Genomic DNA, 72,089 nt, shown 5'->3' with positions numbered 1-72,089 from the left:
CATTAAATGCAGTGAGGCTTGCTTCTGAGTAGACACACATGGGATCGCACTGTATGCCTTTATCATCTAGAGACAATTTTAGCTGATTTTTTAAATAACAATGTTTAATAACACTTTAATGGTTCATGCAATTTGTGTAATTTTTGTTTGTCTTAATTATCTGTGATCTGCCTTGAGTCCCTTTCACCAGAGCACAAAAATCAATCAATCAGTCAATCAAAGCTGATTTAAAAAAAAATACTTCAGACCACAGTCGCCACCTAGATTTTGAGGAGCAACACTGGACCCCAGAAATCTCTCAGGCTATAAGCATGATCCATATTTCAGGAAGTAAATTTTCTTACAAGATAGGCACTTCTTTACTTTGTCCACTGATCTGTCACAACTATAAATTCTGTCATCTGACTTTGTTTTTAATTTATTCAACCTCAATAAGAATTCAATCACTAGCCTCGTGGTGCAGTGGTTAAAATGCTGTACTGCAGCTAAAACTGGGCTCACGACCTGGGGTTCGAATCCCAGGTAGCCGGCTCAAGATTGACTCAGCCTTCCATCCTTCCGAGGTCGGTAAAATGAGTACCCAGCTTGCTGGGGGGCAATGTGTAGCCTGCATAATTAAAAAATTGTAAACCGCCCGGAGAGTGCTTGTAGCGCTATGGGGCGGTATATAAGTCCAATAAATAAATAAATAAATAAATAAATAAATAAATAAATAAATAAATAAATAAATAAATAAATAAATAAATAAACAAATAAACAAACAAACAAACAAACAAACAAACAAATAATAAATAAATAAATAAATAAATAAATAAATAAATAAATAAATAAATAAATAAATAAATAAATAAATAAATAAATAAATAAATAAATAAATAAATAGACATTAGTTCCATGTAGGATAAATGACATGATGTCTGAATTCGCCGTTTATCTTTATGGAACTAGTGCTTTGTTCATCCCCTTTATGCTGTCCATAACATGAAATGAAATAGGAAAGGGCACTTGGAAAATATAAGCGGGGGAAGACACAATTTGATGAAATGATATAGCTATCCTAAGTATACAGAGTCAGCAAACAAAGCAGAGTTTGCAATATTTGTTTATAAAAGCAATTTCTCCTGTGAATTCTTGCTCTTTGTTCAAAAGTAATTTGTTTTGCTAATTACCAATTGTTAACATATTACTAACATATAACTTTAAAATTTTTTTAAAGCAGTTGTGAAAAGTCAAAAATAGCCCAAATTCCCTATAATACCTCCCCAAAGTGACATTTAAAGAGTTACAAACAAATGTAATTCTAGTCATTTAAGCTGCTTTTAACAAATAACATCATTGCTACTTACCAGTCCCTCAGAGTAAAGCATTACAGGTAATGCAGTTATTTTTTAAATGCATTACTCCTAAACTTTGGAACAAACATAGCAATTACATTATGAACGTACAGAAAAATCTTAAAGTAACAACGAGGAGGTTATGTACTGTAATCCAGATGACCAGTTCATGGGATTATTTAGGTAGCAGGTGAAAAGAATAAAAAATGAATGTAAATTCTGAAAAACAATAGATTTAACATTTCAGCTTTTTCCATACTTGGTGGCTGACCTACAACCAAACTGAACAAGACAAACTGTCTTAGCTAACCAAAGACAAATGATCTGTCATCCTCAGGTTCTTTCTGTTGTCAGTCTGCATTATTATAGTACCTTTCTCCAGCTTTTTGTCTTCTTCAGAGAAAATTATGGGATATTCTGTGCAGTCTTTAGATGCCAGAAGAAAGCCAAGCTGTCATGCAACCAAGAATGAACAGCAGTTTGTCCAGAGTGAAAATGTGGTGTCATAGAGGCTACGTTTACTTCATCAGCAGCTTAGGCCTTACCCATGTGACAAAATGGGTTCATCATTTGTGAGGAATCGGTGAAGTGCCCTCATTTATGAATATTTGACCTCTTCCATAATGAGAAAAATTAAACAGGGATTGTGACATTCCTAGTTCAAAGGACTTTAGAAAAAAAAACTTTTCTATTCTAGACTTTTCATATCAGGGACTAGTCTGTGGACAGAGCTCACAGACACACTCCCCATCCAGGGTTCAAGTCACAATTGCAATCTCTATGGCAACTGTGATACCTGGTGCATTTGTACACACAGAGCTTAGACAAGATTCAGGAGACTCCTCTAACATCTTGATTTGTAAGGTAATGGTTTTGATCTCTGCCACATACTCCACATGTATCCTCAGCAATGTGGTGTGTCTTTATCTTCATCCTGTACCTCCTGTTTTATTTGTGAAGGAATACACTCAATGGTTTGCATGTGTGTTTAAGTGTGTGTGTGTATGTGTGTGTCTCCTAAATGTCACAGTGATGAATCATACCACTTTGGTCAGGTGTAGCTAAGTGGACTTCTCTGTTTATAAACTAAACCCCAAACATTTTTCAAAATGGAGTCACAAAATATCCATCTGGGCAACAGGAAAGATAGCTTAATTTAGATCTGCCGTGTTTCCCTGAAAATAAAACAGGGTCTTATATTAATCTTTGCTCCAAAAAAACACATTAGGGCCTTGATAGGATGGAGCAGTGGGCCGAAAGCAACAGAATGAAATTCAACAGGGATAAGTGCAAAGTACTGCAACTCGGAAAAGGAAACCAATTGCACAGCTACAAGATGGGGGATACCTGGATCAGCAAAACAACGAGGAAGAAGGATTATGGAATTGTTGTAGATCACAAGCTAAATATGAGCCAACAGTGTGATGTGCCTACAAAAAAGGCAAATGCTATTTTAGGCTGCATTAATAAAAGTATAGAGTTTCCAAATCCTGCTAGTTACCCTCTATTCAGCACTGGTTAGGCCTCACCTTGAGTATTGTGTCCAGTTCTGGACACCACACTTCAAGAAAGATGCTAACAAATTGGAACAAGTTCTGCGGAGGGCGACAAGGATGATCAGGGGGCTGGAAACCAAGTCCTATGAGGAAAGGTTGAAATAATTGGGCATGTTTAGGTAAAGGTTCCCTCTGACAATTGTCCAGTCGTGTCCGACTCTAAGGGGCGGTGCTCATCTCTGTTTCTAAGCCGTAGAGCCAGTGTTTGTCCGTAGACAGTTTTTGTGGTCATGTGGCCACTAGAAACAGAACACCATTACCTTCTTACTGTGGCGGTACCTATTTATCTACTCGCATTTACATGCTTTCGATCTGCTAGGTTGGAAGGAGCTGAGACAAGCAACCGGAGCTCACTCCATTGCTTGGATTCGAACTGCTGGTCTTTCAACCTTGCAGCCCAGAGGCTTTTGCGGTTTAACCCGCAGCGCCACCACGTCCCCATTGTGCATGTTTAGCCTTGAGAAAAGAAGACAGGGGTAATATGATAGCAGTTTTCAAATATTTGAAAAAGCTTTCATTCAGAGGACGGGCAAAATCTGTTTTCGATCATCCCAGAGTGCAGGACACACAATAATGGGCTCAAGTTAAAGGAAGCCAGGTTTTGGTTGAATATCAGGAAAAACGTCATTGAGCAGGGGGTTGGACTTGATGGCCTTGTAGGCCCCTTCTAACTTCACTTTTCTATGATTCTATGATTTTCAGGGGATGTTTATTTTTTTCCTGGACAACAATCTACATTTATTCCAACAGAGTCATGTCATCTCCTTCTGGTTGCTGCACAATGCTTCACAATGGTGGAGGGTGGGGTTTCACTTAACAGGGGCTTATTTGGGGGTTAGGGTTTATATTATGAGCATCCTGAAAAATCATATGAGGGCTTATTATCAGGTTAGGTTTTATTTTCAGGGAAACAAGGTACTGTATATACACATGATACTGAAAACCCACTGTCAGCATCCTGGCAATGCACCTCAAGGGCTACCAGGTAGTTTTGGTGTATTATTTGCTTTAGACTTGGGAACCTCTTAATTCCAGAGCATCTGATTCTACATCTTAACCTTTCAATAAATTTTGCTTCAGAGTCTATAAAGAATGTATCACTAAAAGCAGCAACATCTGAAGTGCTGGAAGAAATCTAATTGTCACAATTTCCCCAGTTTGCTTTTCTTTCTGGTTGGTCATCAAGAGGTAAACATAGGCAAATGTGATGGTTCAGACATGAAGATCTACCAGGATCCCACCTGTGGAACAGCTGTACACTTTCAGATTCTAATAATGTGCTGTCTGTAACGTAACATTTGACTGTTGGTTGCTGCACGGCTTTGAGTCATCTGATATCCCCACACACTTAGATCACCTCATACCATATAAATGACAAAGTCAGGGAGGAAAAGGAGGGACAGAAGGGAAGCATTCAGTTCAGTCAAGGTTAAAGTTTTGCACTGAAGAAACTGCACTCTATTCACCTTTATAACCTCATATTACTTAGCTCCCTCATTCCTAATACCTTCCTGTAACTATTATGATTATGATGATGATGACAACTTCAATTTCTTGGATGTCTATTTCTAAAAGAGGCTCTAGGAAACTTTGGGAATTAAATATGCAGTGGTTAAAAACAATAACATTACGTAAGTAGCCCCTCAGCCCAAGAACAAACGGTAGAGGTAATTAATAGGCCTGATATTTTGAAACTGTACTTTCAGCCGAGAAGAAGAGTTCTAGCCTACATTCCTTCCTAATGTTTACTCCTTATTTTAAAACCCAAACTTTCTACAAAGGTAGCTCCAACCCAGGAAGAATGGTCCCCCAAACTAAACGTAAGAGGGCCAGGCCTTCATATAAGGAAAGAAAAGGTCTAGACTTAAGTTATGGGACCGTAGCCAAGAATACCTGTCTGTGGATCTTTGCAAGAACAGCGCATGGGTGACTCACAGAAAGACAAATAATTGTAAACTTCCGCTCTGAGTGCCTTCACATGAATGAACAGTGTAACCTAATTCCATATAATATTGCTGCTTCAGGTTGATCAGGACCTCTGGGGATCCAAAGTCCTCACCAAACCTATTTATGGAATCCTCCTAGGAACAGAAGAGGCTTTGCAGAAGCACTTGATCAAATGATCTAGCTGGTTATATTTGAGTGTGCTAACAAGTGGGGGAAATCCATGATGTTGTCACCTTCTGATCACAAATACCAGTTTTCCTGAGTTCTGGCACCCAGCAGATAGGTTGGACTCAGAGGTGGCTTGTCTACTGGCATGGGATGACAGACACCCACCCACACCCCAACCTTTCAGGAGCAGGTGACCGCCCTTGATATGAGTCATCTCTGGTGAGAACAGGAGTGCAATTCCAGTTTTCTTGCCAGCTGGAATGGTCAGGATTATAGCACAGCAGTTCAAAGATGCCAGACAGGGAAAAGCTCATATACATATTACAGAGTATAGGTTATAAATTGGCTTTTGTATACAGGAAAGATGGACGACTTTTCCAAACTGCGATGCAGCTGTGGGTAGTGATCAAATGTTGGAAGGTGGAGATCCCTCATGTCTTTAGCATACCAAACTGTGATTGTTCCTCTTCCCTACCTCTCCTTCTCCTTTGCCCTCAATGGTCAAAGATGATTAAGGCACTAACTCCATCAGTTTAAGCCTTGATCCAGCAGGCTGTGTGTTAGCTTGGACTAGAAATAGCAACCAGCCCAGCTGTATCAACGAGTAAGGAGATGTTATAGTATTTTCATTGTGAGTATACCTGGCAAATGCTTTTAGTACACTAGAGTGGGAGGGTAAAATCTTGCTCTGACAAGATGTAACAAAGACTTCAGTTTTTCAAACATGCTAGGCTCAGCCTGATTTCCCTCTTCATAGCAGGATTCTCATGAAATGCTCTGCCTTTCCTCTTCTCAGCCTTCCATTTTGTGGCAGATGTATTGACACGTGTGTGGAACTCATCAGTGCCCTTCAAAGCATGTTCTTATTAGCAGTCCCCTTTAGTATACCTCTCAACTGCTTCTGAAACTCTGCTTCAAAAAAGCAGCTTGGAGCTCTGATACAAAGAAGTAATGATAGAGGAACCACATCCAAAGCAGGTACACAGTATTCTTCCCCACCCCACAATGACATTATGGACAATGTAATTGCCCAACATGGGTTTTACACTCACAAAAATGTAAGCTACCACTGGAGGAATTTGCTGAGAAAGAAGGTGTTTAATAATTATTGTGATGACCCACCCTCATATGCACTCTGGTCATTTCCCAGACTTTTTTTTAATGATTGAGAGAGTGGTAGGTACAGTACTTTGCTTGTTGTACTGCAATAATTGTATTGGATTAGGGTGTGACTACACTATTGAATTAATGGCAAACTATGTGATACATTGTCACTTTGGCATTCCAGGTCCCTGTTTCCCCAATTTTTGCTCTGAGTGGGAACTTATTTCTTCACCCTGTTCTTGGGGCAGAGCTTGCCTGCCTTGAGATGGCTGACACCGGACTCAGCAACTTTTATTCCACAAAGCCAGCATCAGCAGCCTACTACCCAGCCCACAACTACTCTAACAGCCATTTCCTGTGTCCTTCAAGAATAGTTATATTCGGTAAATCACATTTTAAAATATTTAATATTTTTATATTACATTTTGAACTGGCATAGCGCTAGCTTGATGGGGAGCTAAAATAGCAATGGATAGAAGAAAAGGAAGAGTTTGGGCTGCAGGGTATCCTGCAATTCAAAACCCATTGTACTTGCCAAACCCCAGAGATCACAAAGACAGTATTTACTCCAACATAGGCCAAATCGAATATATATATATATGCACATTTAACTATATGTAATGTTGTTGGAGATTTTTTTATTCAATTTCAATCCTGCCAAACTGGACACAAAAATATAAGTATTTTGATGCATCGTTGTGCCCTTAGTTAATGTTCATTTCTATTTTGCTAGGAAATCATAGTTTTAAGACCATGTGCAAGTGAAGTCTGAATTACTGAAAAAAAATGTTTGTTTTCCTTATGGACATCTGAAAATAAGCCTGCAGGGATTACTAGCCTGCAAAAACATGTATTAGCCCATTGGGGCAGAGGACATAGCAAAAGAACTCCTTCCTTCCTAGAGCAATTCGGAGTTGGAAGCAACTGAGTGGTCCTCCCTTCTCTTGCTGCCATCTTGGTTTTTTGTGTTGGCCATGGAGGTCTCTCTCTGCCAAACTGGTAACCACTCACACGCATACAGTTCTGTGCACTCAGAATTCCTTGATGCCTATGGTGACCATGCAATCTTTTATCAGGCTGGGCATTGCTAAGCTTGGCATGGAAATGTCCGTCCTGGCTAGATGCTGAATCTACAGAAATTGTAACTAAAGTTCCAAAACAAAGACTGAGAACTGAACAAGTCAGTTTTTAGTATGGTGGTATCCAGTTTCATCTGCTGGATGGATGTACAATCATTTCTCTCTCTACAAACAAAGGACTGGCAAAGGACTGAGCTAAATATTAAACTGAAGCACATTTTGTTCATGCATCGTCTGTCCATCAAGTGCCAAAATCTCAACGTGAACTATGGCAGATGCTCGGTGTTTGTGTGAGCCATCCTTGATCACTGAAAGTGTGCCATGGCTGCGTGCATTCGTGTGGCAGGCAGGTGATGTGCATTTGTACAATGAATATCTATACAAGAATGAGGATGTGTAGAATAGTGAACAGCAGCAGCACACATACACACCATGCGTGGGCGAGAGAGGCTGTGCAGTGCTTCAGGGTGGCCTGTTTGTTTCTCCTGGAGAAGGGAGCCAGCAGGCCACTGAGCCTGGCAAGACTCTGATGGGCTGGCTGCCCCCATGCGGACTGAACGAGGCAACACATGCTTGTTATGAAACCAGACAGCTCCGTAAGGACAGGCTCAGAGTTCTGTAGAAAGAGGCAGGCAGCGGCAGCAGAGATAAACACAGGGAGCAGAGTGGAGAGGGTGACAGAATGGTTTTAAAACGTGGCTTCCCAGCATGCTCCAGTGGATTAGTTCAGCATCTCAGCTTAGCTTTAATTCTTATGCAAGGGTTTTCCACAGAAGGGACAGCCTGTTCTGGCGAGCCCAACGAACACCAGGGAGGGACAGGACACCGACTAACAAAGGGCCTCTCACAGCTGTAGCGGCCCTAGTTCTCTAGTGTGTGTGAGAGAGAGGTGGAAGTCACTTTCTACAATAGGCTCAGGATTGAGGTTATTTTCCCGCAGATTAAAAAAACCCACAACTTGAGTAAATATGACACATACTTTCTGCACTGTCCATTGGGTCGGGACACGTATTGCATCCTTGCACATTGTGAGCACCCCCAAAGTCTCCCCATTCATCTAACACCTCAGGCTGCATTACAGGCAGTCCATGAGAGGTCCTCACAATAAGCAGAAAAGGGAAAGGATGCAGGATCCATCCCAGCACAAAAGGCAGTGTGGGAAGCACACTAGTGTCCTTGAGGGTGGGCTGCAGGTCTTCAAATGTAGAGAATATCCTAGTCAGAAGGTCTTTGTATTTCAAGGAACAAATGATAGGTGATGTTCTACTAAGACAGAGGAGAGCAAAGTGTCCTCAGGGAGAAGGCCGAGAGTCATCTAGATTCCTTAAGCCCTCATCAGATCATGTTCTGGAATAAAAAATTGGCTTTTCAGATTCCAGAACTTCCAGGATGTTTGGTACATAAAATTGGTTTCTGAACTACCAGAACTTTGGTGCAACCTTGCACTCAAGTTTTCTTGTGCTACACAACTGGAATAAAGGTTAGGAGTGGCAGCAGGGAATCTCCACATACTTTGTGGGGAAACCTGAATGGAAGCCCAAAATACTTTTTCTCTTTCATGTAAAATAAAGGGCTCAGAACACGAAAAATACAAAAAAGAAAGAAGAGCTCCTGAAAAAAACTCAAAATGAAAGAAATGCAAACATTTTCACCATGCAATCCCCTGTAAAATATCCATGTGCTACTGCTACTGTGAGGGTTCGACTTTAGGTTCCTTCCTTTGTTCAAAGAAATCAGGAGATTTTTGTTGTTTTGAAACAGGAGAGATATTTATTGGAGCATTTAACAAATAACCAGTGTCAATTAAATGGTTCCAATGTGTTTCTCCTTCAGAGAACGGGTGGGGAATGGGCTTCCATTCTTCCTCCAGGAATGGGTTTCTCTCACCAGAGTTCCACGGACCAGGCCAGTCTGTCAAGAAGTTCAGGTTCACTGTCTGTCCCGCTTCACCTTCCAGCAGGAGCACGGTCTCATCGTCACATCCATCACCCCACACGGGACATCCTTCAGGTGTGGGGGTCTTCCAGGGTCCTCCCTGTATCCCTTCTTCCTTATTTCATTCACCCTCCATTCTAGCCTCTCTCTTCTCTCTCTCTCTCTCTCTCCTTCTCTTCTCTCAGCTTTCTCCTCCACTCCCTGGCTTCTGCCTCTCCCCAATAAGATGGTCGTGGTGGGATTTCCCTTCTTTTTCTATAATCAGCCTCCTCCTTAGGCACTCTCTGTCTTTCCCACGCTCCGGTCCACGGATCCTCCATCCAGACCCACTCCCAACCAGGCGGGAACTGGTCTTCCCTCCTTTTTATATCTGCTGTCCCTGCCTCTATCTTCACCCTCTTCTTCCGTTCCATTTCCTGAGTCCCTTCAATGGTCAACTTTTTTATTCCTTCTTCTATCTCCTCTGTTTCAGTCCCCCGTTGCTCTGTTCTTTCGGGGGACGAGACAGGCTGGATTTGTACTTCCTTCTCTGCTGTATGGAGGAGGGACGGCACCATTGGATGCCACTCTCACCTCCTGTCTCACAGCTACATATGCCTTTACAATCCTGTAATGCTCATCTCTCTAGAAAAGGCAAAAATCGTATAGTCCTGCAGAAAATATACCTATCTCAAGGACAGGAGATGTTGTTTTCAACCTATATACTACCACATAGTGCTACTCTCTGGGTGGCTCGTACAATATAATTGTGCAAACAAAAACTTGCCCCCTCAGTCAACCTTGTGCCAGCTACCTGAACCCATCAGGATTAAAATCAGGTAGCAAGCAGAAGCAGGACTGCAGCTTAACTGCTATGTCATGGGGCTCATCTTGGTGTGTTTTGCTCATGTATGGGTTTTATTTTATTCTTTGTTACATGGATGCGTTGCTCTTTAGCACAAAAATGATTTGCTGCTAAGCATAATGATGGAAGAAAAGACACTGCAGAACTGTTGTGGAAGAGATGTGCCAGCTGAAGTCTGAAAGGGCAACAAAGCCTGGAAAAAGCCGGTGGATATAGAATTCTGGGAACTGAAGTCATAAAAAGAAAAAAAAGGAGGAACATCTCCAGGTTTTGCAAAAAGCAGTGTTCTGAATGGCACTGACCTTTTGGATCATAGCTGCCATTTTAAGTCCCCATGGTTCCTGGAACGTTGTGACATTGTGGAGGTCTAAAATGGTGTCTATCCTCAGCTGTCCAGTGTTCATAAGACTGTAATGAGGAGCTGGGTACCTGGCCACTTCCCAGGGATACCATATGTTGGTGCTAGCCCTGCAAACACGTTTTTTGAAAAATTACTTTGTATTTTCTTTTGTGGAAATCCAAGATTGAAAATTCAGTAAGGAAAACAAGAAGGAAAAAGAAAAAGGGGAAGAAAAGAAAACCCAAATAACAGCGTTGGCAAAACGAGGAATGAGGCTGTATTGCGGGATATGCAGTGGCTGAGACATAAGCACCCAACTCTGTTTGAAAGGGTAGGGGAAAAGGTGGTGGTGAGGTTAAATCTAGTCATCTGTTCCTTCTCTGGAACAGCTGACCTGTGGAATGTTAATCTTTTTGAAAGGGCTTCCAGAGTGCAGGAAAGGAAACTCCGTGACCCAGGAACAGCTGGCACTTCAATTAGAGAAAGCAAGACAAGCAGGGCAGAGCAGGGTGGCCCCACATGTGTTCTTCTAGGGAGGACATGCTCCTCTTTGCTAGAAGGATTGCTAGGTGACAATCCTTACATCATTTGAAAGGCTGACCAGTCCATGTCTGAGTTAAAGATATGAATCATTTAAGAGAGAGATCACTGATTTTGAAACTTCATCTCCATCATTCATAATACACAGACATAAGGCTGAACAGACACATGGTCGGGTTACCAGGGACCATTATATGTTATAGCAACTCAGACTGTGTAAGAATTGTAAAATAAAATCTCCAATATCCTGTTTTCCAACATGGAGTGTAAGGACTCTGTTCCTGCAACGTTCTGTGTTTACCTCAGCAATCTCCAATTATGCAAGCTAGAGACTGCCCTGTTGCAAACAACGGGACTTAATCCTTGCACAAGGGATTAATGGGTTCCCCTTTGCATAAACAGTGTTAAAAGAGGAACTGTAAATGGCATTCAGTTCTGTGTGCAGTTTGCATCAAAGATGATACTGACATATGTCTACACGTGTGTGTGTGTGTGTGTGTGTGAGAGAGAGTGTGTGTGTGTGTGTGTGTGTGAGAGAGAGAGAAAGAGAGAGAGAGAGAACACAAGATAAACAATGTGGATTTTCTACACTACATCTGGGACAAATATTGGCTAGTATGCTGTTGCATAACTTTGCCCCTGTAATAGAGTGATGTCATTGTCAGTGACAGATTGCTCCTAATAAAAGAGCTACCTTTTTGATTTGGCGGTGTGTGCAACTTAATACCATTGTATGTGAGTCACGCACACACACCCTGAAATCAAAACAAGTAACTCTTTAAGTAATGGCAATCTACTGGTGCCAGTGACATAATTCTTGTTGTGTAGGTAGAGTTATGCAATAGGATCCTGACCATTATGTGTACAACTGGCATGTAGACACTTTTGTGCCATGGCAGTGAGTTCTGCAGCAGTCAGAACTGGGCAGGAAATAGGTGTCCAGGCTTTATACAAATCTCACATGAAAATCCAACCTTGTACCCCAGCACTGCTTACTCTGAGATATGTCTATCTGGAGACCTGGAGAAGCATAGTAGTTTCCTAAAACTTCAGTCATGCTCTGACAACTCTACAAATAATTCTCCTAATTACATTCTTCCACAGTTGAGGGAAATGTATCAACGTCTTCTTTAAATTATAAAATAATTCATGTGCTTTGCTTGAAGTTTGCTCTACTACTATGTAGTAGAAAGCCCTAAATGGTTTGAGATCTGGATATTTGAAGAAGCATCTCTCCCTATATAAACCTATCCATTTACTAAGATCTGCTGATGGGGGGAGGGCTTTCTCTGTGTTCCACCATGGAGAATAATTCTTTATGTGGGGACATGGGGGAGGGCTGCCTCTGGTTTAGCACCTCAGCTGTGGAATGGTCTCCTTTTGGAGGCTTGATTGATGCCGACATTGGCCTTATTTTGGTGCCAAGTCAAGATACTGTATACTTATTTACTAGAGCCTTTGGGGGTTGAGGATCATGGCCTGTGCAGGCTTTAGTGCAATGTTTTAAATGTTTTTAATATTTGAATGTTTCAGTGTTTTGTTGTTTGATTTTAAATTGTTTTGTCTCATGTTTTAAAGTTGATTTATAACCTGTCCTGACACTGCCTTTATAGTTTTGTTGCCACTTATTTTGAGTCTTATATTTCTCTTTTCTTTTTTTAGGAGTCAGTTTTTCTTCTGAAAGGTGACTATGGATTTTTAAAAATAAATCTGCAACAGACTCAACAATGTTGCCCTTGTAAGCCCACCTGGAACCAGGCTGGACCAGCCATTAAATGAGAACTAGGCTTGCATTCTGTTGTAAGTAAACTTTGATACAAGACATAATAAACATGCTTTTCTTTTCTCTTTCTACTACCAAAGGCCTTTTTTTAGTATATTCCTCACTCAGCCCTTCATATGTCATTTTGATGTCCAGACTGAGCTGATGTGGAAAGGAATTCTAGTTGATAATACAGTACTTTTCTCAGGGAGTGCTGGAAAACATCTTCTAAACTTATGGATGCAATTCATACGTTTGGTCACTAGGTGGTAGTCGTGGGGAATTAACAGGACAGGTTTCTCGATGAGGAGGATAATAAAATACTGTACAAAATCTTAAGGAATGCTGTCAAGAGTTTACACACCTACAGAAGTGAAGGACAGCATCAAATTTTTTATTTTCGTCTCCTTCCTGTGAATGCTTGATCTACGAAGCAGTGTTAGGTAGGTGGATAAGCAAAGCAAGAAGCAAAGTGTGCTGCTTATATACCGCCCCGTAGTGCTTCAAACCCTCTCTGGGTGGGCAGCAGCATCCTCATTGTTCCTCTTGAGCTGCCAGAAATTCCCCACGATTTGCAACCAGGGCAAGTCACACAATGGCTGCAGTTCAGTAGTAGGGCAGGAGCCTGTGGACCAAAACGGTCCATTGAATGAGTGGAACTTTCCTAGGGGCCTACTCTAATTGCAGTTTACTCCTGGGTTTCAGCGGGCCTATCATAGTCCTGCTCAACTCTTGTCCTTTGCTTCAGGCAGTAAAGCGCCTTGGGCCAGCCTGCTCCTGCCATCAGCTCAGGTTAAACGGGTGACTTTGACCGAAATGGAATCAGAGCCTTTGATTTGTCTAGTCTGGGGTGGGCAAAGGGCAGCCCTCCAGGTGTTGCGGGCCCACCTCTCCCACCAGCCTTAGCCAGCCTGGCCAAGGCTGGGAGTCATGGTTCAGCAACATCTGGATGATTGTATTTTGCCCAGCCCTACTCTAATCTCGGCTATAGGAAATCCCCAAGGATATCTTCGTGTCTGAGTCCGAATCTTTGGGTCCGAGTACCAAGTCTTCAAGCCCAAGTCCAACTCTTGAGTCCTTTGCACCACCCCCTAGGGAGTGTATGCGCAGGGACAGCAGGCCTGGAAAGGAAGCCGGGCAGGCCAATGGGTGTGCGCAGAGACTGTGTTCCTCCCTGCCTCTATGGATGCGCCAGCTGATCAGCTGGGCAGAGGGTGTGGGGGCCGAGGCAACCACCAGCTCCTAGAAGGGAAGCTGGGATTGCTGCCTCTGAGGAGGGCAGGGGCAGGGGCAGGAGTAGGTAGGTCGGACCATCCCCAGTAGGGACTTGAAAACGTGACTTGGAAAAATGATTCTGAGTTACGAGTCAAGTCCGAGTTTTCCCACACCCACCCACAAATCAGTACATGTCAAGTCGCTCGTGTGACTTTAAGTCAGACTCAATAGCAAGTCATGACTTGCGAATCCCTCTCCGTGGAAAGCACTTCTTTGATCAGCACTTCTGGCTAGCCAGATGATGGATTTTAGAAACCTTGGCAAAATTAGCCTTCACAAGTCATGTGGGGTAGGGTTGAGAGGAGACATTCCCAGAGAGCTATCCCAGTAGCTGGCTGAGAAGCTCAGTCTGGCTGTGCAGCCAGAGGTTGGGAGTTGGATTCCCCACTGTGTCTCCAGGGAGAAAAGCCAGCCTGTGGGCACCCCCAGGGCACCCCCAGAAGAAGGGAACGGTAAACCACTTTTTTGTGTATCTTCCACTATCCTGTACCTAGAAAACCCTGAAAAAGGCTCACCGTAAGTTGAAATCAGCTTGACAGCATGGAATTTTAGGTGTTCAGTTCCAGCATGTCATACACACTGAAAAGTCAGCCACAATATTGATAAACACTGCACTTTGAGGATATCTTGATTTGTTAGGATCAGTTTCATATTTGCACTTTGGGAAAATTTCCTGGGCAATAAATGTAGCTTTTTTTTTTTTTTTTTAATGGCAACAACCACTGGCTATGATGACCTGAATGATTCGGAGAACTATAGTCCCAAAAGAAAATGTTTCCCTTCCCTGTATTCACCCAGTGCCCTGTTACTGATTTCTCAACAAGTGATTAGCACCTCTCCTTCTGGACCAACTCTCTATAGCACTCCACTTGATGACGGGTCTGTGGAATAAGGCAGAGCACATTGAAAAATGAGAGTCGGGTGAGCTTCGTTCATCTATTCTGAAAGCCTTTATATCTCAGTCTGCTTCCCCCCCCCATCAGCTGGTCACTGCCACTTTGTAAAAGCCCCGATGGCCAAGAACAGCATCATTTAGCTTGGTGACCTGCAGGCGGCTTGGATTACAATGCCCATGATCCCTAGCTTGCATGGCCTTGGGCCTCCTTAAAATTCTAAGGACAACCTGGGGCTGGTTTGAAGTTTTGTAACTTGCTTGTCAGCCCTGACTCATAGTCTGGGTGAGGCAGCCCTCCTGTTCAGGCCATGGGTTGCTTATCTTGTTCCTGTAGATGACTCTTCTCCTTCTTAACTTTCCACAAGGTTGTGCTCACAGCTTAGAAAAGTTACTTTAAGGGGTCTGACTGCCCCATCCCAGCCCCCATTGACAATGAACATGCTGACAGGAGGATTCTGGGAGCTAGGAGTCTAAAAAAAGTAAATTTCGCAGGCTCTACTTGCATGGTAATACTTCCACTTGTCAGGGTGCCACTGCAGGGATCAGATTGGGAGCATGCAGACAGATGAAGGGCAGGGACTTGTGCCACATAAATTGTGAATCCCACTTACATGGCCTGTAAAAATTCTATCCGCTTGAACAGTAGCTAATCCAGATCTGTCTGTCTACCAGTTGCTGGAGTGAAGCTCAGCTTAAAACCAATATGAGGGCTGTACCTGTTTGGTGGTTCCACAGGATATTGATTTTCTTGAATTTGAATGGGTAATAAAATGAAAACATGCATTTTCCATTTGGCCAGGAAGTATGCCTCTGGAAGGGAAGGACCCCCAAATCCATTACTGCTGTGGAGACACATTAGCTCCCAGGCAACCACTAGTGCCCAGTGTACTTTGCATTCAGGTACTGTAGGCCTAGCTTCCTTTGCTGCACCCTTCGCACATATGCTCAGCTGGTTCTGGTCTGACAATGTAATATTCCCCCCCCCCCCATTACCTACCTTACCAGCAGCCTTGAAAGGTTCAAGATGCACAGGCAAGTCCTACTAGAGCGGAACAGATCTTAGAGCAGTCTTTAGTGGGCATTGTGGATGTGCTAGGCTGTCCCTCTGAGCTTTGAAGAAGGTAAGATGGAGGTGGAATGAGCAGAGATACAGTAGTTTTCTGGGTCCTGTAGTTCTTTGCCAGTTGCAATATTTTGGAGCACCATCAGAGCTTAGAAAATTTACTTACAGTATTTGGGCTACTAGAATTTCTCCAGCCAGCATGGCTTAGAAAAGTTATCCTTACTACAATGCCCAGAATGCCTCCTCATGTCTGAATACAGCTACAGAGTGATAACATATTTAGGGACCATGTGCGTCTTTGTAAATGTAGACTTCCATTTTGTTCATAGGCCCAGGGCTAGCCCAAAAGATTTTGCTTCCTGAGGCCAAGGAACAACTGATAGCCCAACCCATATTCCCCCAAGTCAACATGCCAAGTAGCCAAAGTCAGCCATGTTACTCTGACACACATCAGAAAGTCCCAAAAGAGCTGTACACTTCCTTGGTAGTAAAAATATGATAATAAAAAAAGTAAACAATGAACATTCTGCTCCCCTTTTCAGAATCTGCCATCTGAAGCAGCCCCTTAATAAGAAGACCAGTTCTGCCTTGTTTTGCCCATCCACACCATATTGTCCCCTTTCTTCTCCCACCCCCACCCCCCGCATCCCCCGGTCTTGCTCCTCCATCCTTCAGTTTATGGAACATGAAGAGAGCACTCAGCTTATGCCTTTGGGGACAGGGGCTGTGACTCCATCTGTGAAGGGAAGGAGCCCTGGCCAATCCGCTTATTAACAGGGTATCAATGTGATTGGCTCGGTGGTGTATGTAGTCAGCCTATCCTGGAGCCTGAAAGAGGAGGGGGCTTCAAGGTTGGTGTAATGAAAGTGAGAAGAGCCCAGAGATTTTGAAAAGGAAAAAAATATATATATAAGGGTTATGATGGGGGGACATAGAATTGAGCAAATGTTAAAGCTAGGGAGAAGGAGAAGGAACTTGTGGGTATGAATTATTTTAATTGGTTGTTGTTGCTAAAGGAAAACTCAAGATCAAATTTGTTCTCTGTCTAATATTCCTATGTAATTAAAAGTTATCAGTTTCACTCTTTAGTCATTGGGTCTAGTGTGGTTAATTGCTGGTGTCGGACATGCTACTGGAAAGATGTTTTCAAAGGCCTGGGGCAGGGCTGGTCACACCATCCCAGGGGTAAATCTGTGCTTTACAGGAGATAGGGTTCAGCACATTAGAGAGATCCTGGAAAGTTCAGGTTAAACTCAGTATAGCATCTCTAAAATTGGAATCAGCAAGGTCAGTTGTGTCTCTGTGTAGCCAACACAGACACAGTGTGCCACTATTGAATGGCACCTCCTTCAAATCCACCCCATTCTCTTCTTATGGCCACCTTCCTCAGTTAGGCTGGTGTGTGTGTGTGTGTGTGTGTGTGTGTGTGTGTGTGTGTGTGTGTGTGTGTGTGTGTGTGTGTGTGTGTGCGTGTGCATGTGCATACATGCTGATCTCTCTCTCTCTCTCTCTCTCTCTCTCTCTCTCTCTCTCTCTCTCTCTGTGTGTGTGTGTGTGTGTGTGTGTGTGTGTGTGTGTGTAGGGGGAGTGGTGTCCTGATTCTTGTGTCCTCACATGCACAGACCTTCTGTCTCAGTCCATTAGTTAACTTTCCGATACAATCCTCCAGAGACAAGGGCCAGGCTCTGAAAGCTATATTAAAAGCCAGGTCAATACAGGCCCTTGTTCATACCCTCAGAGAAAAGACGTCATTAATTACCACCGAGGAAGATAGATTGTGGGAGATGGGGGTGTGTGGCCATGCCAGTGGATCAACAACCAGCACGTGAGGCCTTTTTGTTTCAGGCTAGTGATGCAGAACCCGTAGCTATAGCGCCATTTAATTCTTGGATGGAGAACATGTGGTCCTTCAAATGTCATTGGACTACAAGCCCCTTCTTCCCTCAGCATAGGATGCAACTGAGTGTGAATGGCAGCCACAGTCCAACAACATATGGAGGAACACATTGTGCCCACTCCTATTTGAATTCTCACAAGACTTTTGGTTCTGCTCATTTCTACAGCCTGAATCAATTGTGAAAGGAGGATTACCTGATATATTTCTACTTCTTGGACACCTTCTCAGCCAAAGGGACCCCTCTAGATCAGTGGTTCCCAACCTTGGGCCCCCAAGATGTTCTTTGACTAAAATTCCCAGAAGCCTTCATTACTAGCTGTGCTGGCCAGGATTTCTGGGAGTTGTAATTCAAGAACATATGGGAACCAAGGTTGGGATGCACTGCTCTGGATGTTGTCGAACTATACCGTTCATATCATGCATGGCCACTAGCCTTGTTGTCTCAGGCTAACAACAGTTGTAATCAGCTACTGGGCTGTTTCAAGCTAAGCTGAGGAGAATGGAGGCCTAATGAGGGAGAGAGGAAAGGAGTCATTGTTCTTGCTCATAAACATAGCGCCTTGGCCACATGACTCCTGGTTTCACTACAATCTAGATCATTTGTGTCTAGATTGTGAGCTTTTTGGTAGTTTGCCTATGGGTTTGCTGAGTACCTACCTAAAAAAAAAAATCCAAACTGTCTAGTCAGTGTTTCCATTTCTAGTGGAATATATGTATTACCAGGGCCAGCCTTGCTGTTAGCTAGAGTGGTGAGACAGTTTCTTAGTGTCTGCAGTTTCTTAGTGTCATGAAACAGCAGGAAATTGGTAGTTATTTTTCATAGCTGTAGTTTTATGGCCAGATTGGAAGAAAAGTAATTTGTATGGTTTTCTACCCATTGTGGTAAAAAAATTAAGTGGCTGACTTTGCGTGTTGTGTATACTGAATGGGAGGGTGTTGTTTTTCACTCCACCATAGGCCATAAAATGTCATCAGCTAAGTCAATCTTGTATACTGCCAAACTATCTCAGGTGTATATCAGGTTATCTGCTATTTATCACTTACTTCAAAAGATCCTGGGAATTATAGTTTATCAAGGGCACAATGATTTAACTGTTTCAAATCACCCAGGAGTGAGGAAATGACGGTTAAACCAGCTTGAATTTGTGGTGTAGATGTATAATTACCTTATTATCAATCCCTAATCATAGGCAACACACAAATTCCTGCTTTCTTTGCTCCCAGGCTTGCTCTGGAATATTATCTTTTATTTTAAAGTAAATAACTCCAAAGTGAATTTTACAAGTGAGAAGAGAAAATGGGTTGGAGAGAAAATGCCAGGGAAGCACATAATAGATTCCATTGCTTAGCAGAGAGGAGTTGCAGATCTTCCAGTTACTGGCTCAGTTAGGGAACCTTTTTTCTTGCAAATGTACGGTATGTTTTTTTACTTGCCTTGTTTGGATCCCAAAGGGAAGAGGCTGAAACTTCCAAAAGGATCAGAGAAAACTAAGGGCTTGACCATACGGAACGATTGTTTCATTTCATTTGTTTCCATGACACCACCATTCTTCCTGCTGTCCACACAATGCAAGAATCAAAAAGGTATCAATGGTAGCAAACAGACACAAACTCATTGATTTCCATGCTTTTTTACACCTCCTAAAATAGGTAGTGTATATTTGACCCAAAACTCTTGGGTCAGAGGCTGTGAAGTTAGTGCTTATTTTAAATTAAACAATCCAATCACAGGCTTTCAAATAAAAGCATTCTGACAAAACAATATTCAAGAGGTCACTGTTTTGAATGAGGGGCTGTTTCTGCAGAGTGACACCAACATGGATTAGTAGTGATGATGTCCCACTGCACTGGTCGTAGCTTTGATTGCATCAGAAAGTTTCAGTTTTAGCACTGTTGCACTACAGCGGTAGTTCCCACCTTAGGAAATTCAGAGGTTCTTGTACTGCAACTCTCAAAACCTCCACTACTAGACTAGGTGCTCACTGGGGTTTCTGGGAGTTGCAGTCCAAGAACACTGGGTTACCCAAGGTTGGGGACCACTGCACTAAGCAATGGGGGGGGGGGGACACCATGATCCAGCCAAAAATGTCATCTTATAAAGTTTTCTTCAAGTGTTGGTTTCCAGCATGGATTATCAGGAGGTGACTGCTATAAGGGGCTCAAATTTTAAAACTTAAATTCAGAATTAATCTAGTAAACTGCTGGTAAAATGAAGGAAAAAGTGGTGTTATTGGCAGAAGCTCTGGCGCTAGATCACAGGAGCATAAGAAAATTCTCACCCTAGTTTGACTAGCTGTTCTCTATACATAAGAAGGGAAATGCCACCAAAAGTGCTTATGGCAAGCTTTCAGGTTAGCAAAAATTGGATAAACCACTGATCAAGTAAAAGGAAGGAAAAGAAAAGGATGGAGTTAGCCCAAAAGATTGTTTTAAGGATTCCTTTGAACTTTTTTCATATATTTTGGAAGCATTTTATCAAGAACTAGAGATTTCTTAAAGGAGAAGTGGAATTTTTAAAGTATGTATGAACAGAAAACCATTATGACCGAGTATGAGCCACATTCTATGGGCACCAAGTGGCACCAGCCAGCACAATGTAGGGAGGAACACTTTTGCTTAATGAGGACAGAGTATTAATTTATTTATGGAGGCATGGTATCCGAACCCCCCAAACCAAATGAAATGGAAATGAACTGCTTGTATCCTGTCCTGATTCAGCATTTTAAGTATGCACCAGTTGGTATGCATGCACTGCTATATTGTCCCCAGCTCCTAGGACTGAACCATCAGATTTCTCCATTTATGCCAATATGCATAAAGTGAATGTTTGCCATGAGCACCTTTGGTGTCAGTTACCTTCTGATGCACAGAGAACAGCCACTCAAACTAGGTAGAAGCACATTTGCAGCTCCCCATCCCCCACCCCTGACAGCAATAATGTCAGTCTCCTTAGTAGCCTCTGCCCTTGTTGCTCTTGCAGGCCTATATGATCTTAGGCTGCAATAGCTATTGCTGTCTTCTCACAAGCAACAGAAAAGCAGGAGTGTGGAAATGAAGAGAATTGGCTTCAATTCTGTACTGAACCCATGACGTTCAAAAACAAGTTTCTAACACCATGGAAGAGCATCTGAACTGTTGGACACCAGAGGAAATGCCATGTCTGCATATGCTCAGGTTTAGAGTTCCTAGAAGTACCATGTGGTTTTCCCATCCAAGCATTGGTGCTAAATGGATAAGACACAGCAGGAAAAAAAAATTGGGATGGACAGCAAGGATGGTGATTAGATGGCGGATTCCCTACGGTATGAGAGTGGGTCCAGGGGAATGGAGACCTGCAGCCGATCAAGATCAATATGACTTCCAAAGTCCATCATGGATATGACTCCAGCATCTTCCTTAGTGACTCCTCCCAAATCAACTCCCACATCCAAGTCATCCTCTTCATCTTCATCCTGGCTGACAAGGGCTAGCTCATTCTCATAGCAGAAGGCACTAGGGGGAGGTGGCAGCGAAGGAAGGACAGTGATCTTGCTCTCCTGCAGTTCCCGAGCAGAGCAGCAAGGAGTTCCAACCACCTCGTAGGTCTTGTGGAAGCGTGAATAGTCCACTTTGTAGTGTTTCTTCTCCTCAAAGACAACAGGCTCAAAACGGTGGCCCCAGAGGATTTCACTTGCCAAGTAGGAGCTGCGAGCCTGCGTTGTCATAGCTGTAGCTTCCACCATGCCCTCCAGGATGACCACAATTTCAAAATCTTCTCTTTCCAGCTCTTCCTTGCCAATCCCATACAGTGGACTCTCCTCATCGATCTCATGGACAATAATAATGGGAGAAACCAAGAAGATGCGGTCAAGGCCTATGTCGTATCCTACATTCAGATCCCGCTGGTCCAATGGAAGATACTCACCTTCTGCTGTCATGTAGGGCTTGATCAGTTGGGCCCGGACATGTGCTTCCACAATATGGCTCCTCCTTAAATTTCCAACTCGCCACATGAGGCAGAGTTTGCCATCCCGTAGAGAGATGACAGCATGATGGCTGAAAAGAAGGGTCTGAGCCCTTTTTTTAGGACGGGCCATCTTAGCCATGATGGTGCCAATCATAAAAGAGTCAATAACACAGCCCACAATGGATTGTACCACTACCACCATGATAGCTAGTGGGCATTCCTCAGTCACATATCGGAAACCGTACCCAATGGTTGTCTGTGTTTCTATCGAGAAGAGGAAAGCTCCCAAGAAGCCATTCACATGTTTGATGCAGGATTTTGTAGCAGTGGGACCACTAGCTGCACTGGAGGCATCTAAGTCACCATGAAAGAAAGCAATGATCCAGAAGATGAGCCCAAAAAACAGCCAGGAGGCCAAGAAAGCTGCTGAAAAGATCATGAACATGTAGCGCCAACGAGAGTCAACACACGTAGTAAAGATGTCGGCCATGTACCGCTGAGACTTGTTGCTTAGGTTGGCAAAATAAACATTGCACTGACCATTTTTCTTAACAAAGCGGTTCCGCCGTTTCCTTCGTGGAGCATGGCCTTTCCCGTTGCGACTGTGACCATTAAAGCTGCCAAGGGAAGAGACTTTGTGCCCATCCTCTTCTGTGGAAACAATACTGTACCTTATGAAAGAGACAAAGAGATTGTAATTCAGAGGGGAAGACTATAACTAGTTGTCCAGGTCAGAGCTTGAAATTAACCAGTTACAAATAACCACATTTTTTCTGCAATGACAGAGGTATGACGAAGCTACATTACAATCCTACCAGAAAAAGAAATATACTGTTAATCATACGAGAGCAACTGGTTTCAGGGTGCGACTACACTATACTGTGTACAGTTTTGATTTGCAGCCTGTATTATATTTGAAAATGCCATCAGTTTTCACAAAGGAACTGGGGATTGATTTGGGAGTTTGCCATTCACACTGAACGTGGTGTGAGAAACATTCCAGCCCATAACTCCACTTTTTCCTTCCTTCCTCTGGTCCTTCCTCTAGTGATACTTTTATGGTTTGCTAAGCTTTGAAGCCACTTTCTCATTTAAAGCTTCAGTCTATTACATTTCTCAAAAACCTTTCTATAGAAAAGTAACATGGAGAGGTACTTCATAGTCTAAGAGTATAGAACATCAAGTCTGAACAAAAATTTTGCAAAATACCTCATAATGATTCCAGAACAGGGATCACTACCTTCCTCTTCCCATCTGTTATTCTTTTCACTCACTTTCAAGTAACATATCTAAAAATTACCTCGAGTGTGGTTTTAAACTATTGGGATGATAAACTGTGACCAGAAATAAAGTATTCAATCAGAAAAAATACTTGAGATTCACCCATTTTTTAAGTGGAGCAAATCCCACAATATTTGTCCATGTTGTTGTACTCTCAGTTACTTCTACAGTCACAGGAGTTTGGTGTTTTTTAATCACAGCTGACCAGTGTGTGGCATTCTGCTTATCTTTTCTTTCATTTTAGCACCTCAGAATTCTAGCAAACGTTGAGTAATGGGAAAGCAAAAAGAGAGGCCCAGAAAATGATGACTAGAAATCGGGCCTTCTTGGTGGTCACTCCATAACTCTGGAATAGTTTCCCGCACGAAATTTGCCTGGCCCCTTTACTGGGAACTTTCAAAAGACTACTAAAAACATGGATGTTCAGACAGGCCTTCCTGGTCTTTAGAACATCTTAATACAGTGGTGGTTTTTAACAATTACACCTTCAAACCTTCGCCATGCCTTTTTATTATTTTAATTATTTATTTGTCATTGTTGCAGCATTTTGTTTTAAGTTGCTACTCAGTTAATCTTTGTATTGTTGTTTTATAATGCATCTGATGGGTCCACTGTGAGACACAGGAAGCTGGACTAGATGGCCCTTGGCCTGATCCAGCAGGGCTCTTCTTATGTTCTTATGTTGGAATCTGTAAACAGCCCAGCATGGCCTTAGTAGCCAGGTGAGTGGTATAAAATCAATCAATCAAACAAACAAATGTAACAATAATAATAGTGATTTTTTAAAAAAAAATTGGGAGTGAATTATGTTCTTAAAGTAAAATCCCAAGTGCTATATTCAGTGCCTCACACCTTTCCACCTACACATGATAATTGTCATACTGGGTCTTCAGGTGAATGCAGATATGTTGCTTTGCAAGAAAGAAGGGCAAACTCCATTAAATGTCTGGTGCAATGAAGAGAAACATGCAACACAGTACATGTTCTGCAAAGATTCATAAGAGTGGATCATTCTGAGTTCAAAATATTTGCCTTTAAAATATGTTCTCTGCAATTTTTGAATATTTTTCTTTATTTCTGCTTATAGCATGCTCAGTAAAAGAAAGAGCAAAAGCAATTAAAGCAAACTGAAAAATTAGAAAATAAGGACCCACCCCATACATGTTTTTACACATAAAAGTTTCATCTTATACTCAATGCAAGGATTCTGAAGGATGTGATACATGCTTTTGAATCTCAATCTTGTCCAAGTTAAAACTCCCGTCTCTATTTTTTCTCAGTTCAAAGCAATACTGTACCATCACATTTTCAGCTAGCTCAGGGATGAGGAGTCACCTGCTGTCCAGATGTTCCTGAACTAAGACTCCCACAGACTTTTGAGGCTGACAGGATTTAGCGTTCCACAGCACCTGATGGTCCACAACCAGGTTCCCTGAGCCATCCAATCCTGGCCAAACACTGTGATTTGACTGAGTGGTATACACACAGCATTCTCCAGCAAGGAAGCCCACAACACAGTGTGTGTAGCCTCCAAGCCTCCCTTTGCAAGGAGAAGCAAGGGCAAATCAGCAGGACACAGGAGGGGCTAGGGGAATGTGGTTTCATAACATTTTAACTCTGAATTGCATAAGGCTGGAACTTTCTATTTTCTCTTCTATTCGCACATGTTGATCTAATTGCGCATCTGTGACAATGTTTATACTCTTCTCAAATTCTAGACAATTCTGTTGCTAGAGCAACAAGCATGTTTTCCAGCATCCTATCTCTTAAGCTAAAGGTATAATTAAGAGATCGAGATACAAAGGGTTGGCAGAGACTCAAAGGCAACTCCCTCTCTCCCAGAGCCATGGCCTGCCTTTGTCTCCTAACTCTTCAAAATGTATCCCACACCCCTCTCTCTTTGTTTTGACTGAAAGGGAGGAGGATTACTACTGCTGCAGTTTCATCACAGACTGTCCTGCTTGACCTCACAATTTTCACAAAAGATGCTGTCAGAGCAAATATATAGAAGACCTGGCTGAAGAACTCTCAGAACCGCTATCCATTATTTTCTTGAAATCATGGGAAACGGGTGAGGTGCCAAAGATTGGAGGAGGGCTAATGTTGTAAAAAAGGGCAAAAAAGAGGAACCTGGAAACTACAGGCCAGTCAGCCTGACGTAAGTCCTGGGCAAAATTTTGGGACAGATCGCAAAGCGGTCATTGTGCAAGCACCTAGAAAACAATGCAGTAATAACTAGAAGCCAACACAGATTTGTCAAGAACAAATCCTGCCAAACTAATTTGATCTCGTTTTTGATCAGGTAACCTCCCTGACAGACAGATGGAATGTTGTAGATGTAGTATATCTTGACTTCAGCAAAGCTTTTGACAAAGTGCCCCATGATATCCTGATTAGCAAATTAACTAGGTGTGGGCTGGATAGATCAAGTGTCAGGTGGATACACAGTTGGCTATAAAAAGGTGCTCAGAGGGTGATGATTAATGGGTCCTTCTCTAACTAGGAGGAGGTAACAAGTGGGGTACCCCAAAGTCCTGGGCACAGTGCTCTTCAATACTTTTTTAATGACTTGGATGAGGCAGTGCAAGGAATGCTTGTCAAATTTGCAGATAATAACAAATTGGGTGGAATAGCTAATACCCTGGAAGACAGAAACCAAATTCAATATCACCTTGATAGGATCGAGCACTGGGCCGAAAGCAACAGAATGAAATTCAACAGGGATAAGTGCAAAGTACTGCAACTCGGAAAAAGAAACCAATTGCACAGCTACAAGATGGGGGAAATACTTGGCTCAGCAAAACTATGAGCGAGAAGGATCTTGGAATTGTCGTAGATCACAAGCTAAATATGAGCCAACAGTGTGCTGTACCTACAAAAAAGGCAAAAGCTATTTTTTGGGCTTCTTTAATAGAAGAATAGTTTCCAAAACCTGCGAGATGCTAGTTGCCCTTTATTCAGCACTGGTTAGGTCTCACCTTGACTCCAGTTCTGAACACCACACTTCAAGAAGGATGCTAACAAATTGGAACAAGTTCAGAGGAAGGTGACAAGGATGATCGGGGGCTGGAAACCAAGCCTTATGAGGAAAGGCTGAAAGAATTGGGCATGTTTAGCTTTGAGAAAAGAAGACGGGTAATATGATAGCAGTTCTCAAATATTTGAAAGACAGAGGAGGGGCAGGATCTGTTCTCAATCATCCCAGAGTGCAGAACACACAACAATGGGCTCAATTTAAAGGAAGCCAGGTTTTGGTTGAATATCAGGAAAAACCTCCTAACTGTTAGAGCAGTACAACAGTGGAACCAGTTACCTTGGGAGTTGGTGAGTGCTCCAACACTGGAAGCATTCAAGAAAAAGTTAGATAACCACCTGGCAGATATGCTTTTATTGTATTCCAGCTTTGAGCAGGGGGTTGGACTTGATGGCCTTGTAGCCTCTTCCAACTTCACTTTTCTATGTACAGTATGATTCTATAGCACTGATAGTTGACAAGACTGAGACAAGACAAGAAAGAGAGTGAGAGAGCAAAAGAAAGGACTACAAGGGAGTGTTCATCAGTGCTGAAAGTCCAGAGGAGGTTCATTTCCATCATTGAGCCCTAAGGATCTCTTGCCTTCCAGAACTTGGTGCCTCATAAATGCATTGCACTCCAATTCCCCTCATCCCCAATATGCATGGCAAGTGGTGGCTCAGAATGATGTCATTTGTAGTCCAACCCCTCTGGAGAACACCTGGGTGGGAAGACTGATCAACATGCCAGCAAGGATCCAGGTCCATTTCATGAGCAAAACCACCTCTAGGTTGCATTGACATTATTTTTTAAAATGAGAGAAAGGTGCATGATTTTACCTGAATCCTCAATCAAAATGCTGATCATATTCCAGCAAAATGCCTTTGGCTACATAATGTTGAAAAGGTACCATAAAATTAAAATTCCTGTATCAGGGCAACGGGGCTGTCCGAAGACATTTTGTAGTGGAATGGCAGGATAGAAATTGCATAAATCAATAAGCAGATGTGATTTGGATCCAAATTAGAAATCCAACCTTCCCTTGCCTAAAATTTGCAGCAACATGTTTCTCCTCAGATTTGTACTTTGGTGTCTCAAAGGGAAGAAGAGGCACTCACTCACCTGTTTATCCGAATGCTGCCCATGATTCGCTTTATCATGAGGTTTCTCTTGTTACTGAGGTGAAGGGCTTCCAGTGTTGTATATGCCTCCCACATACAGAAGCACACACAAAACAATAAGGCAGTGGTGCACCTCAGAGATGGTGGAGAGTAGCCACAATTCCCATAGTTGTGACATAAATACCTGCATTAGAGATAAAAATGCAGAAGAAAAATGTCACAGATGTTGCAAAATCTGCGTCTAGTCAATGAAAATAAGAGTTTTCCTTTGGTTCATCTGTATTTATCTCGTATCCTTCCACCAGAGAACTTAAAATAGTGTACATAGAATTATCTGGCCAGTGACTCCATTGGGGCTGAACTTTGAGACTGAGGTCAAGGTGCCTGCACCCAACGGGTCCCCATGTAACTGTCACAGCACACAGATGTTATTGATCAACTTTGGAGAAGATGATGAAACATGGCACTTCAGATGTAAGCACATCGTGTCAGCATCTGGTTCTCCCACTTCACTGAACAACAACCCACCAAATATTTAGTCGGGTGTATTGGGCACGAGGGTACCAGCTGCTGACGTTGTCACTTTGCCAGCATTTTATGTCCCTAGAGTCCCTCTTTAGCTGCACTGAACCTAGAAGCATTCTGGGAAAATGAAAATGGAGAGTTTAGCTGAAGCACTGGCAGTACTAACACTTCTCTGTATAACATGCACGGCCAAATAAATGTTTAAGACAGGAGAGGCACTAAATAGAGTGATGGTGGATATGTTAAGCAGAAAGCCACCTTGGCCATGGACAAACAGGGAGCCAGAGGTGACAGTAGGCAGAGACTTCCTTTCCTTTTGATTGGACAGAGGTGTGCAAGAACAGTCTTTTAACTGGTACACAGTGTCAGAGAGCACAACCCAGTGAAAAACCTGCTCTTACATGCTTCTGACCAAGCAGAATTAAGAGGATGGATTACAGTAGTCTGGCAGCAATGGAAGTGAGAGGAAAATGAAGAAATTCAATTTTTTTTTTAAAAAAAACTGGTTTATAAATATGAGTAGCTCACAATAAAGTTTCTGCATCTGTGATTCAAAATGCCAAGAAATTACCCAATATTGCTGCACAACATCATGCCTGCATTGCCAGCAGGAAAAAGGATGCCAAGCTTTACATAGCAAATGGCAGCCTGAATATTAACAACACAACAGTCAAGATGGTCTACACTCTACAGCAGTGGTCCCTAATCTTTTTGGAACCATGGACTGCTTGGGGGTGGGTGGGCTCTGTGTGCGGGGGGGGAGCCCCCCCGCACTTGCAGGTGGGCGTCTCATGCTTGGGGGGGCTTGTCACACTCGCAGGGGGCATGTTGCAATCAGGGCTGGGACAAACAAATGTCAAAAAATTTTGAATAGGCCTTACAAAATTGTATGCTAATTCCCTAGAGATGCACAGCAAAATGTCCCTTTCTCGAGGATTGTCATTCCATTAATTTATTTAAAGCAAACCTGGTTGGTTTTTTGTTTGTTTGGGTTTTGTTTTGTTTTACTATCTAAAGAAAATCTGTTTTTTGACTGTTTCTGTGACCTTTCATTACCCTCCAAACATCTCCCTTCCTGGCCCATGAAGCTGCAAAAATGTATCTGTTTTGGAACACTCTTGCTGGTAAGCCTGTTCCATGTATAGTTGGTCTTGTAACAAAGTAATCATGTTTCCTTTTTGAAGGACTTTTTGAGGGTCAGTATTTTAGCCCCTGCAGCCTGGATTTTCAGTTCTCTTCATTACTGCCAGGCTTTAGGTCACCAGCTCTCAGATTTTGCCACGGGAATCTCAAGGAATGGAATCTTGATGGCCTGGCAACTCTCATCCTGTCTCTAATGATCCTTGCCATGGAATGTATCTTTCTCACAGTGACTTTAGGTTTTCACTGAGCCATCCACCATATATCCAAGATCTCTCCCTTGATTAGTTCAGAGTCTTTAAGAGTACATGTGAAGTCCTATATTTTTACCAGACATGCAGCACCCTACATACATGCATCATTCTTGCACTCAGAAACAAATGAACAAACGAAAGGCAAAACAAAGCACTTCACACAATGCCAGGACCAAGAATTAATTTAACCCCCACAATCTAGAGCCCTCCAGACATTTTAGATGATGACTCCCATTAATCTCCAGCTAATATGACCAATAACTATTTAGGGACATTTGGTGTTGCAAACCAACACATCTGGGAAGCATCATATTAAGGAAGACTTATTTAGGGCTTACCCCATATTCAGATGGAAGATGCACGAAAGACTGGGATTGCACTGGTGCTTTGTGGCCTGAGATGGAAAAAAAAGATTGCTTTCCCCCTCATTATATGTGCAAAACCTAACTAGATTAGCAGTTGAGTTGTTCTTTAGTGCTGGTGATGGGAGAAATTTTTCCATTGTACCTAGAGCAGGGGACTAACACTGGGGATGGCAGTATGGCTCAAAACCCTCCTTCAATACCTTGCTGCTGCATTTCCTCATCTCCTACCTGAGGCCACTGCCTCATTCTGCCTTGTGGTAGGACCGGCCATGTACAGGTCAAATAAAGAAATGGCAAAACTAGCAGGTAGTGCCAACTGAAGAGACAACACACAAAGATTAAGTTCTAAGCATTTTCACAAATTGCCATCAAAACCTTCTGTTTCCCACAAATGCCTTTCTACTACTACCTCATTACATGTTCTCTTTTAATTTGAAAGCTTCACACATGAAAACATCTTCAGACAAATTTGCTTTGAAAAACACACACCTCATGTATAGCCATCTAAGGCCGTGGTCACACCAGCAAAATGTTCCTGCTTTCTCGTGTCTTTTAATCACTGAGTAGCATGCATTGTGGTCACATGACATATATCCTGGGATGTGCATTCTGACATGTCTTTAAAGTACTGGGACAGTTAACAAAATTAGATGCACTATGTGTGGCTACACCTTAGTAATGGTATATACCTGTTCCTGTTTTTTTTGGCATTTCCCTGCCTCCCCCTTTTAGAATAAAAAATTCCAGATACATCCATGTGTTGACAATGCACCAAGAGCTTCTTGTGCCCCAGCGCCAGCCACATCCTCTTACCCATGGCCAAATGGATCTTGGTTTTCCGGGGAAGAGACATCTTCAGTGTCCTGTCCAGGCTGGTGGGATTTGGCATGCTGTTGCTCCTGCCGCAACCCTCTCCAGTGCTGGAGGGGGCTGGGGAGGAGGGAGCCAAAGGCTAGCTTAAGGAGACATCAGCCCCACCATCCATGGGGTCTCACTCTCACACAGAAGTAGCCAGGTGGTTCTGGTGGCAGCAGCTGGTACTGTGGATCTTGTGTTGGCTTCTTCTTTCCCTTCCTCCAGCCCCATCCCGGGCTATGGGAATGGCTGCAGAGCACCCGGCTCCTGATTTGGCCTTTTCTCTTGGCTGTAGAACCTGGAGCCCAGAGCTGTGGCAGTGCAGGGAGGGGATGGGCAGCTGGGGCTTACGGAGAGCAGGGGGAGGATTGCACAGAGGAAAGGAGTAGCGGGAGAGGGTCTGATCCTGAGGTGGCCATGCGAACAGGGCAGAGGCTGGCAGGATTCTCAGAGCACATGGCAGGGATTGTCCTTGCAGAGAGGGCCATGGAAAAAATTTTTAAAATTAAACACAATTTAACAGGAAATCTGCATGGCAGTAATGCCACTCCCCTTGCACAATACAATTGTTCATACATACCGTCATACAACTTTAAAAAAAAAAAAAAAGTAGAAGACCCTGGCCAAGCGAGAAATTGGTGGGCAAATGATTCGCTACTAGCCGTGTGTCATGTGAATGCAAATTTATATTACAAACGCAATGGGGATAGGAAGGCACCATTTGGCTGGTATAACCACAGCCTTAGATTGTTTGAAATATAAGCAGTATGAAATGCAAGGGTGTTGTCTACATTGGACTCAAGACTCATTAACATTGCAGAGAAGTCTTCTCCAGTCTCCCATTCCAATTTCACCTCCGAAAAACAATACTTAGACATTTACATTTATGATGACAGTCTCATCTGAAAGTGTCTACCAGATATATCAGGACCAGATCAAAATGTTCTCTTGCCTCAGGCAAAGGATAAAAAAATACCTACTCTCAGTTCACATATGGAAGCCAATGGGACTGCCTGGTGAATCTAATTTAACACTGCCTGTAAGGTAACATCCTCCTGCACAAGACAGGCTAGTATTCAGGGCTACCAATTTTGTGGCCTACATAGCTCCATCTACCAACAGCCAGGAACAGAGACAGGGCAGTGGAAAGTCTCCTACCAGTAGGGATGAGAAGCAAAGTGACTCCCTACACTTTACTGCCACATCCTTTCAGTGCCATTATGCACAGCTGCTGTGGTTTGGAAGCCCCTCGTGCTGGTAGCAATGGTGGCAGCTACTCTACCAGAAGATGAAGAGAAGGAGGAGCCACTGGGAGAGGCCTTGATGCTCTCCTCTGTCTAGCCATTTCTAAATGCCAGCGGACAATAAAGCCAACTTTTGCATACAGCCAAATTGGGTGGAGGAGAGCAGCAAGGACCTCCTGATGATGGTGGAGTACTGGTGGCAGTACCGGCCACCAACGATGAGGGGAAGGCCCTGAAGGGGTTGCAGATTGTGACCCTGGTACTCTGCCACCAGGGCTAATGGCTGGGTAAGCCCTGAATGAAATGTTCAGGAGGAAGAGCCTATAGGGGGTAATCTCATTGTACCTAAAGGGATTGTTGTTCCTGGGTTACACCCACTTTCACTAGGATCTAGTGGACCATTTCCAAGTATCAGTGGAGAAGTGTTTCTGATCAGGATTGTGGCTGAGGCAAAGAGTTAAAAGTCCTGACCTTGAGTGTGTATTCCTCTACACCTCAATCTTTAAAAAACAAACCAACCCAACAAAGAATCTGTGTTGTGAAACAGGCACACTGTGCTAGTCTCTGACAACATAGTTTTCAAATAGAGAAGCCAAGGCATTCATGTCTGAAATTAATATTCCATTGTGTAATAAAAGTACTTCTGGGGGAAAGAGAGTGTTTGCTTATTTGAAGCCATACATTATGAGAGCAAATGGTTTAAGCCTCAGAGCGTTACAGGGACATGATACTTCCAGGCAAGAGAGTCCCCTAACTTAGTTCCTTCTCTTCATCTTCCTTTTCGACTTCAGACATTCTGCCTACAGATTTGAGGAGGTCAGCGACAAGGGCCAGCGTTTCAGCCCCAAAGACCAGCTGACTGATGGTTGCCTGGGCATGGTTGGTGACCCTCAGGAGGTTCTGCAAGGCGACGTCGACATGCAGTTTCACTGCCCCCATATTGGTCACCTGGCCTGCTCTCAGGCTTTCGTTCTCTACTTTGTAGCAGGTCAGCTCAGCCTGGAGGAACGCCATCTCTTGCCTCATCTTTTCCACATCACTCTCTGCCTTCAGAGCTCTTTGAGTCATGCACTGGAGGTTTTGTTCTGCCTGCTGTATCAGCGCTTCCAAGTTTTGGGCCTCTTTCTCCTCTTTATTCACAGTAGCTTGAAGAGTCCTCTCAAGGTTTCTCACCATCTGAGTCTGGCTCTCAGAGTAGTTCTGGATCCTCTTGATCTTTCTCCTCAACATAGAATTTTCCTCTTTAAGGTCTTGGTAGCTGAGCTGCGGAGAAACATATTCTACTTCCTCAATAGGTTCTTCATGAGCAGCAAAGCTCTCAGCTGCCTTGGTATGAGAAGGACACCCGATACACATGTCAGTATCACTGAATGGCCAAGAAGAGAAAGTCTCCATCCCTGAAAGAGTAGCTGAGTTGTAATTGTATGGGTCACACTGGGTCATGTTGGCAATCCTGGACAGATGTACTTTGTAATAACTTTCTCTCCAATCTTCATCATCATCTGATAAATTATTGGAAGCAGTCACTTCCTTGTAAAATGGCTCTTGAAACTCCAAGCTCAAGCCCAGTGGTTCTGGAGACAGGGACACTTCTTCCAGGTCCAGGTTTTGTCTGGCCATTTTCTTTCTGTAATTTCTATTTTTTGTTTGGTGTTGCCTTGCCATGCCACGGCTCTTGCTTTTAGCCATCCCTTTCAATGAAAATGCAGGTGAATCGTTTGGATTTTTCATCTGATTGTCTCCAGAACTGATGTGACTCTTGGGATGGTCTGCCGGAGGAGGTGAGATGTGGTGGTGGTGGTGGTAACAGGGCTGGATTTCCTCGTCCTCCTCTTTTAGGCCTCGGGAGTGTGAGCAGCCTGCAAGGACTGGCCGTGGCATTTTGTGGGCACACAGCTAGCTTCTACTGAAACATCCTTCTGAATTTAGCACCAGGCCAGGTTCTACTTCTTCTCCAGTGGTTTAGTCAGCCCTGGCAACTGTAGTGCCAGTGCTGTTGGCTTCAGTACCATTTAATGATTTACTGAAGCATCTACATCTATACCTTTTAGGTGTGTGTCTCTTTAATGGTGGAGGAAGCCAATGTTACCATGATCTGTGATGTCACTAGATGACACTACTTCGTTTTGTGACTTCACAGGCTTGGGAGAGGCACATAACTTATAATAGCTTGTACCTCCTTTCTCAGTTAGTGAAGCTGAGTTTTATGAGTTATGAGTAACAGGATAAATTAGCATCTGATATCATAAGAATATTTTATTATTTTCATATATTGTCAGACAAGTCATTATACCAAGTTCTATTTTAACTACCGTACCTAGAAAGGTTGTCCAACTAGACTATATGGGACCTACTGGTAGGTTGAAGCCAGACCTACGTTGGGTGTTATGAATGGGACCATATTTGTGGGGGGGCGGTTTTGGTGTATTTTTTAAAGTAAGAAGGAAAGATGGCAGAAAAAGAGAGAAGGAAAAAGGAAGGGTTGAGACTATGTCTATGTCTATACATTTATACAAGTTCTATACCAGTGTAACAATGATGACTTTCTTAATCTTCTTTCCCCCCAGTCTCAGGAACTATAGTGGTTTGCAGAAGAATTCTACTGAACTCAGTGTGAAGTCACTTTATTCCATCTTACAATTTCAAGCATTCCATACTGAGAAGAAATGAATGTTAAACTAATGGCTGAAATCCCATTGGTTATCATAGTATGTTGTAACTAGAGTAGACCCATCTGAATCAGTAGACCTTATGAAGGAGATGACTCACCATATCCTCTACTCTAGTGTAACATCCTACACTAAGCTGCAGGATTTCAGCCAATATATGTGTGTGTGTGTGTGCACGCACGCACGCGCGCACGCGCGCACACACACACACGCACACACACACAGGGTTATATACATACTTCATAGTTATGTGGCCATCCGGGAATAGAAAAATGATGAGAGGAAAGGGCTGTTTAACTTACCACTTAGAAGAGAGAATATAAACTGTACACCTTTGTTATAGTTCTAAAAGTGCCTTGTTTGGTGATTACGTACTCTGTAGTGTATATGAAATTTACTACATACCCAGTTACTATGAAAGTTTTAAAACAGGTATTTGAATTTATTTGTTTTCCTTTTCCCTCTTCATGTCTGTACCCTTTGATGTTATTTCCATTTGATTGTAAGCCTGTGAGCAGGGAATATATTCGGGTTTTTTCATCTGATGTGAAGTGCTACTCCTTCAGCTGAGAGAGATGAGACAATGCCATAAACAAAAACCAAAAAAAGACTCTAGAGAAACTTTCCTAAACTGCTTCCCCTGTACTCTTTCTAACACTAATCATTTGATCTTCTGCAAATATACTGTTCTGTCTCAAGTGCAGTCCAGTTATACGTATCTTTTTTGGTTGTTACATGTCTTGGAATATGGATTCCCAGGGATATTTCACAGATAATCATATTAAATTTAACTAGATTGACTTTGGAGATATTCTTGGATTTAGACAACTGGGCGTCTTTATATTCGGCCCTCTGGGGCAAGATAAATGCACTCAGAATGAATATTATACCCCAGATTATATATGTTCTTCAAGCAATTCCCCTTCATATACCCAGCAGATAACTTCCATAGAATTAATACTCTGTTGCAGAAATTTATGTGAGGTTCTATGCCATCTCAGATTTCTGTGAAGAGAATGCAGCTTGCGTTTACTGAAGATGGATTTGATTTTTCTGATCTTAGTTTATATCATCAGGCATACCATATTTTTCCGTGTGTAAAATGACACTTTTTCCTAAAATAATTAGAGGAAACATTGAGGGTCATTTTTATACATGGAAGGCAGCAGCAGGAGGTGAATGTCTCCTTGTGATCGGGTGGCAGAGGCAGCAGTCAACAGGCAGCACCGAGAGGCGGCCAAGCCCGGCTGCTTCTTTGCTTCAGTCTCCTCTTGCTGCTGCTGCTGCCTCTGCCGCTGGTCACGGGCTCAGTGATCATGCAACCCTTTGATCCCTTTTCCCCCTTCCTTTTGCTAAACCCCAGGTTTAAGAAGTGGTGGGGAAAGCAGCGATCAAATTTTCTAATTTGCAGTTAGAAAGGGGGGCGTCTTATAAACAGAAACAATACGGTATTTGACAAGCTGTACTAATGACTGGAACTATGTTCCGCCATCTTGGGCTCTTTAGGAATCCTCCTATCTGGATTCTCTCTCCAAGGGGTCACCTTTGTGTCTAAAGATGCCAAAAGAGACTCCCTTCCCTCAACAATATCTGCAGCAAGAGAACTATGGCACATATTGTCACAACAATTACAGCCTGATCCATTTTCATATGCTAAATTAATTTTATTTATATATTGAAATATTTTTAACCCCCACTTTCTCCTTAAAAATGGAGCCAAGGCAGCGTATATTGTTAGACAACATTTAAAGCAAAAAAAACAGTAAAAAGTATACAGATGTTAAAAAGGATCAAACAAATGCCACGCTAAAAGGCAGTAAACAAAGCAACACCCAAAACACATGTATTCAAGACAGGGGAGGTGGTGGCGCTGTGGGCTAAACCGCAGAAGCCTGTGCTGCAGGGTCAGAAAACCAAGCAGTCGTAAGATCGAATTCACGTGACGGAGTGAGCGCCCGTTGCTTGTCCCAGCTCCCGCCAACCTAGCGGTTCGAAAGCATGCAAATGCAAGTAGATAAATAGGGACCACCTCGGTGGGAAGGTAAACAGTGTTCCGTGTCTAAATCACACTGGCCATGTGACCACGGAAAGATTGTCTTCGGACAAAAAACGCTGGCTCTATGGCTTGAAAGGCGGGGTGAGTGCCGCCCCCTAGAGTCGGACACGACTGGACAAAAATTGTCAAGGGGAACCTTTACCTTTACCTTACAAGACAGTAAACTAGAACAAACTATTTAAAAACCCCACTCAGGCAGCCAGTTACTGAGGGAAAGCTTGCCTGAGGAGAAAGGTCTTTGCCCACTTGCAGAAGGATGGCAAAGATGGGGCCAGTCTGGCCTCCCATTCCAAAGTCTGAGAGCAGCAACAGAGAAGGCCATCTCCCGTGTCCACACCAAGTGCACCTGTGAGGCTGGTGATCCTGAGAGAAAGGCCTCTCCTGAGCAGGACCTTACCACCTGAGCAGGCTCATAAGGAGCGGCACGGTCAAAAAGCTATTTAGGGCGTCATAGTCTAGAACCAGCACTTTGAATTGTGCCTGGAAACAGATCAACAGAGATTGGCAAAACGTCGGGAAGAACAACTTTCAGAACACAGCCAAAGAGACTGAAAAATCCACAACAACCAGTCAGTGGAGTTTTTCTAACAAACTCAGGTGAGGGTGTGTGAATCTCTTTAACCGTCCCAAGTCAGCAATCTGGCTGCTGTGTTTTGGACTCACTGAAGTTTCTGCACACTATCCAGAGGTAGCCCCATGTAGTGCTTATTACAGTAATCCAGCTAAACCACGTGTCCCTGTGCCCAGGTCAGACCTCTCCAAGAATGAACGCAGCTGGCACACCAGTTTTAACTGTGCAAAGGTACCCCAGGCCTCCACCTGAGTATCCAGACTCAGAGACAAATTCCCCAAGAAATCTGGGTAACCCAGATTTTAAAATTGGGAAGAAGCCCTTTTATATTGAAGGTGTGGACAGATGAATTCTTTAGACCAATTAATTGGGCAGGATGACAAATTGTTGCCATTTGCTTAATTGAGAAATAGCTTTGGCTGAATAGCGGTATCTACAATGGTAGCATCTATTGATAGCTAAACACAGTCCAGCAGCATTGCATGCTTCGGAGTCTCTTCCACATCAGCCCAAGAAAAGAAACCTACATTATTTTTAATAACAATTTACTGTCAGTTAATAAATATGATACACAAGGTCCCAAAGATGAATGGAACAAGGAAAGTATCAGTGGAAGAGAGCACTTGCCAGTATACCTGAGATATCAATTAATCTTAAACTATGACTCATCCAACAAAATATCATGTTTAGAATATATTGGACATAGTGACATCTTTTTGGGAAAGATCTGAGCAAATCATCAAAATGTTGGCACTGTATCTTCAATTACAGCATCTCTTGATGCTCTGTTAGTCATAAGCTATGGCCATTTCCAGTTATAAGCTGATTTTGAAGAGGAGTTATTACTTGCTTTAATTTTGTACTGGACCAATCTTTGATACAGTACTTGTTGATGCCTATGTATTTTTAAACTACAGACCTGCTCTTAACTACCAGCCAGCATAAATGGATTCTCCATGCCCTTACAATTGCAAAAAGGCTGATCTTGCAACACTGTAAAGATAATTGCCCACCACCAGCTCCAGCTTGCATAGTTCAATACTTGATCAGACCCCACTTCAAGACAAAAGCTATTTCCCACTTCTGAAATGTGACCCACCCAGACTATGCAAACATTTCAATTTTATGTGACTGAGAGGCAAGCTCCACCTACAAGAAACTTATTTCCTCTCAGAGGAGTGGTGATTCTAGATACAGAATCAATGTCTCACCTAATGAGGCCTTCAGATGATATCATAGTATGAGTTATGAGTGTTTATTATGAGTGGACTCGTAGTCCAGATAGGAGGGGTATAAATCAAATTAATAATAATAATAATAATAATAATAATAATAATAATAATAATAATAATAAGAAGAAGAAGAAGAAGAAGAAGAAGAAGAAGAAGAAGAAGAAGAAGAAGTTATTGCGACCAGACCTGCTAGCTTAATTGATAAATGGATACAACGCTGACATTAGAAATTGTAACACTCAGAAACCTGTACTTCCGTCTCCCTGGACTCTGTATCTTCAGTGGCAGAGTTGCCATTCCTGAACAAAAGAACTTAAAAGACAGATTGCACAGGGAAACAGCTTAACATTGGTTTCTGTAACTGACTTTAGCATCACTAGGATGTTTATGCTCCATGTAGTCTCAACTGTGGGGTTCCGCAGGGCTCGATTATCTCCCCAATGCTGTTTAATATCTATATGAGGCCGCTGGGGATGTGGGGCCTTGTGTCATCAGTATGCTGATGACACTCAGCTTTTCTCTCATCCACCTACCTCAGTGGATGCCAGTCTGTCCCTTCAGCGCTGTCTGTAGACTATACTGCAATGGATGCAGGAGAATGAGTTGAGGCTGAACCCGGACAAGACAGAGGTCCTGAGGGTGGGCGGTCCCTCCATCGGTGGTTTGGGAAACTCCCTCTCTTTTGAGGGGATGACTCTCAGCACAAAGATTGAGGTTCACAGCTTGGGGGTTCATCTGGATCCCGTGCTTACTATGGAAACCCAGGTGGCATCAGTGGTCCGTTCCGCCTATTTTCCATCTGTGGCAGATTGCCCTATCTTGATGGCAGGGCCCTCACCACTCTGGTCCAAGTGCTTGTAATCTCGAGATTAGACCACTGTAATGCGCTCTACGTGGGGCTACCTTTGAGGTTGATGCAGAAGCTTCAGATGGTGCAGAATGTGGCGACCAGACTTCTTAGTGCAATGAGAAGACATCAGCATATTTCTCCCACTCTGGCTGCCTTGCATTGGCTGCCCATTTGTTTCTGCATTGACTTCAAAGTGTTAATGTTGACATATAAAGCTCTAAACTTTTAAGATCTTGATACCTAGTGGAACGCCTTTTCCCACCTAGATCTACTCGATCCACTCGATAAAGCCAGGAAAGGCGGCTGAGGGGCCTAACGTTGAGGGAGGCCTGGAAAGAAAGAACAAGTAACTGGGCCTTTTCGGCAGTGGCCCCTCAACTTTGGAATAAACCTCCGTCGGAAATTTGCCATCGGAAAAACACCCTCGCTGGATGTTTTTAAGAGCCAACTTAAGACCTGGCTCTTTAGGCAGGCCTTCCCTCTGGTCACCATTTGATTTTCTTTTCTATCTTAACTTCCATTTTGCTTTTCCATCTTGAATGCTACTAATATTATTGATTTGAATTGTCATTTTAATTGTTTATATGTTGCTTTTCATGTTTTTACTGTAAGCCGCCCAGAGTAGATGTCTAAATGGGTGGGATACACATCTAATAAACAAACAAACAAACAAATAAATAAATAAATATGCCAAGAAACCTTTGAAAACATATTATCAATATTTAAAATGCAATTGCCATGTTCTGTATCTGATTTCATTTTTCCCCACCATCATAACCAGAACCACCGTACATAGAAACCCATCAAACTGTGGACTGTACTCTTTAATTAGACGATTGTTGTTATGTGCTACCAAATCACTTTTAATGTATGCCAACAATATGAATTATTGGCCTCCAAAAGGTGCCACTCTTAGCAACCTGCTCAGGTCTAGCAAACTAAAGGTATCAGCTTCCTTTATGAAATCAATCTGCATCATATCTGGTCCTCCATTTTTCTTTCTGCCTTCAGCTTTTCTCAGCATTTTTTTATTTTCCATTAAGTCTTATCTTTCCATGATCAGCCCAAAGTATGACGGTCTTGGGTTGCAATCAGACAGCGGTAAAGCATTTTATTTATTTATTTATTTATTTATTGGACTTATATACCGCCCCATAGCGCTACAAGCATGTGTCTGATCACATGGAAAAGGGCTGCTTTGTAGGGAGTTATCTCCTGGAAAGCAACCTTTCCATCTGGATCAAAAGAGTCTGGGTTGGGTATGGATCAGGCTGGAGTGCAATTTCCCCATACGTTGTGTGGCTTTTGGGGAAATGATTGCACTGGACCGCTCAACAAGTGATCCAAAATGCAATCTATTCCTTCAAGTGATCATAACAAAGATTTCCTTCCCTGTCTTAGGGAAAATAACAGGCTTATTTATGTTGGAGTGTACTTACCAACCATCAATGACTTTTGAATGACTATGAATTTTTGAATGACTATGACTATGAAGAGCCTTGTGGCGCAGTGGTTAAACCACTGTACTGCAGCTAAAACTGTGCTCACAACCTGGGGTTCAAATCCCAGGTAGCCAGCTCAAGGTTGACTCAGCCTTCTATCCTTCCGAGGTCAGTAAAATGAGTACCCAGCTCGCTGGGGGGGCAATGTGTAAACTGCATAATTAAATTGTAAACTGCCCAGAGAGTGCTTGAAGCGCTATGGGGTGGTATATAAGCAGCACGCTTTTTTTTTTAATAACCATCATTAAGATCGCTGTCTGCCATCTGCAAAGATTGTTAGCTACCCTGCCACTAATTGAGCAGCACATCATGCTGAACCTCTTACATTTCCAAATTCCTAATCTCTCCATCTAAGAACCTGTGTGGGTGTAAGAGAAAGAGTGACAGACTAGGACACAGGAGGTGCAGGTTATATCCCTACTTGGCCATGGACTCTCACTGGGAAGTGGCACTCGTAAAACTATTTCTTATATATTTCACATACCTGGAAAGTCCTATTAAGTCACTATAGGCAGAATGCAACTTGATGACATATGACATGCACACTCTCCCCAGAACTATATCAATATCTGACTAATGAAGCTACACTCAGAAGAAATGACTACAGTCCACTGAAGCGTATGCCAAATAAAATTTGTAAGTCTTAAATGTTCCACATAACTTTTTGTGGGATTCCACTGGGTGTTCAGGGGAGCTGAAAAGCTACAAAACAATCAACTGACCAATTAGCAGAATAGACCAGACATAGGTGTGAAACCAAGGTTTCATTTTGCTCAGCCAGCAAGTGGCATATGATGAGGGAAAAGTTATCAAATATGTTGTTGATGGTTTTTTTAAAAAATTATAAATAGAAAAAGTATAAGCCAACGATTTCCATCTGTCTTTCTAGTGATTGCCAACTGATGGATTTATTGAAGCCACTTTGATGTTTAAATAGAAATGTCATAAACATGTCTCCTAATACAGTATATTGCATTTTGGACTTGGAAAAGAGATGTGGCAGAGGGGCTTTCTCCTTTAGTAGTCCTAAAAGCAGTGTGGTGGTGGTGGTGGTGGTGGGGGAAATAGTGCAACCAAAACAAACGAAATGAAACTGTCTCCAAAGCATGACTCAGAGCTATTCATAGCTCCATAAAGCCAGCTGCAGCATCAGATACAGAAGGGTTCTGCCCGTATTATTATTTCAATTACCATCTGAATTAAAAGTTTGAGCTATGATCAGCCCACGTGGTGGAGAATAGGAGGGAGAAAATGCAGAAGAGCAAGGGATGAACAACAGGACTTGCTAGATGACACAGCCAACATTAAACATGGAAAAAGGTTACAACCCCCCCCCCCGCTGCCTCCAGCTTCTATCCCATCCTCTCCAAACACAGACACCCTAGCAGCTGAGCACAGGTATTGTTAGCTAGCTAGCGATGTTTGCATGGGTTCTTCATCTGGACATCAGCTGTGGGTTTTTTTAACAGAAGGCCCAGGACATTCTGCTGGCTGAGTGAGGCAGAGCAGTGTCTCCTCACCTCATCCTGGATACCAAAGCCAGCCATTGTTTTGGCATAAAGTTCCAAAAGCATCTCTTCCTTCCGGATAATAAAAATATAAGAATCCAATGACTAAGTAGCAGCCACAACTACTTGTATGGAGGCAATGGAAGGATGTAAAAAAAATGAACACTAAAGTAACAAACTAAGAATTTCCAGTCCTTCCACCTGCATGTCTAAAACAGCCATGTCATTCTGCCTAATGGTAGGCCCATCCCTGAAGGCCACTTTGAGAAGCAAGTCAAGAGGGTGAACAGCACTTCAAACCCAAATTTTAATATTTCCCAGCCCAGTTTTGTTATCACATACGACATTTTCTCTACATAATGTCTTCCTCTAAAGTGGTACCTCAGGTATCAAACAGCATCTGTCAAATGACCAGATTTGGATTGGGGCCTCCACCATGAAACTACTAAACATAATCTGGAAGTGATTTAGAGGATGGTGGCAGGCAATAGCCACAGGTCCGTTAAGGTAAATGGGATACTGCTGCATCTCATGCTTAAAATACCCTTAGCCAGTCGACGCCTTCTTGCCTCTTTACCACAGCTCGAGCCACGCCTCTTTCTGTGTGTGTTTATGTGTGTACAAATTTATGTACAGTATATCTCTCTCCCTGCTTTCCCTAGAAACATAGTGCAAAATATTAGTACAGAGTGGTGAGGTAAGGACCAAATGAGAAAGGAAAAATAAGGTGACAGTTACATTAGTAATGACTGGAAAATTGCCAGGACTGAACACTGAACATAATTCTCTCCCTCTCTGTCTGTCTTTCTCTCTCTTTCTCTCTCGGTCTCTTTCTGTGGCATAATAAAATGGACATTTTAAGTCTCACACTCCTTTCCCCCACAGTCATTGGGGTGCTTTTGGTTCATGTGTAACCTGTCATCTAGTCCAATTTCCCTGCCTCCTTTTTCCACCTCAAATACTAAGGCTTCTCAAAAAGAACCATTGCAAAGAACCAACAGGCAGCCTAGACAGGCCTATAATCTGAGACTCACTTTTTATGAGCATAATCCCCATGGAATGCTACAAGACTCACTTCCTGTACGTTTTTACTCATGCACTGAAAGTGATACTCAGGACTAGCTATTAGATGGCGTAAAGTAGCCTTAGTATCTGAGGTGGAAAAAGGTGGTATGTCTTGGAACACCACAAAAATGCAATAAAAATTCAATCACTTATCTTTAACCTATCTTTTTTTTTTTACTCTATTGAGCATCTTAGGTTAAGGCAGTTAAATATTGTGTTGTACAGTTTCTACAGACAGTTTGGAATATAGTCTCATTTCTTTAATTTGGCATAAATGCAATGAAAAAAGTCAACTATACATATACAGTAAATAGCACTGCAAGACAGTAACTTGGGTGGAATAATTTATCGTTCTGCCATGCTCCTGTGAGCGCAACACTCCGACTCACATAAGAAGCACTTCATATAAACTATTGTTTGTGTGAAATCAACATTTGTTTGCAGCAGTTCTTGCAAACACCTTCTGATAATTTAAACTATATATCAAAAATATAGCCATGAGTATAATATTTGCTAGGAGACCCAAATGGATTGAATATGGAACAACTGATGGATATAGAACAACTGATTGGTTCAAAATTAGGAAAAGAGTATGACAAGACTGTATATTGTCTCCCTGCTTATTTAACTTATATGCAGAATACATCATGAGAAAGGCAGTACTGGATGAATCCCAAGCCAGAATTAAGATTGCCAGAAGAAATATCAACAACCTCAGATATGCAGATGATACCACTCTGATGGCAGAACGTGAGGAGGAACTAAAGAACCTCGTAATGAGGGTGAAAGAGGACAGCGCAAAAAATGGTCTGAAGCTCAACATAAAAAAAATAAGATCATGGCCACTGGCCCCATCATCTCCTGGCAAATAGAATGGGAAGATATGGAGGCAGTGACAGATTTTATTTTCTTGGGCTCCATGATCACTGCAGATGGTGAATGCAGCTATGAAATTAAAAGATGCCTGCTTCTTGGGAGGAAAGTGATGGCAAACCTAGACAGCATCTTAAAAAGCAGAGACATCACCTTGCCGACAAAGGTCCGCATAGTCAAAGCTATGGGTTTTCCAGTAGTGGTGTATGGGAGTGAGAGCTGGACCATAAAGAAGGCTGACCGCCGAAGAATTGATGCTTTTGAATTGCGGTGCTAGAGGAGACTCTTCAGAGTCCCCTGGACTCAAAGGAAATCAAACATATCCATTCTGAAGGAAATCAACCCTGAGTGCTCACTGGAAGGACAGATCCTGAAGCTGAGGCTCCAATACTTTGGCCATCTCATGAGAAGAGAAGACTCCCTAGTAAAGACCCTAATGTTGGGAAAGTGTGAGGGCAAGAGGAGAAGGGGACAACAGAGGACGAGATGGTTGGACATTGTCATTGAAGTTACCAACATGAATTTGACCCAACTCCGGGAGGCAGTGAAAGACAGGAGGGCCTGGCGTGCTCTGGTCCATGGGATCATGAAGAGTCGGACATGACTTAACGACTAAACAACAACAAGGAGACCCAACATTGCTCATAAACTGGCTTTGGAGTTGCTCATTTATAAATAAAGTTATGTGGTGATTCATGTAACAACGTTTACTAGTAATCTAGATATTAGGAATCTTCTGGTGACCAAAAGTAGGATGATTCACTAGCAGTGATGGAATTAAGTAATGCAGCTGCAGTTAATAACTAGATCATTTCAGAGATGCTTTGCCACCAATTAAATGTTACAGAATGTTCGATAAACCAAGAAGGTTGGAATTCATTGTGCTTAATGGCGACATCCCTTTCCACAAAGCCTCATGTTGGCTTTTAACACAGAATAATTCCAAATAGCTCACAAAGCCAACTACATGGGTATGTGTTTGAAAAGACAAGGCAGCAAACATCAGGAAGAGAAAGACTTAATGCCCAATCCTTGAAGAGAACAACATTGGTAGCTGGGGACATAACTATTTTCCAGCAAATTAGGTAGTTATAAGCATTTGGAGGGCATTCATTCATTAGAAGACACCTAGTCTTCCTGCAGATATTACACCAACCTTCTCCAACAAGTTGCCCTCCAAATGTGTTTGCAATGCTAGCTGAGCATGATTGAGATTGTCGGGGTGTTGTTGGAGATTACAACATGGACAAAGGGTGTACTGTAGAGGTGATAGTACTGGTAAGGCTAACCTGACTCGTCAAGGTGAACTTGAAATACATGATTATTCCTTGGAAACAGTCATGACATACTTCAATATTTATCACTTGCAGAGCTATCTATATCTGTGTGACCATTGCACAGTGCTCTATGCCCCCTTCCTCAGAACTTGCATAGCCATGCTCCTCTGTGCATGGCTAGGCACAGAGGAGACCTTTCTGTTACAATGATGCAGGAGCACAAGGGGCTTTTTTATACTGAGGTCTGCACTCACTAGGGTAAGGGAACCTGGTGTGGTTTTGCAAAGAAACAGCAGGATTAGAAAAAAAAAAGAGAACAAGAAGAGCCACCAATTCATGCTTCTCTCTCTCTCTCTCTCTCTCTCTCTCTCTCTCTCTCTCTCTCTCTCTCTCTGCCATACCTTTATCCCTCATCTCTTTCTTTCTCTCTCTCACTATAGTGAACTTCTGGAGAATAAATTGAACAATATGTTATGCTGCCAAGGTTTGTCAGGTCTCAAAGTGCCAGCTGAAGGCTCAGGGAATTGTTCTGTTTCTTCACACTTTTATTCTTGTCAGTAAGATGGCTTTGAATCGGCACCCAGTTTCACGTACTCGTAGTTGGTGTCAAGGTTTTTAGGCTCACCATGGATATGTCTCTTTGTGTGCAACGTAAATGTGAAGTTTTAGTAGCTGTGTTAGTCTGTGCAGGTATATCAGGCAAAAGTAAAATAAAAGAGACAAAAGACACCTTAAAGACTAACTGCTATATTTTAATCTGAGCTTCAGCACATTATCACTGGATAGCTTAGTGGTTTAGATATGTGGTTGTCGAGCCAGAGATTGTGGTTTGATTCCATACTGTGCCTCCTGGGATAAGAACCAGCCTATATGGCTTTGGCCAAGCTGCACAGTCCCGGGGTGTCCCCAGAAGAAGGGAGTGATAAGCTGCTTCTGAGTATGCTCTACCTGGAAAACCTTGGAAAGGGTCACCAGGGGTTAAAATGGACTTGATGGCACATAATTTTTATTTATTACTATCACATTAATCAATGTGAAGGTGTCTATATGTGTGTAACATCAGTGCACCAAAAAAACCAAGCGCCTCACTACCTGGTTAGCCTCACCTTATATATATATTTTAGGTTCATTTTTCCAGATTCTTCTAATATCTGACTCCATAATCAGCTGATCCAGAATCAGTTCTACCCCCCCTCTCAATCCTTACCTAATCCACCTATGTGACATGACAAGGGCTAAGGTTGTGACCTTGAATCTCAGGGAAGAATATTCTTTTGGCCTGAAACCCACCCCTGCTCTCTGTACGATCAGCATGTAAAAGCAATAAATTCATTGCTCCCTTTTAGTGAAGGATGATCTTCTTGTCCTTTATTACACTCTCCACTTCGCTTCTATATACGTACCACAAGAAGAAGCTCTTTGTGACACAATGATGAGCTCATATCTCCCATTTATATATACAGTATTATGCAGCAAAGTATTTTGAAAGAAACAGAGACTCCAGTAGCAAAGACATTTTGGAAATAAGCAAACAACCTTATGATGAGAACACAAATACTTATCCATGTAATGCTTTCTGACCAGCAAATGTTAAGCCTTACAAAACAGGCGATCAGTGCTGAATTTCTGCACATTTAAGCTACAGTTTAGAGCATCAGATAGACAAAGACCGCCTCTCCTAGATTACAGCATGAGCCAGTGCGACTAATTTTCACAGACACTTCTACCAGGGCAACGCTGAGGACCCTCAGAGCCAGATATTTTAGAAACAGAACTGCTGCTGGCAGTAGTGGTAGATTCCTCTTTTGGCTGGGTGGTGGAAGAGCAGAGCTGCCTCCAATGGACATATACCCACCCAAGTAAACTCCAGAAAGGGGATAGAGTGATTGAAACACGGTTTAAGAATACCAGTTCATTTAAAAAAATCACTCATATTTACAGTTATATCTAATTTTACACTGTGTCATTTGGAAAGTTCTTTTTCATGCTGCAAAAATTGTTTCATGCAGTGCCTTAAAGAAAGAGGTATGCCCAGAAAATTTGCTAGTCTCCTAAAATCAGGTCAGCACCAAACCCCATGAGATAATCAAACTCTAAACAGCAAAATCGTTGCCAGACCCACTTTCTCTCTGCTTACTATTATTGATGGGGAAAGATAAACAATTAGAAAGCTTCTGCCATTGATTTATGTTTGTGCACACATGTATATGGACTAGGATGGTCAGCTACACATGACTAAAAAATAGGCTATGCAGCACCAAAGAAGAGGGCAAATGAGGACACTGATGGGCATAAAATGCTGATTTATACAGAGGAATGCAAAATTAGAAATAATTTTAAATCACTTAGAACTACAATACATCCCAGTATAGGAGACAGTTACTAGGCAGGGCTGGCCTGGGATAAATAGCACCACAGATGAAAAGTACCTTGAGCATCACCCCATAGATTAGCAGGGCTGTCCAGAGGGTTTGTTTAAGAAGCCTGGGGCAGGTGTGACGTAGGGGGCCTTGCTGCTGCCACACCCAAGGATCTGTATACATGTCTATACAAAGTTGCGTTCCACTGGTTTTTGCCCAGCACAAATGAAATCAACCTGGAGATCGGAAAAGGAAACCTACTTTAAAGCTAACTGGAGGCAGATTTTTTTTAATTTTTTATTTTTTTGTAATTAGAAGAAAAAGGATTAGAAAAAGGTTACAACAACTTCACGAAAAAAAAAGTTACAATTTGCCAACCTAGCTCATTGTGGAAAGTAATTTTTAAAAAGTGGTGCCCCCTTCAAAGGCATTTGTTGCGACACAGACACGCCCACGTTGAATTTTGTGAACCCTGCTCAGTACGGCATGCCAGGCTGACTCCCCTCCTTGTTCATTCTTGCAGCCAGCCCCAGACTCGTGTGCCTGCTGAGTTGGCTGTTCAGCTGCTCACGGTGGATGTCTGGTTTCAGACAATCCTCAATCTGCCTCATGATGGCTTTTTATCTTTAAAACTAACAGGGGCCGTTTTCTGTGCATCCCTTCAAACGGATGCATTTTCAAAACAAGGACTAACCTTTGCAGCCCTTCAAACAGCAGAGTGTTCTACATGAAAGAAGATGTATATAACTATTTGTTTATTTGTTTGTTTCTTTGTTTGTATATTTAGCTATCTTCATATGGACTCACTGTACTCCTGTAGGGGACTTTTGTATCCAAAGAAGAACAGAAAGTGAGAAGTAATTAGTGAAAGAGAGAGTTAACAGAACATTAAAAGCTACAAAAGTGAGAACAAGGACTTTGATAGGCTTAATGTTTTTCCTTTTCTGTACTCATAAAGGGATCTTTTTCATCAAGATAGGCAATATCATAGCAGGTTTAAAATGGACTGTGCCGTGTGCAGCTAAATGCTGTCATATGGAAAAGATCGGTCTCTTTTTAGTTTTATACCGCAACTGTTCCTTATCTTTCAAACCTTTCAGAGATGCAGATATAGCACAGATGTACAGGGTCACATCTTCAGCTGGAATCAAGTCATGCTATCCTACCTATATCAATTGTTAGCAATCCCTGGCTCATACTTGCAATCATGCTCGGCTTTTTAAATTACCTTTACAGGAAACCAAGGCCAGGAAAAGGAGCAAATGGCAGATTGTCTGCTGCTTCACATAGAAAAGTAGGTGGTAGTCTGAGGAGAGAGGTAAATTTATTGGATTTTTTAGCGGAGTAGATTTTATTTTTGGAATCACCATCTACTGAAAACAATGAGGGAGGGAAATGGGTTTAAGCTAGCCTTTTGAATGCCTTTTAGTGCGACAAACGGGCCATAGCTCTGGCAGGTCCAAAGCTATTCTTCATGTTCTGTCCCTCCTCTATCTTCAGAACGTTTCACAATGGGATCACCTCTGTCCTATCTTAACTCCCTCCGGTGAGCATATCTGGGAACTAGGATGGCATCAATGCAGTTTTTCATTTGTAGCATTCACTATAAAAGATAAGACATTGTACTGAAATTTGGCAGTCCTTAGAAGACATTACAATCTTGTCTCCAAAAGCTGCACATGAATGCTGAACTTGAGCATCTTTTCAAGTTACATTTGAACTCAACATTTGATCTGTATTATCTGCACTAAAAAGTATGGGCACCTGTGTGGGTGTTACATCAAACAGTATTAGTATAAAGAGAGAGAGAAATATTTCCCACAAACACAATGAGAGACATCTAGACAAAGATGGTAAAAGCCAAAGCCAAAATAGGAAGCTGCACCAGGATAACATTCCCATAATGTTTTAAAATCCATGTCTTTATCAAGGAAAGCTCTTAACTTTTGCAGAAGTTGAAGTGAAGAATTTCCCTTTACAGGGCACATATCAAAACAGTTTTGGAACAAATGTATTGGTTCATTTTCTTTCAAAAAAAAAAAAAAAACCCAACAACTCAAATATATCCTCTAGGACAGTGCTGGTCAGTAGAGATGGTTACAAGGAGAATTGGTGCTAACATCCTTACTTTAAAATTGTAATTTTTTTAAATGTAAGAATACATTCTGTACACAGAACACTTAGGCTCTCCTCTTGCAGACTATTGGTTTTATTTCAGAGCAGGAGTGGCCAGCTCTGTCAAGACTGCATGCGCACAAATGTGCATGCGCACAGACACAGAGGTTGCATTCTGACCAGAAATTCTCAGAAAACAACAACAACAACAACAACAACAACAACAACAACAACAACAACAACAACAACAACAACAAAAGCAGAAGTGCCTCAATGGTCACTACTAGTTTTCGGTTTTGGATTTTTGGGGATGGAGGGTTTCCAGAACCCACTCCAATTGGAATAAACAATCATTCTTGGAGGTTTCCACGTGTGGGGAAATGTTTTTTGTAGGGAAAGCTATTCAGGTCTGGGGGAAGGGAATGGGGGGGGGTTGTTGTTGTGGGGACATATGGAACATTTTTGCAAAAATGCCCAAGGAAAGCACATGGAGCCCACCGACTGCATTTGGTTTTAGAACTTTGGAAGTTGTATTAAAATAATCTTCAGGGGTTTCTGAAGAATGTGTCTCCTATGAGGAATCTCTCCCAGATTCACACTGGAAATGTCGGGGATCCTGAACCTGGGGTCTTCTGCACATGAGACATATCTTCTACCAGTGAACGACCCTCCTAAGATATGGAGAAGTGTCTCTTCCTGCATGATTTCCCGCTTCAGAAAACAGTATACAGTATGTCCTTGACAAAGGTTTCCACATTTATTCTGGGAAGCCTTCTGTGTCCAAAAACTGAATAACAGGATGAAGATCAATGTGACTTCTAGTGGCTGTATGATTTACTGGTTAAACCTGCAAAAACCAAAACAACCTTTAACAGCCCACTGAGGGAATAATCGTATGCCATCTTTTTACCCTGTAAATGTATCCAGAACTGAACACAAACTCTGATGAGCTGTTCAAAAGCAATTTTAGAAGCATTTTAGATACATTTATTTAGTTTTTACTGTAACTTAAGAGAATTCCTCAACCACCATGGTAAGTGGCTATGATGGCTGGGGTAATATTGGAAGCCTTATGGCGCATAGGCACCTTGTGTGGCACAGCAGTTAAAGTGCAGTACTGCAGCCAAAATTCTGCTCACAACCTGGGTTTAATCCCAGGTAGCTGGTATTAGGTTCACTCAGTCTTCTATCCTTCCAAGGTTGGTAAATTGAGCACCCAGATTTTTTGGGAGGGGGAAAGGGCAATATATAGCCTACATAATTAAATTGTAAACCATTCAGAGAGTGCTTTAAGTACTACTAAGCAGCACACTTTGCTTTGCTTCAAGACAGAAACTTTTTCAAGTTCTGTTCATAGTGCTAACTTTGTCAGATAAATTATCTCTCTTTTTGCATTGCATGGATGCACCAATAATTAATACATTTGTTTTTTCCCCACCAGACCTGGAGAGGCAATAATATGTTTGTGTGGCAGTAGTATAACTCCTCAGCAGACACAAAGGAGTCTAGCTGTGTGTTGACAGGAACAAGTTATTCTTACAAAACAAATTAGCTTTAGCAACAGCTGAGGAAACTGTATATTTATGAATAAAGAACAGACTTCTAAGATACAAGTGATCTTTTTTTCCCCGTAACCCATAAACCATAACTACCCTGTTTCCCTAAAAATAAGCCCTAACCTGAAAATATGCCCTAGTGTGATTTTTCAGGATGCTCGTAATATAAGCCCTACCCCCAAAATAAGCTATAGTTAAGTGAAACCCCACCCTCCACCATTGTGCAGCAACCAGAAGAAGATGACATGACTGTATTTGAATAAATGTAGATTGTTTTACATGAAAAAAATACAACATCCCCTGAAAATAAGCCCTAATACATTTTTGGAGCAAAAATTAATATAAAACCCTGTCTAATTTTCAGGAAAACATGGTTGTAGCATTCACCCTTGTTACGCAATAAGTTATGAATTATTCGTGGTATATGTTAATGTGGTTAAGAGGCGGGTCTGAGTGAGATGTTAAAAGGTGGAGCCTGAGAGAGAAGAAGGGAGAGAGTCTGTGTGAGGAATCAGAGAGAGAAGCATAGTTTGGGGTCTGAGGAGTGATTAGTCTGAGTGTAAACCGTGATAATAACTACAGAAGGTTAATATTGAAGCTTGATGAAACTTGAAGATTGTGCTTATGAATTGTTCCAGAAACCAACTGTAATCAATAAACCTGTTCTGTTAACAAGTCAGTACTGAATGGACCTTCATCTTTTCTAAGTAAAGTACGTTGATAAGGAGATCAACTGGTGGCAGTGTGTCAAGAGGAGTTTTGGGTTTGCCTTTGTGAGCTCTGTATTTAGTAAGACAAACAGGGGCCACAAGGGCGAACACCACAACGTTATATGCCAGTATGGACAGGCCTGCAGTTTCAGACTATGGTACCCCACTCTCTGCCATACTCCTAATTGCATTGTGGGCCCAAATGCATACACCAGCGTACTCTCTTCTACCTCTCTGGCCACTCACCTGTCTATGAATCGCCACCAATGAAAGCACAAGACATACACAGCCACTTCTGCACTGAACAAGTGAGATTTGCTGTCATCTCAAAATGGGCAGAGATAGACGCCCGAGCTTTAAAATCTTCTGAGGGAACAATCACAGAAATGTTTGTCCCAGACTGATTTGAACTTCTCTGTACTGGATCCTGGCATTTAAATCACTGCTGCAGTTCACACAGGAATATTTAATTATCCTAGGGAGGTCTGTTTCAAGTGTTCACACATCACACAATCCTCCTTCTCCTTCAACCTTCTCTTCTTTATCAGCACCTTCTCTTACCCACTCCTTTTGCAGGCATTCAAATTCCTCCTCTTAAAATAACGTTTAGCAAGTGAAGTAGCCACAAACTGATAAGACATGGTAAGAATTTGAGTTAGTGTTGTATCAATGTAGTGTTATAGCACTAAACTAGGAGTAGAAATACAATTTACAAACTATTGTAGCTGTAGTTCCTGCCAGCGCAAACAGAAGGCAGGCAGAAGGAGTAGGGTTCACTCCCACACCGCACCCACACATCATCAGTGATGTCATCCGGATGTGCCTAGTAACAGCTCTGAAGGACTAATACAGGCCAAGCCAAAAAAAGGACAAAATAATGCGAGTGGAAATACCACCAAAACAAAAAACACAAGACCTCCCAGGTGGACAAAATATACTGTATACTCATGCCAAAGGATTGGATCTACTTACAATTAGCACCAATGTTGTGTGGTTGACGGAATAAATGTCAAAAAGAACAGTGAGAAACATGGCATGAACAGCAGGACAAACACCTGTCTTATTGCTCCCTTGGACACGAAAATTAAGCTTTCTCTTTCTCCGGGGCTACATGCCCTGATATTTTTTTTCCTTTCCTGAAAAAGCTGAGCAATGAGTCTTCTGCTAGTACCTTGAGACCTGGCTACTTTCATCACACCCAGAACTTGGATTCAGTTACTACCCAGCTATGAGTTCACTGGGGGTGGGGTTTTCAGCAAGTATTTACTTTACTTTATTAGTATTAATTTGTACAATGGAAACAAGTAAGAATTAACCTCATAAGACTGCTCTAGAGTACAGAAGCCTGGTCTATCCTATCCATGCATTGCAACTCGTGCTCCTAATTCTAACTGGGATAAAAAAAGAAATAGGGACAAAAAGAAAAGGTGCAAAAGTCATTGGCTTTATTTTCTTTGCCTTTTGCATGTTTTGCTACATTTATTTTTTTTTAAATGTTGCTATTGTTTAAGTTCAGTTGAACCATAAATAGGAGAGCAGAAAGCCTGAAGCTGACCATGAAAAGCACTTGGAAAGGCAAACAGAGAAACATGGATAGTACTATTTTCATTATATTACTTATTTCTAAAAATGTTCATTTATACATATAATTAATGCATGCAAATCAATGCCTTCTTTTATTCTTTTTACTGTCTATATATTGTTTCTCTTTAACCTGTCCCATACACAGGGCCTGGGATGTGTTCTTGCATTAACTAATTCCAAAATTAGACTGTCCTGTAGCACCACCAAAATGACACAAGAGATTTAATGTTGTGGGTTTTGGGGTCTGTGCCAGTGAGAAGAAACAAGAGATTGCAGGCACAGGTTTCAGTACTGAAAAACAGAGAAGAGAGATGGCAAGAGAAAGGAAGAAAAAGACAGGGACAATAACAGAGAGGTCAAACGATCTCCTTTCCATAGTTTTCATGATCTCCCATTCTCTCTTATGTTCACCCCATCTCTTTCCCTTCACATGACCCCTTTTTCTTCCATCTCCACTAGCATTACTCTGTAAATTTTTCCCCTCCTCTATCATTGTTACTATTGTCAGAAGCTATATGCAGTAGGTCACATGCTTGATGACTCACCCCTTCTGGAGGTACCACAGAGAAGACCTTTCAAATCCTCATCCGGCACCTAATTCTCACTTGGGTGAACCTCTGCTATATAAAGCATACAGTGATTAAATGGCTGCCATTTCACCCCTCAAGAAACAGATCCCGGACTGCATCACGGAAGCAGCCCTTCTCGCTTTGGCAGATCTCAAGGGAACAAGAACTCTACCCGTCAATAAATTGTAAGCTAAGATGCCATTTAGATTTCAATTCACAGGGAAAAGTACAGTCATTCTCAATGAAGTGCAAGAGTAGGACCTCTGAGGTGTTTTTTTATTTTCCAGATCAAACTGCAACAAGCAGATTGGAAATGTTGAAGAATATTTGTTATCCCAAAGAATATCCCAAAGAATGTTTGGGATTTTTAAAGTTTCATAATTACCATAGCAATGTGTCAAACAATCTCCCTTGGTTTTAATTTTTTTACAGCAAATGGTTTCATGCCTTTGATATGTATACTTAGGAGCTATTTAATTGCTTAAAATAGTTACCATGTACAACCAGCAAGTTGCTCAGAACAGTAGTTAATTCTGGGGAATACCCACATGCGATCTGAAACTGAAGTGGTGGGTGGATATGGTCCCCTATCCCCACTAGAGAACAATCTTGACCTTAAAAATCACATTGCTATCCTGCCCTTCTCTAATCTGCAGATCTCCAGAATATAATTCAAATCCTCCAATTTTTCCTGGTTAGTCATGAGCCATGAAAGACAGCAGGCCTCAGTAAAAAAATTACTCTGCCATTTAATTACTACCAAGTACATAGCAACAATAGTGTAGATACCATTTAAAGTTTAACATTGGTGGGTGGGAGAAGCTGAACCCTGCCACTGTTAATGTCAGTTAGAACCCAAGACTTGTACATGGAGACAGTGAGAAAAATAATAGGGTTCACTGTGATCTCACATAAGGCATGGATTTAACTGCTGGCACCTGATTCTGTATTTAATACCCAATAAAAGCTCTTCCCATGGACTGGTACCCAATTTGCTGTGGCAACAATACAACCCATTCTGAGTTACATAGTCAAAACTTCATCAATGGAATTTCAAGAGACAGCTCAAAAGTTAACTAGTCCTCCGACTTTCATGTACTATGTTCCTTTTTTAATAATACTGTACACATTTCCTTCATCTCCACCTTGCTATTTCATATTATCAAATCCTCATCCTGTACAGGCTAGATTATTTTCTGCCAGACATCACACCATGAACTTTGTCTCACTGCACAATATTTATCATGGTGTCATGCACAAGGGAGCTAAATGGAGATAGATTTGCTTACAATGCACCACCAACTCAATTCCTCTTTAGGCCAAATTCCCTCTCATCTTCCATAAATAATTGCAGTGTCATTGTTGTGTTACTATCAAAGTGCGCATTTGGCCCTATGACATATCCCGAAGGCTTTACCGGCTAGCGACTGGAACTTTGTGATCAATAATTCCATATTAAATGGTTGCAGTCTGTGAGGCTGTCTTTCAGTCTAACACTCTATATATACACATCACCCCTAATATCTAACTAGAATTTTACTACCAGACATGCTAATTGATAGCTCTAATTATTTGCCATTATAAAATAAAACATAAATTTATTTTATGGGCAGACATCTCTACCTTTAGATTCCTGCAGTGTTGTCCTATAAACTGAGGTTCTAAACCAGATGTGGGCAGATGTGGTTCTTTGTATTTTCAGCCTGTAAGATTGGACTGTAGCCCATTTCTTCAGTGTCTTAGATAAAATAAAATTTAAATCTCTCAGGTGCTACAAGATTCTTTGTGGGTTTTTTTTGCTTCAGTGGACTATAACTGACTCCTTGGAAATTTAATTCCACATGGATTTAAGAGGAAATAAGATTATCTATGCTCAAATCAATCCAGCTTTGATCTTGGGTTTGATATTGAAATTACCTTGAACACTTTGATGGATTACATTTTGGGGAACTAAAATGAGGAGAGTGTAATGCAGGGACTACTTCTTAAACTCTTTGCAGATCTTTATACCATTCACCGCGATATTGTGCTAGGCCATCTGTGAAGACTGTGCATCAGAGACGCAGTGATATGGTGGTTCTGCCCTTCCCTGTAGGGTCAGTTTCTGAAAAATCAAGAAGTAGCATTGCCTTTGCGCTTTTGGGACCAGCAGGGACTTATCTTATCCTGAATATTTTAAAATATCTATATGAAGGTGTTGTATGAAGTCAACAGGGAATCTGGACCAAGATGTCAGTAGTATACTTATAATATCCACTTCTTCTTTTCATTTTGGCCAGATGAGGCTGTGCACATTAGAACAAGTCTCTGGATTCATAGAGGGCTTGATAAGAGCCAGTACACTGAAGATGAGTTCAAAAAAGATGGAAACTCTGTGAGCATCTTCTGGGAACTAGATGTTCCACCTATCCTTGCAGTCTCTCTGGAAAGAATGGGGATGTAGCTAGGAACTTCTCCCTGATCCGTCACTTGAACTCCAACAGCCCTGGTGACTAGGAGAGTCTTATGACTTAGCAGTAACCTGAACAACATGGCAATTTATGTGCTAGTTGTCTTCCAAGTATACATACATGGCGCTGCCTTAAAATGATTTGGAGGTTTCTACTGGTGTAGAATGTGGCAACCAAATTATATCTGGCACAGTCTTGTGGAATTACACTATCACAATTCTCTCTCTGTGTGTGTAATTACACTATCACAATTCTCTCTCTCTCTCTCTCTCTCTCTCTGTGTGTGTGTGTGTGTGTGTGTGTGTACTGTGCCTTCAAGTTGGAACCACCTTATAGCAACTCTAATAGGGCTTTCAAGGTGAGATATTTAAGGCATGGTTTTACCAGTTCCACTCCCTCAGTGAGTTTCCATGATCCAACGGGAATTCAGAATCTCTTCTCCAGAGTCCTAGTCTCTCACTCTATCTAATACACCACACAGGGAACACCACTGAATTCTGGTACCTGCTTTTGAAGCTAAATGTGGCTTCAGACCCAGATAGCTGAAGGACTGCCTCTATCTACCGTATATCAGATTTATGTCTTAAGATTGTCAGGGTGACTTGTGGCCAAAGTGTATGTGTATGAGGGGGTCCTGCCTCAAATTTGGGGAGAGAGGTGTTCCTTCTACTACAGTCACATATTTCAGTACTTTGGAGGAGTGGCTGTTCCTGACCGTGCAATCATTTTAATGAAAAGTAAGCACATCTCACTAGTCCAGATACTTTAAATAGTTGATACATTCATTTTGTTTAATTAGATCCACTGCTTTTTCTGCATTTTATTATACTAGTTTTTTAAAAATTATATACTTCTATGACAGTTACTGACCCTGCTTTTGTACAGCACATGGGAATCTTACAAAGATGAAAAGCAGTTTTAAAATATTTTTCATAAATAATAAAAACTTTTACACCTTGTGTATGAAAGGATGCCAGGCATTCAAAATCCCTCCTTCTGATTAAATAAGCAGTCCATGTGCATAGATACATACCAGATGTCTTCTCAGCTCCCCTCTCCCAACATCTGATATGGTTTCATCTTCTTTAAATAAATGCTGGATTGTGAAGTTATTTTCTATAGACCATATACTATCTGAACATTCATATCTGCTGCCATTATGATCAACTCAGCATTGAATCAGTGGATGATCTTGGCATGGCAGAACAAACAGACAAGTGGCATCAATACAGTATAAACAGTGGCTGTCTGATTATAAGGAGCAGCATGGAATAGTATGGTGTCAAAAGCAAAGAGAGAGAAAGATGGGAAAAAATGCTGTTGTCCCATTCTTCCAGAGTCCTGTGAGCAATTCCCTATAAAACACCTCTCCCAGGAACATCATGCTCCAATCATTTCCAAATAATTACTCTGAAAACTGCACAATTAAAAGCTGTGCTAAGGAAAAGCTGCCAAGAGCAACTGGAAGAAAAATTAAAAGCTGTATTAAAAACATGTTCTAAAATCAAACTGTGACTGAGAGAACCTGACAAAGTAAGGCAAGCAAATGTTCCTGAGTCTGAACAAGTAAAAACAATGACATGTCTTGCGGCATCTTAAATCCTAACAGATTTGAAATAATAGCGTACGGTTTTGTGGATCAGAGTTCACAAGAGAAGGTTTTGTTGTAGATTTTCCTTGGGGTTTCAGTGCAAAAAAGTAAACTTGAGTTGGTTCCGGTACTGTCTGACATGAATACACACAGAGACACTTCCCTATTTACAGTGGCTTATTGGGCATTAGAAATGCATTCGTTCCACCAATACAAACACATTGTGCATAATGAACAACTAATATCTCTTACCTGGTATCCGGTCAGCTTATTCACACCTGAGTCCTGCAAATCCAGTTTTCAAGGGAAAGAAAAGAGAGAAAATTTCCTGTGCCTTATCCAAGTTAAATTTCCTGAATTTGTGAGGTTGTACCTCTGAATTTGTTCCCTCTCCTGGTCCATCTCTTTTCCCTTTTTTCCAAGGAGTTCAGTTTTCTGCTCAGGTTTCTTACAGTTCCTCCTGCTTTGGGTCTTGATTCAACTTTCATTCACTGCCTTCTTTGCTCCTTCTCTCTTTCTGTACTTTTCTGATTTTAATACATTGTGTTGTAAAGACTTCTCATCCTTAGATTTACAGGTCAAGCAAGGGGTCTTGAAATACTACTTTTCTAGCTAGAATACCTCTTTTCCCTTCTCCTTCTGTTTTACACTCCTGCTGTTTAATTCAGTGTTTCCAGGATCTCATTCTTCCTCTTTTCTCCGTCTCTCTCTCTCTCCCCCTCCCTCTCAAATTGCTTGTTTTCCCTGTTCTCTGATTGCTGTTCACTGTGTAGCTGAAAAGTCAGTAACTCTGCTAGAATACAACAGCCTTCTACTACTTTAACCCATCCCTGTGTGTGATCTCAGAACCATGGATACCCGTCGCAGAGGCAGCAATGAGAAAAGAGAGGCGTGCAAGCCAAAACGATGGAAACATGAATAACAACACATGGGGCTGGCATGCAGAGCCCCGGGCATCTTTGCACAGGGCACGGTGGCCTGCAAATGTTTGATGTCCATTCCAAAACACAGATAACAAGCAGTCCCAGAGTTTTGTTCTCTCCCTAATACTGTTGCATCGTGATCCTGTTTCAGAAAAGGAAAATTCAAATTCTTCTCTATTTCCAGAACTTTCATCATCCGTCTCCTGTAGTGGCTTTAACATAGAGGACCTATCCACAATCATTTGGTCCCTGTAGCAGAAAGCAGGGCCTGAGCAGAGAAAGGGGGCTCTTTCTAAATTTTGGCTGCGAGATCCCCTCTTATTCAGACTACAGGCTGCAACTCCCAATGCCACCCCCACACTCACACACAATCAACCATTAAACTTAAGGCACACTCTTCCAGGAAGTTTTCTTGTGGTCATTTTTTATTGACTCAGCATAGGCCTTTGTTGACAGCTGCACAGGCCTTTCTATTAGGCAGAATGAGATGGGTGGATGATTCAGACAACAGAATTTTGATTGCATGAAAAGCCAGCAAATCATTATTCTATCTATCTTATGCAGCAGAAAAGGAATTTGTAAAATTTTATGCCTCGGATGCTAAAATACCTGTGTTGGCCTTGGGTGGGATATACCTTAGGCAGGGGAATCATAACGTATTGCTTGGCTTATACTGTAGTTTGAAGCTATGAAATGCCTTAGGCTTATCCTGCTTATAACAAATGATTTAATAGTATGCTGGATATAAAGTACTGTAGTACACATACTTTAATCTTAAAAAAAATCCACAATCTTTTGCTGCAACTGTACACACACACACACACACACACACACACAAATAAATAAATAAATAAATAAATAAATAAATAAATAAATAAATAAATAAATAAATAAATAAATAAATAAATAAATAAATCTAAATACATTCATTTCATAGCTATATTCATACATCAGTCATATACTTATAACATATTCTGGCATTATAGACGGTATAAATCCTGATTATGCAGACATTTGGCATACTCTTTTTGTATGGAGGGTCTTTAGTTGTTATTTTGACCATTAAAAGTAACGGTATCAGATATATTTTCCCACCTTCTGCCTGTGTTTACTATGTCAGACTCAGAAAGCATCTGACTCCACTATGATGAAGTTTGTTGCAATCATTGTAGAAACCTACAAGCTACTGGGAGAAGCAGTTCCTGCCTATCTAGAGATCTGCTACTCAACCTCCCTTTAAGGCAGTGGTTCCCAACCTTGGATAACCCAGGTGTTCTTGGATTGCAGTTCCCACAAATGACAGCCAGCACAGCTCGTGATGAAGGCTCCTGGGAGTTGCAATCCGAGAACAACTGGGTTACCCAAAGTTGAGAACCACTGGTTTAGGGGAATATCTTATTGGTGGAGATTTGCAGGGTAAAGAATCAGGAACCTATTGCTTTTCTTGGGTTTCTGTGGATGCTATGAAGGTTGGAGAGACAGCAGTTTCTCCTTCCTTGACCCCAAGAAAACATTTATGATCTTCATCTCAGAGTTTTAGCATCAAGAGAGATGAAAATTGAGAAGACTGAAGTTGTGGTTTGGATGGACTAGCAGAGGCCTTAGAACCAAAAGATACAATACTCTTCTAGATGATGCCTACAACATGAGGGAACTCTTAGATTGGTCCTGGGATTGTTCTCCTGTGTCCCTCCGATTGCAAGGGAGGGAATTAGTGAATACACAAACCAGAGCAGTGTGGTGAATGCCATTTCTTCTTCCTCTCTCTAGAGCACTGGCCCTCAACCTTGGGCTTCCAGATGTTCTTAGACTACAACTCCCAGAAGCCTTCATCACCACCTCTGCTGGCCAGGATTTCTGGGAGTTGAAGTCCAAGAACATCTGGAGGCCCAAGGTTGGGGACCACGGCTGTAGAACCACTCTGCTATTATACAGGTATGACAATATTAATAGACATACAGTATCAAATATTCACTGCCTGTATCCATTATTGAATCCTATGCTGTATGAGAAGGAGAAATGCATTTGTAGGCCACCACCTCCCCACAGTGTATGTGTGTAGTATACGCATGCTAAACATTATACAGTAATAACCAATTTCCTCCATATATATTACGTACAGGGTATGACATGTTTACAATGTCAAAGCCTGTATAGATGGGGATACAGATTGCTATTTGGATCACTTTGGGTACAGTTTGGTTTAAATCAAATTATGGCACATACATGTCTTCACAGCTCCAGTGTGAACAGAAGGCTCGCTCAAGTGTGAAATAAAATAGGTTACACTGAGGATATGGACCTTTTAATCTTGAACCAGATGCTCCAAATTCTCCCGCATGGAACAGCCCTGAGTCTTGCATTATGTTAGCTGGCTTTTAGGTCGTATCCCATCATGAGTTTCCTTAGAAATGAGCAGGACAGACTGTTTTGGGTTTTTTTTTAAAAAAAAAATCCTTCTTTTCCCTTCTCCCTCAATAAGGTGTCAAAAAGACACTGGTTTTACCCTTGCCAAGCCTTCCTTAGGTTGTGTTTGTTCAACACTTGAGTATTTGTGGTTTAGTATGTGAGTTGACTACTGTAAGGAGCACAATGTGTAAGTGATGTGAGATGATATAAAATATCCATAGGATATTTGATCTCTGATTGCCCTTTCACACATTGAAGCCATCACTTGTTGTTGCTGCCCATCAAATGTGTTAGCTGACTCCAATGAAAAGCACACTGTTCAAGATATGTGAAGTGGTATCAGAGTTTTCTGCAGAATGTTTGATCTCTGATTGCCCATTCAAAAGATGAAAGCCTTCTTTTGATGTTGCAGTCCATCAAAAGACAGATATGCATGTGTGGACAAATTCATAAAGTATTTAACAATACCTAAACTTTTAGGTATTTAACAAAACCTAAACTCATTATAGGGGACTGGAATGCTAAAGTAGGGAGTCAAGAGCTAAAAGGAACAACAAGTAAGTTTGGCCTTGGAGTTCAAAACGAAGCAGGGCAAAGGCTAATAGAGTTTTGTCAAGAGAACAAGCTGGTCATCACAAACACTCTTTTCCAACAACACAAGGGGCGACTCTACACATGGAAATTACCAGATGGGCAATACCAAAATCAGATTGATTATGTTCTGTGCAGTCAAAGATGCAGAAGTTCTATACCAATGGTGATGAACTTTTTTGGGCTCGCATGCCCAAATTGGGGGAAAAAAACAGCGGGTGGCGTGCCACGGAACCGGAAGTGGCATTGGTGGAACCAACCGCAGAAGAATTGATACTTTTGAATTGTGGTGCTGGATGAGACTCTTGAGAGTCCCCTGGACTGCAAGGAGATCAACCTATCTATTCTGAAGGAAATCAACCCTGAGTGCTCACTGGAAGGACAGATCCTGAAGTTGAGGCTCCAGTACTTTGGCCATCTCATGAGAAGAGAAGACTCCCTCGAAAAGACCCTGATGTTGGGAAAGTGTGAAGGCAAGAAGAGAAGGGGACGACAGAGGATGAGATGGCTGGACAGTGTCATCGAAGCTACCAACATGAATTTGACCAAACTCGGGGGGGGGCAGTGGAAGACAGGAGGGCCTGGCGTGCTCTGGTCCATGGGGTCATGAAGAGTCACACATGACTTAACGACTAAACAACAACAACAAAACTTCATGCAAGGTTAATCAGTCATAGTAATTATAAAAAACACAGAACTGGGGTGGCTTTGTATGAACCAGATTTTTTTGTCCATAGTTAACTCAAACGTACTTACATTGATTCATACAACTATCGGGGTACAGCTTGAGGTAACAGAAGTCTTTAGCTTATGGTGAGCAGGTTGTTTCATTAGCTTAAAATAAAAGCATCCAGTGTTTACAACTCCTAAACATGAATTTTTGGAAGTGATCAAAAGAGCAGTGTGCTCCACCAGCACCTTTTAAGAAGAGCAAAATCAGACAAGCCACATAGCATCAAGCACTAAGTAGCTACATGCTCAGTGGCCATGTGTGGATCAGATGACATATAGTAATTCAGAACTAAAAGGAAGAAGAACTAGTAATCATAGAATCATACAATTGTTGAAGTTGGAAGGAGCCTATAAGGTAATCCAGTCCAAACCCCTATTCGATTCAAGAATAAAAGTCAAAGGATATCTGCCATGTGGTTGTCTAATTGTTGGTAATTGTTGGCAACTCAGCTGATCGGTAAATATGACTTCCATTTTCCTCCAAAACTAAACTTTACTCATTCCATTGTTAAACAGATTTGTATTTTTGAGGCATTTGTTAGTAAGTGCACTGTACTGTGGTGTTAAGAATGAATGCATAAAGGAATCTAGAGCATGTAATCTAGTTAAGTTTCTGAACAGGTAGCAAAAGACTCACAGACTGAAAGGCTGCAAGGCAATGTAGCCTTTGGAGAATTGGAATAAGGAAATAAGAGACTGGTCTGTCAAAACCTTGGAGAGATCACAGAATATATCATTCTACTGTATTGGATTGATCTATCACAGAATCCATCAGCTTGACTCATTCTCTAGCCCTACCCCTTTCTGAGAACGGAGATTCCTAAAGTCACAGCATTCTGTTTTGCAACCAAGGATAGTTGTCACTCTTCTGTTAACTTTTTGTGGGGCTAATCAGCAGCCTGTGAAGGCCAAATACAGTTGCCCCTTAAGAAATCGGCAACTCATGGGTTGCAGTCACTGGGGCTCTTGGTTCAGAGATTTCAATTCCATAGGTTCTATAGTGTCAGGGTCCAGATCCAATGCCTCACTGCCCACGTTAGTGCTGGATGAACTCTTGCACAACAGTTGAGGTTTTGGTCAGGAAATCATGGTCTTCTACTGCAAACATGGTTCCCATTAGCAAGAAGATTGGCTGGGTCAACATTCTTCCTGAATTGAGTTTTAGGTGACACCAGTTGAGAAAAGAAACAACATAGAGAAATCTATTAAAGGAATTTTAGCTTTTTTTGAGTAAGGTAAGCAACTGAAACCAAAGAAACGTTTCAGCACCATCTTGTGACCAAAGAACTATCCTTAGTTTACCAATAAGTTTTGTGATGTCCACATGGAGCGCCTGGAAAAGATGAGTTACAGCTAATGTGATGGGATCTCAGTGCTGGGGAGACAATTGTAAGCATATCAAATTGTGTTTCTTTTTTTTCCCTCTCCCTATGTCAGGGTGGTGGTGGATTGTTGTTGTTTTCCCCCACCCCACCCCTGAGTCAGTACTGGTGCATGCTACCAACATATCAGGTGAGTCAGCTTCTGGTAGGTTTACTGAACAGGTATACCACTTGTGATAGCACAGTTGCATGTGCAGGCAGTATTTTGAAAAAGATGAAATAATAGTCTCTTGAAGATCCTATCCTCAACAAATTAATTGGACAGAATAATACTATCACTGTTTCTCAACCGTAGGTCCCCAGATGTTTTGGACTAAAACTCTCAGAAGCCTTCACTACTAGCTGTGCTGGTCAAGATTGCTGGGAGTTGTAGTCCAAGAACATTTGAGGACCCAAGACTGAGAAGCACTAAGTATAGATCTTTCTGTGGCAATCAGTACTGTAAGGAAGTTCTTCCATTTCCGAGAAACTTCATCACAGAAGAAAACAGGACTCTAGTAAATACATAATTTTCATCCTTAAAAGTTTAATTTGCCCTCAAAGACACAACTGTTCGTGTACAAAATGCAGAACAGAGAGTTCTCGTCCATAAAAAGCAGTATGGTTCAAGGCAAAGACCTTAAGGGAACTATACTCCCTTGAGTTCTACATATTCCTACTGAAACACATGGTAAACATTCACATTATTTTATCAAGACACAGTGTTTGAATCTGAGGCAACAAGTCTTCAGTCACTGGGTGAGGCAGTTAAGGCGACCACCCACCAAGCATGCCTCACCAGATGCTTTCTTTATTAAGAAGCATAAAATGTTTTAGCACCTATAGATAACCGACCATAGACAGTGGCAGCAGCCGTTGCTAGGGAGACATTCCCTAAAATAGTCCCATTCTGCCAACCTTTCCTGCTGTTAACTTTGTGGGGATCAGGGAGATGAAGGAATAGAGGAACGTTAGGAGCTCCTTGGCACCTGTAGACATATCATCATTCCATTAACCAGTTCCAAGCTGGAGTTGGCACTTCCCCTTCCACTTCAGAAACCAAGAAGTTGAACTCTTGGAGGTGGAAAGCAGATGTTTTCAGAGATGAACCTCTCAGAAAAATAAGGTTACCTGCCTATTGCTTAGCCATCTAAAACACTAGTTTAACAGATAATAATTGCATGCCATTGAGTCAATTCTGACTTATGCCAACCCTTTCCAAGGTTTTCTAGGTAGAGAATACACAGAAGTGTTTTTTTTCCATTCCCTTCAGGGCACCCTGGGACTGTGCAGCTTGCCCAAGACCACATAGGCTGGTTAAACTTGCAGGAGACACAGGGAGGAATCAAATTCCCAACCTCTGGCTCTGATATCTAACTACTGAGTTATTCAGCCAGTTTAACACTGTTACGTTCACCCGTGCCCCTGTTTCTTTTTCTCCCAAACCCAGGGTTCTTGCTGGTGACGTTTCCTCTTTCTTTCGCTGCCACCAGGGGATTTCTTTATCCATGTTGTAAAGGAATTTAGTCTGACACCGGCTGCCAACAACAGAACTTGTTTATTAAAGGGTGTTAGGATAATTCAGAATCACGGGTGGTTTTTATTCATTTCATAGGATGACAATCATAAATACCATATAGTCTGCCACAAATTCGATCACCTCCTGTTTTATTTATTCACTTTAACCAGTTTATCCTTAGTAGTTACAGTTCTCAGGCTTTCTCTGACTCTCTCTCTCTCTCTCTCTCTCTCTGTGCAAACCTCTCTCCTTCTCTTCTCACTCCCTCTCCCTCTCTAACTGCGTTAACTGACTCCCTGATCCCGCCCCTCCAGTCCTCTCATAGGCTCATGCGAATGAGATTCCGCTATGAGTGACAGGAGTGACATAAGGTATTCGTCACATACCTCCCCCATAGGAAAAGTTTGTTTCATGGGGGAAACCTTCTTGTTTACCCTCATGAACAACGCAATAGACTTTATTTAACACATTTTCACTATTTTATGCTAAATATTACATACATATATATTTCTTCTACAGTATCTATGCATAGCTATATATTCTGTTATCAATTCCTATTTTGAACAAATTAAACTTATTGCTGTACCCATTTAAAACATTCAAATAAAGTATTTGTCACAAACACATATAGTCTAACTTTTACCTTTAGCATCCTCTGTATGGTAGCAGATTCTTGTTATCATCTTAATTTGGAAGATGCCCATAGAATTATGTTTTATCCTGACTCCTGTCACAGATTTTACAAGTTCAACTGTTATACATTCCATGACAGAATCACAGAACTAGAAGAGCATGGGTAGTGCATTCATACAACCATCAAAACATGTGCTACTAATTTATTTTACTCTTCTTGTCTGCCAGCTTCCCATGGGCTGGACTGTTGCTATTCGTGGAAACCACTGCTGCCTACCACTTACTGAAGGCAGCCTAGACCAGTGTCTATCACAACCACAGCTTGTTAAGTTTTTTTTCCTTATAAAAATAAATGCCTAATGATTTAACTTTAGTTCAGTATATGGCAAGCAGCCAAGTCTGGTCATCATAAAATCAGCTTCCTCCATCACAGCACAGATGAAGTCACTATATACAATGAAAACTGTGATTGCCATGTGCTCAAACAGTCATTTTAATGAATCCTTAGACTCCTTTATGTAAGAGAGCTCCATCCCAGTCTGATAGGTTTAAAGCCATTTTGGATGTTTACCAAATATAAAACTGAGTAGTAGCTAAAAACAATGGAGCAGATTGAAATGCCTGGGCAAATAAAAAAGATTTGATTGAACACCAACAAGGTGGTACATATGTTAATGTAATGTGATGTATGTTGAAGCCATTTACAGTGGTGCCTCGCTGGACAGTTACCCCGCATGACAGTTTTTTCGCTAGACATTGACTTTTTCCGATCGCTATAGTGATTCGCAAAACAGTGATTCCTGTGGGGGAATTTCGCTGGACAATGTTTGGTCCCTTCTTCGCAAACCGATTTTCGGTAGACAACAACTTTGACAGCTCACTCCGCGCTTACAAAACAGGTGTTTTGGGGACCTAAGCTTCGCAAGACAGCGATTTAAACAGCTGATCAACGGTTCACAAAGCGGCTTTCCTATGGTCGATCTTCACTAGACAACGACGATTCCTTCCATTGGAACGCATTAAACAGGTGTCAATGCATTCCAATGGGGAAATGCTTTTCGCTAGACAATGATTTCGCTAAACAGTGATTTCTGTGGAACGGATTAGCATCATCTAGCGAGGCACCACTGTATATCTGAAAGGAGAGAATGCTCTGAGATCAGGACATCACAGAAAAGGATTGTTCCATAATTAGCATGTAATGAAAATTTGCTTTGAGAGTGTACTGTCAGAAAGGCTTCTTAGAACACGAAAAGCAGGTTTGGACATCAGTTGTTCAATATATGGCAGGAGCTCAACCTTAATCTTTACATTAGTTATGAAAACTTTTGTTAATATTTTTCTGCATGAAAGTGATGGGCAAACTGAACCAAGAATAAAGGAGAGCATTGTTTAGAGGTTTTCTTCCTTTTACCAGGCATTAGACATCCTTGAAAGGTGACAAGAAGCATCAGGGTTAAGAGGACTGTGCATTCCCTGAAGTTATCCTCCTACAATGAGATTTTCTCAAAAATATGTGCCTCAGGAATCAGACTTGCAGTTTAAGTTCATGTTTTCAATGGCCAATAAGATCAAAGGGCTGAAATGAAGCACACTAAATTCAACATAAGTAGGTAAAAAAAATCACATGCTATGATAAATGAACATCTTTCATCATTCAAAGGAACATCCCTTTTAAAAGTATGCTAAATGAACCATCTAGTTGGTTATGGAACTGAAGACAGGGTTTTTATTCTTCCTTTGTTCTATTTCAGATGCTGAGGGACCAGAACTCTGTAAGAAGGTAAGATATTAGAGACTGAATGCTGGTGAAAGAGCTATCCTTGCACTTCTACGGCTTCTGATTTTCTTATGAGCACACAACAACAAAATTGAAGGCTGAAATTCTGTTGCTTAGCGTACTACAGTATGTAATGTCTAGAGTAGGCTCACTGAAGTAATGGGACTTAAGAGTTAACTCACCACATACCCACTGATTCAGGGGCCTACTCCAGTTGTGACTTAATACACAAAGCCACAAGATTTCAACGATTAGCAGTTTGTGTCAGTTGTGAAGCTGCCCATGTGTAGCAAATGAACCTCAAAGTAAAACGGGACATTTTGCTATCTGACTAGGACAAGAAATAGTGCCACATGTCCAGTGAAGGTAAGGTGGATGGTATGATGCAGAACCAGCTAGGTCATTTTTGTGCGTGAAACAGAAAACCCTGTGTGCAGCTTAATGTCAGTAGAATGGAGGAGGCCTTTAAGCAATTATTTCCTTTATGATTCATCTTGGTCATTCAGACATTTTCTTGTTGAAAAAAAATAGTTAACTGTTTGATAATTGATAAATAGATCAATATTTCACTGCCCACCATAAATAAAAATACAAAAATAATAAATAACAAATAATTTGTTTATTTGGGTGCTGAAGCCCCCATGGTATTCCTTTCATTGTGGGGAAGCCATTGGTGGCTGCAGCCTGGGGGAAGGTCTTCAGTTTGTGGAAATTCTGCCACTGTCAAGTTGCCAGTGATAATTTTCAGAAAATAAGGACTTGGTCCACATCTCCTATGGCCCCCAATGGCTTCCTCACAACAAAAGCAAATTCATGGGAACCTCAGGACCTTTGAGGAGGGAATTGGGTATTTTTTAATTTCTGAAAAACAATGGCTGATGACATCATAAGCCTTCTGTGGTATAGCTCTGTGAACAGGATTTCAGTCAATAATTGTTTTACAACCATGGCAGATATAACTATATGTCACAACTTAATGAGGAATAATATTATTTTTATGCTGCAGCTTTGTTGCAATGGTTACAAAATGGTGGAGAACAAATATTCTATGCTTCAAGCATGGGCTTGTGCTGCCACCTCACACTTTGTTGTGCATGTGGACATAATACAGTGGTGCCTCGCTTAACAAGCGCACCGTTTAACAACGAATCTGCATAGTGATGTCGCTTTTGCGATCGCATTGCGACGTTTAGATAGGCAAAAACTTGCATTGCGATGATCAGTAAGCATTTCGCTTACCAATCTTTGCATTGCGATGTTCCTAGAACAGCTGATCGGTGGTTTCAAAATGGCCGCCGAGTGCCCAAAATGGCCACCGCAAGTGTTTTCGCACCCTGCCCTCGCTTACTGAGGGCGCGAAAATGGTGGCGCTATGGAGGAACTTAGCTGAACTGTGAGTTTGGGCCCCATAGGAACGCATTAAACTAAGTTTAATGCGTTCCTATGGGATTTTTCGATCCGTTTAGCGATGTTTTTGCATAGCGACGATTAATCCGGAACGGATTAACGTCGCTATGCGGGGCACCACTGTAGCAAGGTAGATGGCAACAGATGGTGTGGTTAGTACACCATCTGAGGCATTTAGAAATTTTCCTTAAAATAACTAAATGCCTGCTTTAATTAACTTTGAGAAATGGAAAAGCAGAGACAAAACAGTAATTTCTGAAAGTGTAGATTTCGAAGTGGTAGCCCTGTTAATCTGTGCAAGCGTATCAGACATGAAACAAAAAACAAAAAGAAGATAAAAATATTGTGGCACCTTAAAGACTGCTATATTTTAATGTGAGCTTTCATGGATAAAGGTAAAGGTTCCCCTTGACAATTTGTCCAGTCATGTCCGACTCTAGGCGCGGGGCTCATCTCCGTTTCCAACCCATAGAGCTAGTATTTTGTCCGCAGACAATCCTCCGTGGTCATGTTGCCGGCGTGACTAGACACGGAACGCTGTTTACCTTCCCGCTGAGGTGGTACCTATTTATTCATGGAGAAAGTCCACTTCAGATGAGAAGCCAACATGGTAACTAACTCCTTGAACAAAGATTATGTGCTCAGAAGGCAACTAACAACTTTTTGAAAGTAACTTTCTAAACTCTTGAATGTGCCCTTACATTACTGGTGAGAGAAGTATAATTCTCTCCTTGCCCTTAACAAGTTTTTTCAAGACATAATAGTTGTGGTTAGGTCTGAGGGAAAGTATTTTGTGAAAATAATTATTGCTCAACTTGGAAGGTGTTGGGGGAAGGAAACAAACAACCATTTCAAGTCAAAAAACATAAGGACAAATAAATAACAGATAATCAAGCCTAGTTTCTAAAATCTTTCTCTTCCTTGTCACCCTAGCAGCATTGCTTGCAGTCACCATGGAAACCCAAGGCACTGTTAAAAGTGGGGACCAGCATCACAGAGGAAAAGAGAAAAACAGTATAAGCATGTAGGCTTATTTTAGGAGGCAGGGAGACACCTGGAGTGAGGCTTCTCAAGCTTATTTTGCAGCAAAGAAGGGGGTGGGGGAATGAAATGGTTTATTTTTAATTGTTCCCACTTCATGTGCCAACGTTTTCAGTTATTCCAAATTTGGAAGCCTCTTCTCCCTTTTTTCAAGCTTCTCCTCACCCACATCCTCCTTCAGCCATTTTGATTGATGGCACGTAGATGTCACATACGAAGCTTCTCCATTGTTCATTCTCCTGTTACCCAGCCCTCCTTGTATAATACCATCTCAGGTATTACAAAAATGGCAGTGAAGGGAAACCTCCTCTTAGGCAACATTTGTATGGTGTTTTTTTAAGGGAAACAGATGTATGTATGCCACTTAATCTCATTCTTGTCTGCTACCAGACCAAGGTACAAGCAGGAGCTGCAGGACTATATCAGGCAAAACTTTATCTGGGAAGGAACTAAATATTTGCTTGTTCGTGCTTTTAAGGCCCTACTCCAGCAATACCAATCATATCTTAATCTTCAAAGGAACTAAATTTAAATGGCACAATTTCAAGATAATCTTTGTGGCCCTGAGAACACTTCAGAGGATTCACCCCCACCCAAAATTTGGAGATTATATCCTGTAGGGGGCATAGTTTTCCTCTATATCAGAGGTCCCTAACCCCCAGTCCACGGCCCAGTGTTGGTCCATGACCTGAACTGGACCAGGCCACAGAGACAGGCCTCCCACCCACCCCCGCATGGACTCACCCCTGCACAGCTGATTTGCGCATGTGCGCGTGCTCCAGCACATCTGTGTGAGCACCATGCCGCCATTTGCGCATGCTCACGAGCGAGCTCCCACACAAGTGCCACACTGCCGTTTGTGCATGCGTGCATGCTTGTTCACACACGAGCATGGGTTGCCCCACCTTCGCCAGCCGGTCCACAGGGTGAAAACTTGCTCTATATAGCAAGATGTGCCCACCACGCAAGAAAGAAAGAAAGAAAAAAAGAAAGAAAGAAAGAAAGAAAGAAAGAAAGAAAGAAAGAAAGAAAGAAAGAAAGAAAGAAAGAAAGAAAGAAAGAAAGAAAGAAAGAAAGAAAGAAAGAAAGAAAGAAAGAAAGAAAGAAAGAGGTTACTTACCTGTAACCATGGTTCTTTGAGTAGTCCTCTGGGAATCCACACAAATGGGTTAGACTGCCCCTGCGTAGGACTCCTCGGAATATTCTAGAGCTTAAAGAAACGTGATTAGTAGGATGTTTCCCTGTAGCATACATGCTCCGCCCACCCGTAATACCTCAGTTCTGAACTGTCCGCCGCTGTCATAGCTCTGAGTGTAACAAAGCTGTAGACAATCTGTGACGGACAGCGGGGAGGATGGGTGGGATGTGTGGATTCACAGAGGACCACTCAAAGAACTATGGTTACAGGTAAGTAACCTCTCTTTCATTTTCGTGGTCTCTGTGAATCCACACAAATGGGTGACTAGCAAGCTCACTTACTGGAAGGAGGGCTGTCACGGTAACACTGAAGTCAGCACAGCCTTTCCAAAACTTGCTTCCTTTTTGGCTCTGACATCCAGCCGGTAATGTCTTACAAAGATCAATGGTGTAGACCAAGTGGCTGATCGACAAATGTCAGAGACCTCAATGCCACGCAGCCAGGCAGTTGAAATAATCCTAACACATCTGGTGG

General features: G+C 41.9%; 1 protein-coding gene and 1 pseudogene across 1 annotated transcript; both read right to left on the bottom strand.

Moving 5' to 3' along the window:
* Positions 1–18,945: 18,945 nt before the first annotated feature.
* Positions 18,946–58,816, bottom strand: KCNJ4 (potassium inwardly rectifying channel subfamily J member 4). Its single transcript, XM_020787597.3, has 3 exons — positions 58,274–58,816; positions 27,102–27,284; positions 18,946–22,356 (listed from the first exon to the last, which is right to left on the bottom strand). The coding sequence occupies exons 2-3, from the start codon at positions 27,194–27,196 to the stop codon at positions 21,021–21,023; spliced, it is 1,431 nt and encodes a 476-aa protein (XP_020643256.3). The 5' UTR covers positions 27,197–27,284; positions 58,274–58,816; the 3' UTR covers positions 18,946–21,020.
* On the bottom strand, positions 32,234–33,364 carry LOC110075911 (endosome-associated-trafficking regulator 1 pseudogene; annotated as a pseudogene).
* Positions 58,817–72,089: the final 13,273 nt, after the last annotated feature.

The sequence above is a fragment of the Pogona vitticeps genome, chromosome 5 (assembly GCF_051106095.1).
Source record: "Pogona vitticeps strain Pit_001003342236 chromosome 5, PviZW2.1, whole genome shotgun sequence".
Classification (NCBI taxonomy): domain Eukaryota; kingdom Metazoa; phylum Chordata; class Lepidosauria; order Squamata; family Agamidae; genus Pogona; species Pogona vitticeps.
This window is presented reverse-complemented; position numbering and strand designations above follow the sequence as displayed.

Excerpts from the sequence above, each read along its gene's own strand:
- KCNJ4 (XM_020787597.3), bottom strand. The coding sequence starts at position 27,196 with ATGTGGGAGGCATATACAACACTGGAAGCCCTTCACCTCAGTAACAAG. Across the intron at positions 22,357-27,101 it reads GGCAGCATTCGGATAAACAG|GTACAGTATTGTTTCCACAG; the intron begins GTGAGTGAGTGC and ends CTCTTTCATAAG.